General features: G+C 36.6%; 1 non-coding gene across 1 annotated transcript; it reads right to left on the bottom strand.

Annotated features, from left to right (window-relative positions):
- Nucleotides 1–39,784: 39,784 nt before the first annotated feature.
- Nucleotides 39,785–39,891, bottom strand: LOC128282150 (small nucleolar RNA R71). Its single transcript, XR_008272394.1, has one exon. It is a non-coding gene; the product is annotated as a small nucleolar RNA R71 (small nucleolar RNA).
- Nucleotides 39,892–72,089: the final 32,198 nt, after the last annotated feature.

Genomic DNA, 72,089 nt, shown 5'->3' on the forward strand with positions numbered 1-72,089 from the left:
AGTCGTCTGGAAAATTTTTAATTGGACTGTGAGAGTAAATGAATTTGTCGGTTAGCACCTCGTGTTCGACTCCGGTAACGGTCTCGGGTACGGGGCGTTACATCCTAGGACACTTAACCACTGAAACAAACATTCATTTGTATAACACAAACATACGAAAATAAATACCTAAGATATTTGGGGCGTTACAAGTCTACCCCCTAAAAGAAAATTTCGACCTCAAAATTTACCTGATCAGAACAGATGAGGGTATTGTTGTCGCATCGCCTCCTCCAATTCCCTCGTGGCCTCCTCAAAGCTGTGATTATGCCAAAGAACCTTAACCAATGGGATAAACTTCCTACTTAAAACCATTACCTCACGATCTAATATCTGAACTGGCTCTTCCTCAAAAGTCAGATCTGGCCTAACCTCAACCTCCTTAACCGAGATAACATACGTGGGATCAGAGCTGTAGTGCCTCAGCATAGAGACGTGGAACACATCGTGAATTCGGTCTAACTCTGGAGGTAATTTTAACTGATAGGAAACTGGTCCCATATGTTTCAGTATGCGGTAAGGCCCAATAAACCTAGGGCTCAACTTGCCCTTACGTCCAAACCTCAGTACCTTCTTTCATGGCAAGACCTTGAGAAAAATGAAGTCCCCCATAAAATACTCAATCTCCTTACGCTTCAGATCTGCCTACAATTTTTGTCTGTTCGATGCTGCCTTCAGTCAGTCCTGAATCAGTCTGACTTTATCCTCGGTATTAAAACTAATTCAGGGCCCAGAACACACCACTCACCTAACACAGTCCAACATCAATGAGTACAGCACCTACGACCATATAATGCCTCGTAAGGTGCCATCTGTATGCTAGACTGATAGCTATTGTTATAAGTAAACTCTGCTAGTTGCGAGTATTCCTCCCATCTGCCTCAAAAATCAATTAAGCAACTCCTTAACATGTCCTTCAGTATCTGTATCACTCTCTCCGACTGACCATCTGTCTGAGGATGGAACGCAGTACTGAAGTCCAATCTTGTACCCAGAGCTTCATGTAACTTCCTCCAGAACTGAGAAGTGAGGATCCCTATCAGATATTATGGAGACCGGTACCCCATGCAGTCTCACTATCTCAGACACATACAGTTTAGCAAACTTCTGCAAAGAGTAATTAGTACGAACTGGTATGGAATAGGTAGATTTGGTCAATCGATCCACAATGACCCATACTGAATCCTTCTTAGTAGGCGTCAAGGGCAGCCCACTAACGTAGTCCATAGTCACTTTCTCCCACTTCCAAAGTGGAATTTTAACTGGCTGAAGCAACACTGTAGGTAATTGATGTTCAGCCTTAACCTGCTGGCAAGTCAGACATTTACCCACGAAGTCGGTAACTTCATGCTTAAGACATGGCCACCAATATAACTCGTGAAGGTCTCGGTACATTTTATTTCCACCAAAATGCATAGCATAAGGGCTACTATACACCTCACGCAGTATAGACTGCCTCAAGTCAGTATCCTTTGATACACAGATTCTTCCACGGAAACAGAGCACCCCTTCGCTATTCAGTCCAAAATCCAAAGTATCCCTACTCTCAATCTGTCAGAAATGAAAATCAGATGACTCATCTTTCAATTGTTTACCTTTAATCTACTCAATCCACGTCAGTTTAACTTGGAGCTTAGCCAATAAGCTACCATCATCAAATAAACTGAGGTGAGCAAACATCGCCCTTAGATCAATCATAGCCCTATGACTTAGTGCGTCGGCCACCACATTGGCCTTACTAGGATGGTATTCGATCGTACAGTCATAGTCTTTAAGCAGCTCAATCCATCTACGTTGCCTAAGATTTAACTCCTTCTGAGTGAGGAGATATTTGAGGCTCTTGTGATCAGTGTAAATGATACACTTCTCACCAAACAGGTAATGCCTCAAAATATTCAGTTTGAATACCACTACAGCCAACTCCAAGTCATGCATCAGATAATTTACTTCATGAATCTTCAATTGCTCGACGCATACGCTACTACCTTACCCTCTTGCATCAATACGCATCGCAAACAATATGTGGTGCATCGCTGTAGACAGTGAACTCTTTCCCAGACTCTGGCTGTATCAAGATAGAGGCCTTAGTCAGTACCTTCTTAAGCTTCTAAAAGCCCTCTTGCTGTACATCAATCCAGTTAAATGGCTCACCCTTACGTAACAGCATAGTCAAAGGTGCACAATTAATTAAAACCCTTTTACAAAGCATCTATAATACCCTGCCAGTCCCAAAAAACTACGAATCTCAGATACTGGCTTAGGCGGCTTCCAATCCAAAATGACCTCAATCTTTCGAGGATCAACCCTAATCCCTTCAACAGACACCACATGGCCTAGAAATGTTACCTCTCGTAACTAAAACTCACACTTACTGAACTTGACGTACAGTTGTTTCTCCTTCAGACTCTGCAGAACTACTCGAAGATGTTCATCATGTTCGTCCTCAGTCCTCGAATACACCAGAATGCCGTCAATAAAAACCACTACGAATCGATCCAGATAGGGCTAGAACACTCGGTTCATCAGATCCATAAAAGCCGTTGGTGCATTCGTCAGTCCAAACGCATCACTAGGAACTCGTAATGACCATAACGAGTCCTAAACACTGTCTTGTATACATTAGCATTTTTGACCCTCAATTGATGGTACCTAGATCAGAGTTCAAACTTAGAGAAAACCAAAGCTCCTCAAAATTGGTCGAAAAGATCATCTATCCTCGGTAAGGGGTACTTATTCTATAACAACACATTTTTATGGTTAATCAGAACAGTGGTTTCGAGGCCACCAAATCCTACGAGTAGCTTTGTAAATTTATATTTAATATCTATGAGTTAATTGTGATTTTAAAAATATTTTTGATATTGAGATTTTTCTTTTATAAGCGATTTATTAAGTTCAAATGGTATGATCCTAAGGTCAAGTGGGTTTAGGAAATGAGGTATCGGGACCTTGTTTCCATAAACGGAGTCATAAATATTTTTATAAATATTTACGGAGAGACAATAAGATGGTATTAACGTTACATTGAAAAATTTTATCATTTCAATAGTTAATTAAGCAAAAAGGACTAAATCGCGTAAAGTGAAAAAGTTTTGTTCTATAAGCTAAAGGTATTAAATAACTACAGAAATTTAAAGTGGAAGTCCTTATTTGGTAATTAGCCCATTAAAGAGATAGTGGGATATGATGGCTTGGCATTTGCTGTAATAAATATAGTGTATAAAGGTTAATATTGTAAATTTGTTAAAAATAATAATAAAAGAAAAAAAATAAAAGAATCAAGGTGTCATCCTTTTCATTATCTTTTTACCAGTCGAATATGAAGGCTTGAGAAGCATGGAAGAAGCTTCCAACTTTCGGCTAATGCATGGTAGGCATTTCTAGTCCCGTTTTTAATTATTTTTATATTTTCGGGATCGTTGTTGCTTAATCTATCTAATGAGGGGGCAATTTTGCAAAACCATTGAATAGTTTGATATTTTCCATTGATTAGTATAATAGGCCTTTGAAGTTTAATGGAAGAATATGAATCCTTGTTAGTTAAACACTTTTTGTTAAGTGAATTTTTATGAAATAGACAATTAAGGGCTAAATTGATAAATGTGAAAACTTTGTGGTTAAAATGTGAAATAAATGAAATGTGTGGGCTACTAGAGACACTAGTGATATTCGGCTATAGCATAATTTTACTCAATTTCATGAATTTGCATTTTTATGATATAGAGACTAAATTGTAAAGAAGTTGAAATATTAGGGGTAAAACTGTAATTTTTCCATAAAGTGAATTATGGACTGTTTTGATACCATGAACATTGGGCTAAGCTTAATTATGGTTAAAAATGGTTAATTTGCATGTTTTGAGCTCAAGGACTAAAATGAATAAAAGTAAAACTTTAGGGGGCAATTTTGTAAAAATGAAAAAATGACCAAATTGTATGAAATGAAGTGTTTTACTGTCTAAACTAATATATTTAATGAAATTATTAATTCAGACCAAGATCAGATGGAAAATTGAGGAAAATGGGAAAATTACCTAAATGCCCCTGAACTTTGGTATCTCTACAATTTAGCCAAGTAAGTTTGTATGCAATAAGCATTGTTAAGTTTATGCTTCTAATGCTTTAATATCGTATAAATTGTATATACGTGAATATTTTAATGTTTGACGACATATCGACTAAATATGGCACTTAGTGTGTGAAATATTGAGCATGGCACTTAGTGTGCGAGATATTAAGAACGACACTTAGTGTGCGAAATATCGAATGATTCAAAGGGCAGTTATAAATTGTGATTGAATGATTAAATCAAGCAAAGTGAGCAGGTATACATGCTGTATTATATGAATTATTTATGAGATGACTTTATAATGGTGATATTTGGGCTTTGAGCCTAGCAAGCCTTGTGCTGGTGAATTAAATCGGGCTTATGCCTAGCAGGCTTATTGCCGATGTATAAAATCAAACTTTGAGTCTAGCAGGCCTTGTGCCGGTATGAGATACAGGCTTAGGCCTAGTAGGCTTTATGTCGGTGAATTATTATAAGTTTATGCCTAAAAGATTTCTTGCTGATATGGTAGTTGAATACGTTAAATGAGTTAAAACGATCAGGTACGTGATAATTGATTACCTATTTGAAAATAAGGTATGTATATGTGCAAAGAATGTATTGTGATATATGTGAGAATGAAATATGATTATGTGCCTATAAAACATGAATGAATGAATAAGATGTGATTTGTAAAGTTGCATATGTGAAATTTGTCAGATATTATATGAATGAAAAGCGAATTTGATTATAAATGATCATACGAGATTCATATGAGAAAGATATATGATTAAATGTGTTATTTCCCATAATGTGTTCATTTGGCTATATGAAAGTGTGAAAGGCTTGATGTATGAAAATTTAATTGAGTAAGTTTGTGAAAATTAAAGTTGGTTAAGTGAGTAAGTATGATATTGAATGATGATAATTTGATAAGAGAACATGTTATTAAATTTAGAAAGGTTGTGTGAGACAGCATACTATGTTTACGGCATTGTAATGAAAGTATTTGTTATGTTAAGTTTATTAAGATACGAGCTTACTAAGCTTAAAAGCTTACTCTGTGTTTTCTTTTCTTATGTTTATAGATTTTCTGAGATTTGCTCGGGTTTGGAGTCGATGGAGACGACATCACACTATCCGGTTATCATTTCAGTAAATAATATTTTGAGACTCGATTATGTGGCATGTATAGGCTAGTCTTGGAGTTAATTATTTTGAATGAGCATGTATTTAAAGCCATGCGAAAATGACTTGCTTATTATGCTTAAGTTTGGTTTTACATGTTCTTAACTAAAATGTTTAATGAGTTTGGTTTTGGTAGTCGTTTTAACAGTTAGCTCATTTTGGAAATATGAAATGTGGTATAATTAGAGTGATGGATGATGGTATATTAACTTAATAGGTTCGATTACTAAGTGGTAAGTAATGAATATGTTTTATGATTGTTTTGGTTGATTGTATTGGTATGGGTTCAAATGGTTAATGATGGTAATGATTAAGTATGTTTTGGGTTAGTTAATAGGATAAAAATATGAAGTTTAGGTATATTAATATAGATATGAATTAGATGCACGCTGGAGTGCTATTTGTATTCAAGTGTTAAGTATGGCTTTTATTTTTAGGATGAATTGCGCACTTGTATATATATGCATCATTAGTATGTTTGGCCATGTTATAATGTATTTAAGTTTCATAAGTGATTGCATAATAATTCATGTAATATGATTCAATTGGTTTTATTATGAACTTGTGCAGAAGTTATCAAATGATATGATTGATATACGTTTAATGAGATAGAAATTGCCATATATTCGAAGTATGAAGTGCAATGATATACAATGAAATATGATTTTAATTATGAATATGGCATTAATATGATGGATATAAGGAACTGAATATTGGAAGTATTAAATATGTGAACATGTCTTTGATATATACAAGTTTTGTTCGAATTTAGTAATTATGGAACATAATCAGTTGGGTTTTGATATATGTTCGTACTGAATTAGTTGGAAATTTTGAAATGTGCTTATCTGCGATATATGTTTAGTAAGGTATGATTATTTTTGAATTGGAATTATGACCTACGTATTTGAATTTATAATAAGTGAATTGTGGATATTTGAAATTGATAAGTTTTAGATGTTTATTAATTCTTGGTGTATGAAAGGTGAGGAATGAGTGTGCTGAACTGTGTTTTATACAGTAATGCCTCATAACCCTAATCTAGTAACGGATATGGGTTAGGGGTGTTACATTTGATTAGTATCAGCGCTATGGTTTAGTCAGTTCTAGGACTACCATAGCGTATGTAAGTCTAGCTATACATGCCACATTTAACCTGTGATAGTGTGATATCTCCCAACTGTGACGAAAATTATTTTGATGAGACATATATGCTTTCCAACTGAGCTAATTCTGATAGTACATAATGTTATACTCAAACGCTTGAGTGAAAATGTGTTGGTGATGAGTTAAAACTCATAAAGGTAAAAACCAAAATGCATAATATTCTGCTATTGATAAATGTTATAATTATATAAGTATATGAGTTGTGATGATAGGTATGTGATTGTTACGTGAATATTTTGATTGTGAATTAATGATTTGATTTAGCGAATGAATTATGTGTTGAGTACAAAATTGATCATAAGTAAAAGATAGTTAGGTGTTTTGAGAATATGGAATTAGTAATGAATTGGCCATTCATAATAGTATGTGTGATGTGCATGTATATATGAGAGATAAATTTGAGGCTTTATGACCCTCACCCCCCTCATCGGTAAAGTATTGTAATGAAATCCGTATTATATGGCTTAAATAAGCTTATAAGTGTGGAATGACAAATTTTCGTGATTGAAGGATTAGTACTTTGATCAAATAAAAGAATGAGTCCACAAGTGAAGACAGAAACATAAAAGATATTGGATCGTGTTGTAGGCCATTTGGAATATACAAAGTCACCATTAAAAGAAAAGTTGAATTAGATGAAACCAAATATTCAGGTATGATATTTAAAGAATATATTAACTGGAAGTTCTTTCAAATTGGCCTCTGTTAGTGTTGGGATAATGAGAAATTAGTGATGTCAAAGATAGACAGTAGAATCATATTTGAATTATAAAGATATTTGAGCACAGTGATTATAGTCGAGTGGTTTACGAGAACTCTTCTGGGTACTCTATGTGTTAAATTATTCTCAGAGGTATATGAAGCTGTATATTTTCAGATGAAATTCTTATCATATGAGAACGTTATCTATATATATTGATATATGAAAGCATTGTTGGGCTGTTCGGGTTACAATCGACATTATTATATCTTTCTCTAGAATTCTATTTCTTTTTATTAAAATAAAAGATCGACGATTAAATTTGTGTGACGCTGGTATTCTGTTTCTATTGGTTGTTGATCTGCTTAGTATACATGAAGATTATATTGTTTCTGTTACTATTGATTCTGGTGCATATGAGTGATGCTTTACTTCTGCATTTCCTCTAAGACATTACTGAGATATTTGTCATCTAATATGGATGCTTTCTTAAAAAGATCAGTATAGTGATATATTTGAGATTACAGTATCTCTACTTTCTTATGATTCTATATGGCTATCTATGAAAAATATCTATTGAATGACTATAATTATATTTCGATTTCTCTTATGTTCAAAATGCATTATTGATAATTGGAACATTATATATCTATACAGTTGAGATGTCGGCATTATTATGGCACTATGATTTTAATTTATCTGATGGTTGTGGCTTCAGTATGGTTCAAAGCTTCATTGATTAATAATTGAAAAGTTATTACTTGACAGTCGAGATCGATTCAGTTGTCTAGTTTGATTGGATTAATTGCTTGAAGGATTAATCGAGTTACTTGTATCTGAATCTATCCACAGGGTGGAAATAAACTTTGAATGTTCATGGATAAATAGATGAATATTCTGAATGCAGGATTCATATTCTAGGAGATATCATATAGAATTGTATCCATCAGAATGGTTTTATTGAGAAATGTTCTTGTGGATCGCGATTGGGAAGTCTGAATGATGTGATATTTATTAATAAAGTGGTAAATAGTTGAAGACATTGTTAATTGAAGCGTCAGTTCTGGTTTAGTCTGTATCAGGTAAAGAGTTATTCGACATAAGAGTTAAATATGGTTTGAACTACTGAAAGATTATGAGTCAGTGATTGATTATCAATCTGGGCAAACAATTATAGTCTTTGGGGTTCTGAGCAAGAATCTTTATGTGTTTTACGACCGGTAATTATGTGATTAATCTTATCAAATGATGAGTAGTTATTGGCTGAGCTAGAAAATAAATTGATGTTTAATAAGAAAATTTGTGAGGCTAAGAGGTGTGTCAGTGAATTACAAGTTAAAAAGGGTACAACGTAAATTGATTTCTGATGTAGAATTTCAAATTGGAACTAATAATCGTTCATTGTGTCGAGATAGAGTTCGTGTATTGAGAAATCCAGAGATTTTACAACAATTGTGACATCTAGCACAGTGGTAATTATCTATCTGTACGGGGAGTACTAAAAGAGTGCCAGTTTTCATTGTTCGAATGGAGACATGAGGATTATATCGTGTTACTGAAATAAACTACTGTGAGCTTTGGGTATGAAATTACTTTGTAACACTGTGTTCTAGAGCTTGAAAGCAACCGGCAAAGACATTTATTGTTGGTTAAGTTTGCGTATAATAATAATAATAGTTATGAGATGAATGTTAAGATAGCATTGTATGAGTGTGGTATGGTTACAATTATTGAACTTCATTGTATTGAATTGAATTTTGATAAAAAGAATTCCGAGGTCAATGTGATTAGAAAGACTGAGGGGAAATGAAAGTAATTTATGATCGTCTAAAAGCATTTTCAGATTTGCAGAAAATATATGTGGGCTTGATGCGTAAAAGCATTGAATTTTCAATTAGAAAATTGAGTGTTTGTAAAAGTATTATAGTGGGAATAAAATTTCTCGATTTAACTATAAAGAGAAGTTGAGTTCGCAATTCATCAGATTGAATGAGATTATTATCAAAACTTGAGAAGACTCGTAATGTGTTTCTTATATATATGATGTGATGATACAAATAAGATCCTTTATCTATAGTATCTCTTACAGAAGTAGAAACTCAGCTTGTTATGATGTATAGCAAAGAGCAGATCATAATGTTAGCTCATGAGATTGAAAATTTGAGAAATCTAAAGCTAGGTGAGAAATTGATGAGGCTAGTGAAAGTAAATCACTAATTTATTCTCTAGTAAGATTTTCGGAGACGAAAATCCCTAAGGGGGGAGAGTTGTAATAGCCCATTTTTAGGGTTAATCAGAACAGTGGTTTTGGGGCCACCAAATCCTATGATTAGGTTTGTAATTATTATATTTAATATTTACTAGTTAATTGTGATTTTAAAAATGTTTTAGATATTGTGATTTTTGTTTTATAAGCGATTTATTAAGTTCAAGTGGTATGACCCTGAGGTCAAGTGGGTTTAGAAAATGAGGTATTGGGACCTTGTTTCTATAAACCGAGTCGTAAATATTTTTATAAATATTTACGGAGTGGCAATAAGATGGTATTAAAGTTTTGTTGAAAAATTTTATCGTTTCAATAGTTATTAAGCAAAAAGGACTAAATCGCGTAAAGTGCAAAAGTTGTGTTCTATAAGCTAAAGGTATTAAATAGCTATAGAACTTTAAAGTGGAAGTCCTTATTTGATAATTAGCCCATTAAAGAGATAGTGGGATATGATGACTTGGCATTTGGTGCAATAAATAAAGTGTATAAAGGTTAATATTGTAAATTGGTTAAAAATAATAATAAAATGAATAAAATAAAAGAATCAAGGTGTCATCTTTTTCATTCTCTTTTTACCAACCAGATATGAAGGCTTGAGAAGCCATGGGAGAAGCTTCCAACTTTCGGCTAATGCATGGTAGGCATTTCTAGTCCCGTTTTTAATTATTATTATATTTTCGAGATCATTGTTGCTTAATCTATCTGATGAGGGGGCTATTTTGCAAAACCATTGAATATTTTGATATTTTCCATTGATGAGTATAATAGGGCTTTGAAGTTTAATGGAAGAATATGAGTCCTTGTTGATAGTTAAACACTTTTTGTTAAGTGAATTTTTGGGAAATAGACAATTAAGGGCTAAATTGATAAATGTAAAAATTTTGTGGTTAAAATGTGAAATAAATGAAGTGTGTGGGCTGCTAGAGACACTAGTGATATTCGGCTATAGCATAATTTTACTCAATTTCATGAATTTGCATTTTTATGATATAGGGACTAAATTGTAAAGAAGTTTTAATATTAGGGGTAAAAATGTAATAAGCATTGTTAAGTTTCTGCTTCTAATACTTTAATATCGTATAAATTGTATATATGTGAATATTTTTATGTCTAAGGACATATCGACTAAATGTGGCACTTAGTGTGCGGCGCAATCAAATATGGCACTCAGTGTACGAAATATTTAGAATGGCACCTAGTGTGCGAGATATTGAGAACAACACTTAGTGTGCGAAATATCGAATGATTCAAAGTGCAATTATAAATTGTGATTGAATGATTAAATCGAGCAAAGTGAACAAGTATACATGCTATATTATATGAATTATTTATGAGACGACTTTATAATGGTGATATTTGGGCTTTGAGCCTAGCAAGCCTTGTGCTGGTGAATTAAATCGGGCTTATGCCTAACAGGCTTATTCCCAGTGTATAAAATCAGACTTTGAGTCTAGCAGGCCTTGTGACGGTGTGAGATACAGGCTTAGGCCTAGCAGGCTTTATGCCGGTGAATTATTATAAGTTTATGCCTAAAAGATTTATTGCTGATATAGTAGTTGAATACGTTAAACGAGCTAAAACGATCAGGTACATGATAATTGATTTCCTATTTGAAAATAAGGTATGTATATGTGCAAAGAATGTATTTTGATGTATGTGGAAATTGTGACAGCCCAAAATTGACCCTAGTCGGGATGTGGTTTCGGGACCACAAAACCGAGGCATAAAAATAATTTAAAAATTTATTGTGATGCCTATGATATGTGTTAATTTGTGTATGACATTTTGATGTTTCAATTTAGAATTATAAATGTGAATTTCACTAGAAAGGACCTAGTAGTAAACTTTGAAAGTATGATGGGGAAATGTGTGATGACTAGTTGATCATGCATGCAAAAATAAGGGATTTGCATGTCAAATTTCCCCAAAGATGGTATAGTGGCCGGCCATGACAAGGAATATGGGCAAGGAAAACATGTTATGACATGTTTTGTTAATGCATGATGTGATAAATGAAAAAAATTAAGCATGTAGGAAGAGAAACAAAAAATCAAAATTTGCTCATCCTTTCCCCCTTTTGCCGTGAGTGAAAGAGAAGCAAAGAAAAAAAAATTGTTCATCTATTTTCTCTTCTTTGGCCGAAAATACTAAGGAAAAGGAAGGATTTTTGCTTCATTTTCTTTGTTTAGAAGAGATCTAGAAGGAAATTTGGCTAAACTTGCATCAAGAGTAAGGTATGTATGAGGTTGTGTTATGAGTTTCATGCATGTTTTAGTTGCTAACTTGATGTTCATGTTAGCCATGGTTCAAATCCTTGTTATGCCGTGGGAATGGTATTTGGCCAAAGTTGTTATTGTGTTAAAGCCATTGCATGCTAAATGTGAAGCTTGCTAATGATGCATGCAATGATGGATTTTCTACTCTTGAAATTTCTTGTAGCCATCTTGAGTAAGACATTGAGTTTTCTTTTGTTTAACCATGATTGAAGTTGAAAGGGCATGATTGTGATGTATTCGCCATGATGCATTCATGAGCATGGTTCATGCTTCTTGCATGTTAGTAACAATTTGTGTTTTGGATGGCTATGGACACCTTGAAATTGACCTTGCACCTATATGTGTATATATGATTGCACATGATATTTTGATTATGAAGAAAGTGATAAATATGTTGTTTAAAGAAGAAATTTGTTGAAGAATGTTGTGAAATTTGCATGTACAATCGGCCTAGTACACATATGATGTGAAAATCTTGCAATTTATTGTTGATTTTGTGCAAGTATGACTAAGTATAATCGGCCACATGGGGGGAATTATTGTGCATGCATTCGGTTAGAGGCAAGCTCAATGATGCATATTCTTGACTTAGGTAATCGACTACCTTGTTGTGAGCTAAGGCCGAATGTGTGCGTAATTAAAGAAAATTGACTAAAGTGCTTAGTTATGTGATGTTGAGTCAATGATATGTGTATTCGCCAAGGCTATGGCGAGACTTTAATGAACTGAATTTGTTTGAATTAGCTCAAGAGCATAGAGGGCCACAATTGGATAAGGGAAGGAAAAAGTGATCGATTAGCCGTCGGGTTGCGTTCGACAACATCCGAGGTAAGTCCTCAAGAAATGACCCTACTCGAATTATGTGAAATGAAATATGGATGTGTAATGATTATTGATTTATGTGTGTATGAGTATTTGAATGATACCGGGCTAAGTCCAAGGCGATTATGCAAGTGATATGTTTGTGTTTGAGCCTTAGTGTGAAAATGAAACATGGATGTGTAATGATTATTGATGTATGTGTGTGCATGAGCAATTGAATGATATCCGGCTAAGTCCCAAGACATTTATGCTAGTAATTATACCGGGTTAAGACCAAGGCCATTGTGCTAGTGACCACATCCGGCTAAGACCAAGGCATTCGTGCAAGTTGTTAAATCCGGGCTAATACCCGAAGGCATTTGTGCAAGTCGTTCTATCCGGGCTAAGACCCGAAGCCATTCGTGCTTGTGGTTATATCTGGTTGTATTCCGAAGAAGCTTGGGCTGAAGGTGAGCGTTGGTTGCTGTAATAAATTTAATTAGTACGCTCGAAAAGCCCAAAGGAAAAGGTATGTTTATATGTGCATTGGAAAAGTCGATATGTTTGAGTAACATTCGTTCAATCGACTAACGAATTTTCAGCTATTGAATTGGTTGATATCTTGTGAAAGTATACAATGATGAAGTGTGAAGCAAGTATGATTATGTGAATGTGTATTAATGAAATGATTCATTTGGCTATGTGAATGTAATGCCTTAGTTAAAGCTGATTTTATTGCTTGAGACTTACTAAGCATAAAAAAATGCTTACCCCGTTGCTTTGGCTCTCTGTTTTATAGATTTTGCTCGTTAGCGATCGGATTCGGGATCATTAAAGTCGAAGTCATCTACACTATCAAAGCCTCCATTTTGGTATAATTTTGGTTGAACTTTGAAATGGCATGTATAGGACTACCCTAATGTAGAAGGTCATGTACCTTTCGGTTTTGTGTAAGCTTGGATAGCCATGCGAAAATGGCTTATATATCGTTTTAGTATGATTCTATAATAGTTTATATGATAATCATTATGGGGTATGAAATTGTCTGAAAGGATTAGCCATTGGAATGGTTAATCATAATCACACTTTGTGCTATGTGTGCAAAAAGGGCCATTTGAATCGTGGAAATCATGAAATAGGTAATGGTTACTTTGAAAACAGATGCTGGCAGCAGCAGTGGTGTGGTTTTGAAAATCACCAAAATTTTTAGGAATGGTATTAAATAATGAATAAATTATGTAAATGAACCTTAATGAGTCTACTTTCATGTGGAATAAACGAAACGGTCATAGGAGTTACATGTTAAGAGATATTAAAGCTATTGTGAGATAGGGCCAGAACGGTTTCTGGGTCCCCTGTCGCAACTTTAAAAATTTATTATAAATTATCCAGAAAGAATTAGGAGTCATGCCTTATATGTACAGATTCCATTCTGAGTCTAGTTTCATTAGAAACAAACGGCACCAGTATTAAAGCCCTGTACAGAGAGATATTCAAGTTGTAACGCGCGAAGGTCAGAGCAGTCAATCCCTGTAACATGGGTGACTTTAACTAATAAAATGTACCAATTGGCCCGACCAAAAATTCTAGAAATAAATCCATGGATGGATATATGAGTCTAAATTCAGGAAAAATTTACGGAATTAGTTTCCGAGTTTTGAAACTCGAGATATGATTTTTAAGGTGACAATGACACAGATTTCCAGCCTGTCTGGAAATGTGAAATTGGTGGGTGAAATATGTGGATTTGGCTTGTTAACCCCTCGTGTCCGACACCGGCGATGGTCTCGGGTTTGGGGTGTTACAGAAATGAAATATGATTATGTGCCAATGAAACATAAATGAATGAATAAGATGTGATTTGTAAAGTTGCATATGTGAAATTTGTCAGATGCTATATGAATGAAAAGTGAATTTGATTATAAATGATCATACGAGATTCATATGAGAAAGATATATAATTAAATATGTTATTTCCCATAATGTGTTCATTTGGCTATATGAAAGTGTGAAAGGCTTGATGTATGAAAATTTAATTGAAAAAGTTTGTGACAGTTAAAGTTGGTTAAGTGAGCAAGTATAATATTGAATGATGATAATTTGATAAGAGAACATGTTATGAAATTTAGAAAGGTTGTGTGAGATAGCATATTATGTTTATGGCATTTTAATGAAAGTATTTTTTATGTTAAGTTTATTAAGATACGAGCTTACTAAGCTTAAAAGCTTACTCTGTGTTTTCTTTTTCTTATGTTTATAGATTTTCAGAGATTTGCTCGAGTTGGGAGTCGATGGAGACGACATCACACTATCCGGTTATCATTTCAGTTAATTCTTTTGAATGAGTATGTATTTAAAGCCATGCGAAAATGTATTTCAAGCCATGCGAAAATGACTTGCTTATTATGCTTAAGTTTGGTTTTACATGTTCATAATTAAAATGTTTAATGAGTTTGGTTTTCGTAGTCGTTTTAATAGTTAGTTTATTTTGGAAATATGAAATGTGGTATAATTAGAGTGATGGATGATGGTATATTAACTTAATAGGTTCGGTTACTAAGTGGTAAGTAATGAATATGTTTTATGATTTTTTTGGTTGATTGTATTGGTATGGGTTCAAATGGTTAATGATGGTAATGATTAAGTATGTTTTGGGTTAGTTAATGGGATAAAAATATGAAGTTTAGGTATATTAATATAGATATGAATTAGATGCTCGCTGGAGTGTTATTTGTGTTCAAGTGTTAAGTATGGCTTTTATTTTTAGGATGAATTGTGCACTTGTATATATATGCATCATTAGTATGTTTGGCCATGTTTTACTGTATTTAAGTTTCGTATGTGATTGCATAATAATTCATGCAATATGATTCAATTGGTTTTATTATGAACTTGTGCAGAAGTTATCAAATGATATGTTTGATATACAATTAATGAGATAGAAATTGCCATATATTCGAAGTATGAAGTGTAATGATATACAATGGAATATGATTTTAATTATGAATATGGCATTAATATGATGTATATAAGGAACTGAATATTGGAAGTATTAAATATGTGAACATGTCTTTGATATATACAAGTTTTGTTCGAATTTAGTAATTATGGAACATAATCAGTTGGGCTTTGATATATGTTCATGCTGAATTAGTTGGAATTTTTGAAATGTGCTTATTTGAGATATATGTTCAGTAAGGTATGATTATTTCTGAATTGGAATTATGACCCATGTATTTGAATTTATAATAAGTGAATTGTGGATATTTGAAATTGATAAGTTTTAAATGTTTATTAATTCTTGGTGTATGAAAGGTGAGGAATGAGTGTGCTGAACTGTGTTTTATACAGTAATGCCTCATATCCCTAATCTAGTAACGGATACGGGTTAGGGGGTTACATATTCTTAACGGTCAATTTATTCAATTGACGGTAATCAATGCACATACACATAGATCCATCCTTCTTTTTTCCAAACAAAACTGGTGCTCCCCACGGAGACACACTAGGGTGGATGAACCCACGATCCAATAATTCTTGAATTTGAGCTTTAAGCTCTACAAGCTCCGTCAGTGCCATTCTATAAGGGGTGATTGACACCGGAGCTGTACCAGGCAGGAGCTCAATCCCAAACTCAACTTCACGGTTTGGAGGTAACCCAGATAGCTCATCAGTAGACATCCAAAAAGTCTTTAATCGTTCTGATATCTTTAACAGAAGAAACCCCAGAATTTGAAACACTAATGTAGGCCAAGTATGCCTTACAACCCTTACGAACCAACTTCTCGGCCCTTAATGCAAAAATCACATTTGACAAGTAATTTTGACGTTCCCTAACTACAACTACCACGTTATCCTCAACAGTTCTTAGTACCATCTGTTTAGTAGCACAGTCCAAACTCGCTAGATGTTTAACCAACCAGCCCATTCCCAGTATTAAATAAAATTCTCCAAAAGGAAGTTCCATCAAATCCACCAAAACGATAACCCTTTAAACCTCCAAAGGAACATATCTGAATAGTTTATTTACTCTCACCGACTCCCCCAAAAGACTCAGTACAGTAACCTCATTCGTAGTACTCTCAACCAAGATACCCAAATTTTCAGACACAGTACAAGCTATATAGGAATGAGTAGATCCTATATCTATCATTGCAGTATAAGATACATTATAAATAAAGAACGTACCTGTGATAACATCCAGAGCATCTCCATCCTCTCAGTGATATACAGCATAAACTAGAGCTAGCTACCTCGCCTCAGTATGACCAGCACCTTTACCCAGTGCTCTCTAACCATGGCCCAAACCATTACCATCTCTGGCCTAGCCACGGCCTCTCGGTGGCTCCTGAACACCCCTCAGCGGTTGTGTAGTACCCAAATTTATAGGTTTCACCTGATCGGGCCTCTGTGGACACTCTTTGATACGGTGCTCCAATGATCCGCATCTCAAACATGCCCCAGTCCTTTTCCAGCACTCGCCCTGATGGCGTCTTCCACAATCAGCACAAGACTACAGTCCAACTGCAGCCATAGGGGCCCCAACTCTAACTGGGCCATCAACTCTGGCATTTTTCTTAGGCCTCATAAAGGAACTTGAGGGCTCCGAATCCTTCTTATTCCTACCTCTCTCTTTCTCACCGTTCTGTTGTTCAGTACGCTTCACTTCCTTGATCTTTGCTTTATCAACTAATGCAACCAAATCTCACTCCCTGTGTGGAGCTATCAAAATCCGTAAACTATCCCTGAGACCATCCTCGAAACGAACACATTACTCGTACTCAGTCGCCACCATCCCTCACACATAGTGGCTTAGTCGCAAAAATGCAACCTCATATTCGACCACTGTTTTATCCCCCTATGTCAGATTCAAAAACTCTCTCCTCATGGCATCCACGTAGCTAGCACCCACATACTTTCCCTGAAAAGTAGTCTTAAAAAATTCCCAGGTCGATCGGTCGGGCTGAGTGCCCTCTTTAACAGTAAGCCACCACTGGTAAGCCTCATCTCTCAGCAGCGACACTACTCCCTTTAGTTTCTACTCGGGGTGCAGTCGAGATCGTCCATGATCCTCTCTGTGGCCTCAGTCCAATAGACCGGAGTCGTTTTGTAACCTACCCTTAGCCCACAGCACCAGTATTGGGCCCAGCGACCCCCTCCAGATTTCGTAACATGGCTTGGGACAACACATCATCCCCATCCACACAATTATGAGACCCAGTCTCAGGTGAAACCGGCGCCTCCCTAGTTTCTGCATTAGGCATATGGCTAGATGACGAGGACCCAGCTCGAGCATTTCCACGGTCTCCACCGTGACCTCTTGTACCCCTTCCGTAAGTACCTCTGTTGCTGATTATTGAATTGTGTTTTATCTGTATTAATAGTTTTATGCATCAGTTTACAATTCTAGTGTTTATTAACAGATATTTTATGGAAAACAGTATCAGCATTTTAGAGTTTGTTTTCGTAGATCGCAGTTTTACTACAGTTTTTAGTTTACCCTAACTAGAGTATTTCAGTATATTTTACTACCTACGGCAGTCTCAGCATTTCAGTTTAAACAAGCAACAGTTTTAGAAGACTTACAGAATCGGCACCGGAGACTCGGTGTACCACACCTTCGGTTAAACATTTCAAAATACTTCAATTCATTTGAAACAGTTCTTTTAGAAATTCCAAGTTTTAAAAGACACTAAAATCCACAGTCGAGTTTTGCAACTTGGCTCTGATGCGACTAAATGTAACACCCCAAACTCGACCTAGACGTTATGGCTAAATCTGGCGATGTCACATTAAAGTGTTTTTCGTAAAGTGTGATATCGTTGAAAACCTTTTTTCTAATCAATCTCTTTGTGTGATCTTAATGATGATTCTGGGATGTGTCATTCATTTCAAACTTGCGTCACTATAAAAAAGTATTTACTTTTAAAAAACGTCATTAACTTCAAAATGTCATTTTATAGTGGAAGCTTTTTAAAATAGTTGCGTACTTGCATTTACTTTGTAAAAACATTGTTACTTTTGAAACTCGAGTTTTCTTATTACTAACAGTTATAAACCAAAACAAATAAAAATCCCAAATTAAAGTAAAAAAACCATAAAGGCCTTATTACAACAGAATACCCAAAATAAAATTACTTGTAATCAAAATTAATTATGAAAATTTATGCGGTTGTGTGGCCACCTCTATGTCCCTCGTAGCACCGATCTGACTATGTATAGGGGTTACCTGTATAGATAAAATAGATGGGTGAGTTTACGAAAACTCAGTGTGTAATCCTATACAAAAATAATTAAACAGAAAGCAAATACAATCTGTGTAACGCCCCAATTTTTGCGATTTTTGAGATTTCTGTGATTTTTGATGAATTTTAGAATTTCTGTGTTTTGATTGTATAATGTAGGTCTGAGTATGTTAGTGGGCCTTTAGAAGGCCCAAGAGTAAATTTAACCCGAGGCAATTTTAGAATTTTCAATTTTAAAGAGAGAAGGTTCTGGCGTTTTGGGCTTTTAAAATAAAGGTTGTAGAATAAGCCACAAGAAGATCTGTGGTAAAGTGGCATGTGACACCACATAGGTGCTTGGAGAGTGGCGTGTGATGTTTAGGGGGAGCCAAGGTTCAAGTCACAAGGTAAGTTAATTAGGGTATTTATTTTTGTGAACAAGAAAGGTAGGTATTGGAACATAGGTGGAACTCTGTTAGGAAGAGTTTGAGTTGTTCAGGAGATTGGGTAAGGGAGAGATAAGGGAGGAAATTTAGGAGCTGATCAAGGCGCTTAGTGTTGGTCGAACGTTGGACTCTTGAGGCGCAAGAGTTGGCCAGCCAAGGGTCTCTAGTATAGGTAAATTCGGCTAGGTCTCTGAAGTAGCAATTTTAGCATTAGGGCAGTTTTGTGTTGTTTCTTGGTAGCTTTTCCTTTGGGTTTCAATTTAGCCTTCTTTTGGCTTGCCGAAATAAGGTATTGTGCTTAGGGTTTTTTTTCTCTTTTCCCTTCCATTTTGCTAGTATCCGAAACTGGGAACACCTCATAACTCTCTGTGCTATTTTCCCTTGCCATAACCGAAAACTACTTTCCCTTCTCACCTTTCTTTCTTTCATCTTTTCCTTTCCCCCATAGCTGAACCTATACCCTGCTCTCTTTTGTCTCTTTTATCATTTTCTTTTCTCCATTGTTCCTTAATTGGTCAAATCTACCATCCCTTTCCTTCTCTTCTTCTCTTCATTTATTCCCCCCATATCTAGGAGGCCGAATCTTACTATAACCGAACCTCTTTCCCTTTTGCTTTAAAAAGCCGAAACCTTCATACCTGTGGTATAGGAAGCTGAATCTTTGGCTACTTGAACCTATTTCTTCTTATAACTACGATAGATCGAGATTAATATCATAGATACAGACATTGTTTTGGGCAGAACAACGATTGGTAAGTATTCGAACAACTTTCGTTAGTTACTTATGCTTTAAGGAAAAGCCAAAACCCCTTAAGGGTGGCTAATGTTGGACTAAGGGCATATTGGCCTCTTTCTTTTGGTTTTGTGTGCACTAGTATGGACAAGGGGACGTACAGCAAAGGGCTTTGAAGGCTAACACGGTTGGACATCTAGATCTAGTCCATATTTCGGCAGAAAAGTAAGAACTTTAGGGACTAAGGCAATGTTGGCTGAATATGGTAAGGAGATTGGTACGTATTTTGTTTTGATATGTAGTCTGACGTATTAGTAACTCGATTGTAGGCAACTCATGTGTGGATCTCGCCAATGTATTGTTATAGATCAAGTGTGTAAACGACACCCACTTATAGACTAGATCGACAAAAGCTGAAAAGCTGAAATGCCAAAGAGTAGGCATTTTGTGAACTTGCGAGCGTGCGAGCGCTCGTGAGATAGTTTGTTTGTTAATCCTGGTAATCTCAAGCGGTAAGATCGCGGAGTCCGCAATTTCGTGCACTTCGGTATATTTGGGCTTAACTGGTCGAAATCGAGTTAATGGGCCAACAGGCCTAATTCGGTAAAAACGCTCAGTAAGTGTTTCTGTTAATATGTTAATGGCTGTAATATGCATGAAAACCCTAAAATAGTAAATTTACTAAAATTCCCCTATGTATGAAAATTACCATTATACCCCTAGGTGCAAAGTGATCGTTATACCCCTAGGGTTGATTTTGACTGAAATGCATGATATTCTGATTTTGTATGTTGTATGCTATGAAATGTATATCTATTGCATGGGATATGGGTTATATTGATGGAGGAAGCGTTCTGTTGGCCATGCCAAAAATATCTGTTTCTGGTGGCTATGCCACAAATATCTGTTCTGGTGGCTCTACCACAATATCTGTATTTGGTGACTCTGTCACAATATCTATTCTGGCAGCCATGCTGCAAATTCTAAGGTGTGTAGTGGATGGGTGGGTCGAGTTGTCTCCCCACATGGCGTAAGGTTGGTATGGGGGTATACGGATGGATATGGGTTGGGTTTTCTGCATACATGATATATCTGTTCTGTATCTGTTATGGGCTTATAGGCTTCATTCTGAATTCTGTATAGGGCTAAGGCCTAACTTAATCTGTTTCTGTGGTTTGATCTGATTTGGACTGTGGTTGGGTTGTTTTACACACTGATTTTTCCAAACTCACCCCTTAATTTTATCCATGCAGGAAATCCCCAACCATAGTGGACTTGGAGCTGTGAGGGATTCGAAGTGGCCACATGTTCCACAGATTCAATTTTCTTCATGTGTTTTGATCAGCATTTACTTACTTTATTTGGTTTGGGTTTTAAGTTGTAATAAGGCCGCTCGTAAATTTTATGGTTTTATTACTTGTTTTATTTATAATTGATTTAAACTGTTAAATTTAGGCAATGTGGGTTTTTCTTTAAAACTTAATAAACAATTTCAAACACAACGAGCGTAACAAATGGATAACCTAAAGACTTAATTAATCGGTGTTTTTTTTCTTAGTCAACAGTTAACCATTGTTTTACAAAATCACCCTTATTACCATAAACAAAGAACATAATCAACCGAAAGTCAATGTGACACGTCAGACTTGGCCGTAACCTCTGGGCCGGGTTTGGGGTGTTACAATCTGGGCCTAAGCCCATTCCAGTAATGGTTTAATTTCAGTTAAGGCCTTAGCCCATCACAATATCAGTATTAGTTTGGGCCTAAGCCCACCCAAGTGACAGTAACAGTACAAATACGCAATCAGGAAAAATCCTACCCAACCAGCCTCTACACTTCATCACCATCCAACCCTACACTTTATGTGGGGATATAATCAACCCACCCATCCCTACACTTCAAGTAGTACGGGTTGCGAAACTAAACAGTTGCAGTAGAGCTGCCAGTACAATACACTTCCTCTAGTCATATTAAAACCCATCCCCATGCAACACATCATGCAACATGTTATGTCATATCATAATATAATGCATATGCTCAATATAGTTAAAAATGACAAGCTAAAATAGAGTCCTACTTGATTATCGATCCATACATCACATAGGGGCATAATAGTCTTTCAGTCAATTACGGGTCTAGGTAAACTTACTGACCCAATAGTAGGTCCACAGTCATTTCGGACGACCCGTACAACCCTAACAGTCAAACAGTGAAAATGGGCCCACGGCCCATATTACTGGCCAATGTGGACCCACACGCCCATGTGGCCTACACAGCCTAGAAATGGCCTTGGCTGTATGGATTACACAGCCTGGCCCAAGTATTTCCACACGTCCGTGTGGTTCATCCATGTAGGGCTCACATGCTAGTGCGGCCCACACGGCCTAATTTGGTCTAATATAGCCCAATACAGCCTCAACCTATGAAATCGCTCATGGCCGGCCATATCGACTATACGCTATGTTTACTCACGTAGCCTACCTACACGACCACAAGCATGCCCGTGTGGCATCGATGCTTACTTATTCCAGCTTTTGCCGTTTTCTAAAGTCAAATTTGTGTTTGTACACACCTTGTTTGCAAAAGTACGCAAAAAGTCCACAACCACTCCGAACCTATATTCAATCACAACATACGGTTAATTGCTTACCATTTGAATTAAAAAGAACCCTAGCTAAACACTTATCCAAAAGATTAATTATCACTTGCCATGATCTATCGATTGAGGCTTGCACATTTAACCTGTTGCAAGAGACTGATTACTAGGCCTTTGAGATTACCTACATTCCAACCGAATCTTATTAACTATTATTGTTCACACAAATAGTTTAAACCAAACGCATATCAAACTTACCGAAAGTTAAAAACCAAGAATAGGAGACAGAAGCAATCAGTATATAGCCAACATGAATGCCAAAAGCACATGATACAACAAAGGCAAGAGATAGAACAATCACACCCCTTGCAGTAATCAACAGCAAAAGGAATATGTTAGATGAAAAACTATTACTGTAAAAAGAGAGAGAGAAATAGAACAACCGTGTGCACCTGAGCCCGATTGGTTAAAGAACAATTGCCAAAAATTGAAAGAATAGAAAGAGGGAGAGATGGAGTATTCAACCAAAACAACAAGATGAAAAGAGAGGGAATTGTTAAACTAAAAGAATTAAGAGAGGGGGAGAGAGGTCATTTGGCCAAAGAGAAAAATTGATTGAGAGAGCGAGAGAATAAGAAGATCTGTAGGCAAGGGGATTGTAGGGAAGAAAAAAATCAAAAAACAAAACAAAACCGAAATATACCTGAGGTCCCTCGAAAAATTTGACTCCAGGAAGAGAAAAAACAAAGACAAAAACTAAAAAATGAGGAGCAAATACCAACCACAGCCGAAATTCTCAGAGGCAAGAGTTCAAATCAGCACCAACTCCCCTACTGACTTCAAATTCCCATATTTTCCTCCCCAAATCCCTTAAAACCGTCCACTCCTCCCTCAACCACCTAATTCAAATTCCACTACAACACTTTAGCATTCCAGGTTGACCAAAACTCCCACACGACTCAGGTAGTAAAATAAAACACTCCATTACGCATAGCAGGACTCGAAATTCAGACCTCAGGTAACAATCACACGCCACTTATCCCCTGTACCAATAGGCCTATTATGTCATGTTATACCCATATTTATTTAAAATCCTACTGACTAGAGACACGGGTTTTCCATTTACAAAAAAACTTTTGCACAAGCCAAGGCTTTAACCCAAGACTTCTCAGACTCTTCCCAGGACACTTAACTAGTGAAGAAAACATGCATTTGTATAACACAAACATACAAAAATTAATACTTAGGATTTTTGGGTCGTTACGATTTTTAGAGCTCAAACAGGGAAGTATGACAATATTTGAATATGAATGAGAATTCGTTAGATTAAGAAAATATGCCAGAGAATGGGTTCTGACTGATGCTGATACCTGTAAACATTTTGAAGAGGGTTTAAATGAAGATATCAAGCTTTTGATTGGAATTCTAGAATTAAAGGAATTTTTGGTATTGGCTGATCGAGAACACAAAGTCGAGGAATTAAGTAAGAAAAAGAAGCAAGTAGATAAATAAACCCAGATTTCTGGTAAGAGATTTATGGGCAAGTCACAATCATCTGTTTCATAGAAATCAAAGAAATATCATGATCGTTTTATCTCATTTGTGGGGTATTTTGGAAAATATTGAGGCTCTCAACGCTTTAATCCGAGATCTCTGACCCCATCAGCAACAAGTGCTGAAAGTGTCAGTAATCCCAAACCTAGATATAAACATTGCAATAAATTGTATTTTGGTGAATGTCGCATGAGAAGCAGAGCTTGCTTTAGGTGTGATTCATTGATCACTATCTCAGAGATTACCTGGAAATGCCTGAAAAAGATATTGTTCATATGCCAAAGCCAAGTAATCTCGCCTTTAGAGGTAGACCACCTCGTCACCCTGACAATGTCAGTGGTAGCAGAGGTGCAATGAAATATTCGACAGTCAAATCTGAAGCATGAGACCTGCAAGGACATATGCTATTTGTGCAAGAGAGGATGCCTCTGCACCTAATGTTATTATTGGTACATTTTCTCTTCCTAACATTGATATTACTGCTTTGATTGATCCTTGTTCAACACATTTAGACATATGCACGAATTTAGTGCCTGTTAAAAAATGTACCTGTTGAATTCACTAAACTTGTGGTTAAAGTTTCAAACCCCCTGGGCCAGCATGTTATGGTTGGTAAAGTTTGTAAAAATTGTCCATTGATGGTAAAAATTATTTCTCGGCTGGTTTGATGTTACTGCCCTTTGATGAATTTGATGTAATTTTGGGAATGGATTGGTTAACTCAACATGATGAGTGGTGAATTGTAAACAAAAATACATTGTGTTGAAATTTCAGAATGGTGAATTACTCCATGTTGAATTTGAAAAACCGGATGAGCTATCTAGCATGATTTTTGCTATATCAGCATAAAAATATATCAGAAAAGGTATGGTGCTTACCTTGCTTATGTGTTAGATACTAAAGTATTTGAGTCAAAGATTCAGTCAGTACCGGTTGTTTGTGAATTTCCTAATGTATTTCCTGAAGAATTACCTAGATTACCGCCTGTCAGAGAAGTGGAATTTTCTATAGATCTTATTCCAAGAGCAACTCCTATATCTATAGTACCTTATCGAATGACTCCGATAGAATTAAAAGAATTGAAAGCACAGTTGCAAGAAATGACAGATAGGGGTTTTGCTCGACCTAGTCATTCACCTTGAGGTGCACTGGTTTTATTTGTAAAGAAGAAAGATGGAACGTTGAGGTTGTGTATTGGTTACAGACAACTCAACAAGGTTACAATTAAGAGCAAGTATCTATTGCCTCGAATTGATGACCTGTTTGATCAGTTGAAAGTTAACACTGTATTTTCTAAAATAGATCTCCATTTTGGATACTATCAGCTACAGGTAAAAGATCCTGATGTACTAAAGACAGCTTTTAGAACCAGGTACGGACATTATGAATTTCTTGTGATGCCGTTTGGTTTAACAAATGCACCTGTAGTATTCATGGATTTAATAAATAGAATTTTTAGACAATATTTAGGGAGGTTTATAGTGGTATTTATTGATGATATTCTAGTTTATTTTCAAGATGAAAATGAACATTGTAACACCCCAAACCCGTGACCGTCACCGGATTTGACGACAAGGTGTTACCGGGCTTACTTCCCTTATTTCTCTCTTGGAAATAACTAATTTCCGTTCCAGGCAGGCTGGCTAACTGCATCACTGTTACCTTAAAAAATCATATCTCGAGTTCCAGAACTCGAAAATCAGTTCCGTAAATTTTCCCTGAAACTAGACACATATATCCATCTCTGGATTTATTTATAGAATTTTTTGTCTGGCCAATTGGTACAGTTTATTAGTTAAAGTCACCCATGTTACAGGGGTCGACTACACTGACCTTTGCGTGTTACAACTTGAATATCTCTCTGTACAGGGCTTTAATACTGGTGGCGTTTGTTTCTAAAGAAACTAGACTCAAAATGGAATCTGAACATATAAGGCATGACTTCTAATTCTTTCTGGATAATTTATAGTAAATTTTCAAAGTCGCAACAGGGGACCCAGAAACCGTTCTGGCCCTGTCTCACGAGAACTCTAATATCTCTCAGTATACTGCTCATATAGTCGTTTCGTTTCATCCATATAAAAATAGATTCATCAAGGTTAAATTTCATAATTTATTCACTATTTAATTCTACTTCTACTATTTTTAGTGATTTTTCAATCTCATCTCACTGCTGCTGTCTGCAACAGTTACTGCAGTAGACTAGGCCAATTTCATGAATCTTTCCTTGGCCTTACTAATCATCCATCATACATGGCACAATTTATGGCCACCTTATCAAAATTAAAGTTTCTAAGACTCGTGGCTATAGGTTCTAGCATCCCACTCGATGACCACATAGGCCATTTTCACATGGCTTAAAGTTTACAACCCACAATTCAACAAAACATAATAGCCTATACATGCCAATTGTTCTCCTAGTTCAACTACGAAGACAATACCAAAAGGTTTCCAGCCGGTGTGATGACTTCAACGACGGTTCCGAGCACGCAATCAATACGAGTCCAAGAGACCTAAAAGGGGTGACAAGAAAACACCGAGTGAGTTTATAACTCGAGAAGTCATAAGCACTTTACAATTATCCATTAGCTAAATTCATCACAAAGTGAAACAATGAAACAAGGCTAATTGTTCCATCCATATCGAACTATACCATAGTTCCTTAGACCTTTCGGTTCAATCTCGTACCAAGTCATACATTCACATTTCATATTCTATTCAATAAGATATTTGAGTCGTTTTTATACACCGACTCATTTTCACCACAATCATACAATTGTAATCATCACATAGATTTAAAGCTTACCAAGCTCAACCCCGAGCATGACCATAGTGCCTATTGCCATGAGCTCAAGGTACTTACCCGATCCGCTGTCCGGGATTAACTCGATAATGTCGCACACTCAGTGCCAATTGTAACGCAAGAGCATATAGTGAATCCGCACACTTAGTGCTATATATTTTCAGCTCGCACACTTAGTGCTATATATTTTCAGCTCGCACACTTAGTGCTATATATTTTCAGTTCGCACACTTAGTGCTGTACAATTTTTAAACCCGCACACTTAGTGCCAATCTTGTCACCGTGTCCATTTATACCCGCACACTTAGTGCCGAGACCAATACCTTATGCATGTTGCTGCCTTTATACATTCAACAATGGCATCATTCCATACACATACATTTTCATTTACACATCAACTCATTTAAACACAATTGCGTATATATTATGGTCATTTACATCAACACCAAATATATGCTTAATGACTTACCTAGTTTTGGGTAGAACGGTTCCAAATCGGCTACTCGTTTGCTTTCTCCTTTCCTTTGTCCGATTTAGTTCCCCTTTGCTCTTGAGCTAAATCAAACAATTTACCTCTCCATTAAACACAAACATACGGCATTCATATACATCATTATGATTATTGCGAATACTTAACACAACTAAGCTGAAAATTTACTCAATCTCATCTTAATTTATTGCTACTTATTCATCCAAATTTCCAATACAAGGTATTTAACACCTATGCCCATTTATACCCCATATGGCCGAATGTTTCATTCATTTCCCAACCAGCCATTCAACAAATTTTCAACCTCATTACCACCCTTTTATGTCTAATTGTCTAAATGAGATCATCAACATGCCTAACTATAGCCGAATGTGCAACATTAATCTAGCATTCCCATTGCATTTAACACTTAACATTTACCACATCTAGGCCGACTTTGCTAGCACACAAGCCTTTGGCGAATGTCCTTGACCTCTAGTCACCAAAATTTCTTTGTTCTTTAAAATTCATCCAAGACCACATTCGGCACCTCCAACTAATAATTTAGATGTTCTCAAGTTCATTCACAAGTAAAATTATACAACACCTTAAGCATTAAACATTTTTCAACATGAAACAATAACATGACCGAATACTCATGCACATACATTCATAAAGGGAACTCAAATGACACCAAAATCTCCTTTCCAAAGTGCATATATGCCCATACATACGGAAACTACCATTCTTGTCTCCCAACCATGAATCCATGAGTTTTGTTATGGGTTAGCTAGACTATACACTTATCAACTTAATCTCAATATCAATTAGTAAACAAAATCACAATGCATACCTTTCCATTGAAATAGCTATGGCGAATGCCTTGGTTTCTTTTTAAATCTTTCCTTTCTCAATTTCGCAATGAAGAAGAAGAAAGATGAGCATTCCTTCCTTTCTCTCCCTCACTCACGGCAATGGCAAGGTAAAAGGGTGAACAAAAACCTTTTCTTCTTCTTTCTCTCTAGCTACGGCACAATGGGGGCATCCATGCTCATTTTTTTTGTTCATTTCTTTAATGCTAGTTTTTTTATTCTATTGTTTCCTACATACCCCACTAACATAACATGTTGGAAACATGTTTCCTTGCCCATAATTTTGTCATGGCGGCCACTATCCTTGTCAAATGGATTATTTGACATGCAACTCCATTTATTTTACTTCATTCCTTTATTAACCTCTTAAAATTAGCCACTCATAATTGAATCCTTTCACATGAGCCCTTTTCTTTCAATTCACATTCAAATTAACTAAATCAAATAATTAAAAATTCACACATGCATTTTCACATATTTAGACAAGAACTATCATACTCAAATGATTTAGTGATTCGGTTTAGCGGTCCCGAAACCGCTTTCCGACTAGGGTCACTTTAGGGATGTCACAACTCTCTCCCACTTAAGAAATTTTCGTCCCCGAAAATCTTACTGGTAAATAGGTTTGGGTATCGCTCTTTCATAGAGTTCTCGGGTTCCCAAGTGGCTTCTTCAATTCCGTGTTTATGCCACAACACCTTCACTAATGGAATTTTCTTATTTCGCAACTCTTTTACTTCACGTATCAGAATGCGAACCGGCTCTTCTTCATAACTCAAATTAGGCTGAATCTCAATCTCAGATGGAGTGATTACGTGCGACGGGTCGGATCTATATCGTCGAAGCATCGAGACTTGGAAAACGTTGTAAATCTTTTCGAGCTCAGGGGGTAAAATTAATCGGTACGCTACTGGCCCAACTCGTTCGGATACTTCATACGGACCGATGAATCTCGGACTCAATTTTCCCTTACGTCAAAATCTAAGACCTTCTTCCAGGGTGAGACTTTGAGAAATACCTTGTCTCCAACCTGATATTCCATGTCTTTTCTTTTCAAATCCGCATACGACTTTTGGCGATCCGGCGACTTTCAAACCTTCACGAATTACTCGAACTTTCTCGGAATCCTTAATCAAATCAACCTCAAGACTTTACTTTCACTAAGTTCACCGAATAATGGGTACGGCATTTACGACCGTATAAAGCCTCGTAAGGCACCATCTTAATACTTGATTGAAACTATTGTTGTAAGCGAATTCAATCAAAGGTAATTACCGTTCCCATGAACCACTAAACTCAAGGATGCAACATCTCAACATACCCTCGAGTATTTGAATTATCCGTTCGGATTGACCATCAGTTTGGGGATGAAAAGCAGTGCAAAAATACAGCTTGGTACCCAAAGCCTCTTGTAATTTCTTCCAAAACCGCGATGTAAATCTTGGGTCTCTATCCGACACGATAGAAATAGGTACCCCATGCGATCGAACAATTTGGGAGATGTATAATTCTGCCAATTTATCGAGCGAAAAATCCGGGCGGACAGGGATAAAATGAGCAGACTTGGTCAATTTATCAACAATGACCCAAACCGAGTCTTTCTTATTACGAGTCAATGGTAACCTGACACAAAGTCCATTGTTACTCGATCCCATTTCCATTCGGGTATCATGATTGGCTGAAGTAATCCCGATGGCACTTGATGTTCCGCTTTCACTTGTTGACATATCAAACACTTTGAAACAAATTCTGAAATGTCCCGTTTCATACCGGGCCACCAAAATTGACGTTTCAGGTCATTGTACATTTTAGTACTACCCCGGGTGGACTGACATTCGACTACTGTGAGCCTCGTTCAAAATCATCGAAACAAGTTCCGAATTCCTTGGAATACATAATCGACCTTTGAATGTCAAGCAATCATTGTCATCAATCTGAAATTCCGATTCCTCATTCAAAACACATTCGGCTCGCTTAGCGACCAATTCAAGCGTCGACCTTCCGAGATTCGAGTACTTGATGAATCAATAACGGTTTGGTCTCTAATTCGACTACTAGCACCTCATCGGGTGAAACGGATAGATGAGCATCCATTGCTCTCAAAGCAAGCGGTGCCTTGCGACTTAAGGCATCGGCCACCACGTTGGCCTTTCCGGGTGATAATCAATGATGAGTTCATAGTCTTTCAACAACTCAAGCCAAGGTCTTTGTCGCGAGTTTAAATCTCTACGAGTCATCAAATATTTTAGACTCTTGTGGTCCGAATAAATGTGACACCTTTCCCCAAACAAGTAATGCCGCCATATCTTCAAGGCAAACACTATGGTGCTAGTTCAAGGTCATGGGTCGGATAGTTTCTCTCATGCGGCTTTAGTTGTCTCGACGCGTAAGCCACAACTCGACCTTCTTGCATCAACACACAACCTAACCCAAGCAAGGATGCGTCATCAGATATGACAAACTCTTTACTGGGACTCGGCATTTGTACTAATCCGGGGCCTCGGTTAAACGGGTCTTTAGTCGATCGAAACTTTCTTGACAGTGTTTCGACCACTCGAACTTAACATCTTTTTGAAGTAGTTTTGTCATCGGTGCAGCTACCACCGAAAAACCTTTCACAAATCGTCGATAGTATCCGGCAAGCCCCAAAAAGCTCTTAACTTTGGTAACATTCCTTGGTGGTTTCCAATTGACTATGGCTGAAATTTTGTTCGGGTCCATCCTGACACCCGATGCGGACACCACGTGCCCCAAAAAGCTAACCTCTTTCAACCAAAATTCACATTTACTGAACTTTGCATATAACTACTTATCTCGTAAGATTTGCAACACTAGCCTCAGGTGTTCAGCATGTTCAGTTTCATCTCTCGAATAGACCAAAATGTCATCGATAAATACAACTACGAACTGATCCAAGTATGGCCTGAAAATTCTATTCATTAAATCCATAAACACCGCAGGGACATTAGTGAGCCCAAGCGGCATCACCAAGAATTCGTAGTGACCGTACCTCGTTCTAAAAGCGGTTTTAGGTATGTCCGATTCTCGGACCCTCAACTGATAGTACCCCGATCTCAAATCTATCTTTGAAAACACTGAGGCTCCCTTTAATTAGGTAGACTCAACTTGGACTATCTCATTATTTGCACTCCTCAAATCAATGGTTTTCTTTTCGCAGTTCACCACTGCCTCATGTACGGTCAGCCAATCCATACCAAGAATAACATCGAATTCATCAAATGGTAGAAGCATCGGATCGGCCGGAAAACAGATTCTCGAATTATTAGGGGCATCTCTTGCACACTTTATCAACGATACGTATTGACCCAAAGGGTTTGACACTGAATTACGAACTCGATGAGACTCAATAGGTAGAGTCTTCTTTGGATGCTAAGGTTTCACATACATATGAATGAGTAGAGCCAGGGTCAATCAATGCAATCACACTAGTATCAAAGAGAGTGAAAGTACCAGTGATAACGTCAGGGGAGGATGCCTCCTCTCGTGCACGGATGGCATATGCTCTAGCAGGAGCACGAGTCTCGGATCGAACAGTAGTATCGAGGCTCCTCTCGATTACCACCCCTACCTCCGAAATTCTCGGGGCCTACCTCTAGCCGTCGTTCCACTAGGTCTTGCACCTTGCGTCTTATTCCTCTCATCTAGCTCCGTGCAATCTCTAATGAAGTGGTCCTTGAACCGCATCCATAACAGCCCTATTAATGACTTACCCCAACATTCACCTAGGTGTCGTCTTCCACATTGGGGCATTGGTCTCTCTTGACGATTATTGCCCACACTAGCTACCAAGTAGCTCGGAGTCCGTCAATGGTCGGGCTCGATGGAAATTCCATAATCGCCTCGTCTTATTAGTGTCCTCCCGAACTTCTTTACCACCGAGAACGAAGCTTTACTCACGATCTTTTACGATAATCTCTTGCTTCAAATTCAGCCTTCTTCTTTTGCTTTCCAAGTTCTTCCGCCTTGCAGGCTCGTTCGACTAGTGTTATGAACTCCTTTATCTCCAAAATACCCACTAGTAGCTTTAAGTCTTCATTCAATCCTTCTTCAAATCTTTTGCACATAGCAACCTCATCAGCCACACACTCCCGAGCATACCGACTAAGTCTTACGAACTCATGTTCGTATTCAGATACGGTCATTCGGCCTTGCTTGAGTTCCAAGAACTCCTTACGCTTCTGATCGATGAACCGTTGACTAATGTATTTCTTTCGAAATTCGGATTGAAAGAAATCCCAAGTAACTCGTTCATTTGGGACTATGGAAATTAAAGTCCTCCACCAATAGTAAGCTGAGTCTTGCAACAAGGATATAGCACACTTAAGACATTCATCGGGTGTGCATGACAGTTCATCTAACACTCGAATGGTGTTATCGAGCCAGAACTCGGCCTTTTCGGCATCATCAGTAACTATGGCCTTGAACTCCTCGCCCCACGCTTCCTAATCAAGTCCACAGGTGGTTTACTCGCCTCACAGATTAGTAACTGGAGGCATTGCGGGCTCTTGGGGTGGGGTATTTGAATTCGGGAATGGTTGGACAGCCGGATTGGTTCGGGCATATTATGCGACCCACTCATTCATCATGGTGAAGAAGGCTTGTTTCGCCCCTTCATTTTGATTATTCGCGGATGACTGAGGCTCAACAGGCGGTGTCCCTTGCGCGGGAGCAGCCGCTACACTTTCAACGTCATCCGCCAAGGGTATCTCTACCCCGGGTTCCATTTGCTACCCAAGACAAAAATTTCAACCGTCAGAAGTCATCACATTATTAACCACTAACAAATTGGCATGTATAGCTAGACTCACACGCGCTATGGTAGTCCTAGAACCGACTAAACCATAGCTCTGATACCAATAAAATGTGACACCCCAAACCTGTGCCCGTCACCGGATTTGACCACAAGGTGTTACCGAGCTTACTTCCCTTATTTCTCTCTTGGAAATAATTAATTTCCGTTCCAGGCAGGCTGGCTAACTGCGTCACTGTTACCTTAAAAAAATCATATCTCGAGTTCCAGAACTCGAAAATCAGTTCCGTAAATTTTCTCTGAAACTAGACACATATATCCATCCCTGGATTTATTTATAGAATTTGTGGTCGGGCCAATTGCTACAGTTTATTAGTTAAAGTCACCCATGTTACAGGGGTCGACTACACTGACCTTTGCGCGTTACAACTTGAATATCTCTATGTACAGGGATTTAATACTGGTTCCGTTTGTTTCTAAAGAAACTAGACTCAAAATGGAATCTTCACATATAAGGCATGACTTCTAATTCTTTCTGGATAATTTATAGTAAATTTTCAAAGTCGCGACAGGGGACCCAGAAACCGTTCTGGCCCTGTCTCACGAGAACTCTAATATCTCTCAGTATACTGCTCATATGGTCGTTTCGTTTTGTCCATATAAAAATAGATTCATCAAGGTTAAATTTCATAATTTATTCACTATTTAATTCTACTTCTACTATTTTTAGTGATTTTTCAATCTCATCTCACTGCTGCTGTCCGCAACAGTTACTGCAGTAGACTATGCCAATTTCATGAATCTTTCCTTGGCCTTACTAATCATCCATCATACATGGCACAATTTATGGCCACCTTATCAAAATTAAAGTTTCTAAGACTCGTGGCTATAGGTTCTAGCATCCCACTCGACGACCACATAGGCCATTTTCACATGGCTTAAAGTTTACAACCCACAATTCAACAAAACATAATAGCCTATACATGCCAAATGTTCTCCTAGTTCAACTACGAAGACAATACCAAAAGGTTTCCAGCCGGTGTGATGACTTCAACGACGGTTCCGAGCACGCAACAATACGAGTCCAAGAGACCTAAAATGGGTGACAAGAAAACACCGAGTGAGTTTATAACTCAGTAAGTCATAAGCATTCATCAACAATCCATTAATAAAATTTTCGCAACATCAAACAATAAACGAGGCTAGGTACTTCATCCATATCGAAACTATACCATAATTCCTCGGACCTTTCGGTTCAATCTCTTACCAAGTCATACATCCACATTTTATATTCTATACAATAAGATATTTGAGGCATTTTTACACACCAACTCATTCACACCACAATCATACAATTGCAATCATCACATAGATTTAAAGCTTACCAAGCTCAACCACGAGCATGAACGTATTGCCTATTCGTCATGAGCTCAAGGTACTTACCCGATCCGCTGTCCGGGATTAACTCGATAATGTCGCACACTCAGTGCCAATTGTAACGCAAGAGCATATAGTGAATCCGCACACTTAGTGCTATATATTTTCAGCTCGCACACTTAGTGCTATATAATTTTCAGCTCACACACTTAGTGCTATATATTTTCAGCTCGCACACTTAGTGCTATATATTTTCAGCTCGCACACTTAGTGCTATATATTTTCAGTTCGCACACTTAGTGCTGTACAATTTTTAAACCCGCACACTTAGTGCCAATCTTGTCACCGTGTCCATTTATACCCGCACACTTAGTGCCGAGACCAATACCTTATGCATGTTGCTGCCTTTATACATTCAACAATGGCATCATTCCATACACATACATTTTCATTTACACATCAACTCATTTAAACACAATTGCGTATATATTATGGTCATTTACATCAACACCAAATATATGCTTAATGACTTACCTAGTTTTGGGTAGAACGGTTCCAAATCGGCTACTCGTTTGCTTTCTCCTTTCCTTTGTCCGATTTAGTTCCCCTTTGCTCTTGAGCTAAATCAAACAATTTACCTCTCCATCAAACACAAACATACGGCATTCATATACATCATTATGATTATTGCGAATACTTAACACAACTAAGCTGAAAATTTACTCAATCTCATCTTAATTTATTGCTACTTATTCATCCAAATTTCCAATACAAGGTATTTAACACCTATGCCCATTTATACCCCATATGGCCGAATGTTTCATTCATTTCCCAACCAGCCATTCAACAAATTTTCAACCTCATTACCACCCTTTTATGTCTAATTGTCTAAATGAGATCATCAACATGCCTAACTATAGCCGAATGTGCAACATTAATCTAGCATTCCCATTGCATTTAACACTTAACATTTACCACATCTAGGCCGACTTTGCTAGCACACAAGCCTTTGGCCGAATGTCCTTGACCTCTAGTCACCCAAAATTTCTTTGTTCTTTAAAATTCATCCAAGACCACATTCGGCACCTCCAACTAATAATTTAGATGTTCTCAAGTTCATTCACAAGTAAAATTATACAACACCTTAAGCATTAAACATTTTTCAACATGAAACAATAACATGACCGAATACTCATGCACATACATTCATAAAGGAACTCAAATGACACCAAAATCTCCTTTCCAAAGTGCATATATGCCCATACATACGGAAACTACCATTCTTGTCTCCCAACCATGAATCCATGAGTTTTGTTATGGGTTAGCTAGACTATACACTTATCAACTTAATCTCAATATCAATTAGTAAACAAAAATCACAATGCATACCTTTCCATTGAAATAGTTATGGCCGAATGCCTTGGTTTCTTTTTAAATCTTTCCTTTCTCAATTTCGGCAATGAAGAAGAAGAAAGATGAGCATTCCTTCCCTTTCTCTCCCTCACTCACAGCAATGGCAAGGTAAAAGGGTGAACAAAAACCTTTTTCTTCTTCTTTCTCTCTAGCTACGGCACAATGGGGGCCATCCATGCTCATTTTTTTTTTTGTTCATTTCTTTAATGCTAGTTTTTTTTTATTCTATTGTTTCCTACATATCCCACTAACATAACATGTTGGAAACATGTTTCCTTGCCCATAATTTTGTCATGGCCGGCCACTATCCTTGTCAAATGGATTATTTGACATGCAACTCCATTTATTTTACTTCATTCCTTTATTAACCTCTTAAAATTAACCACTCATAATTGAATCCTTTCACATGAGCCCTTTTTCTTTCAATTCACATTCAAATTAACTAAATCAAAGAATTAAAAATTCACACATGCATTTTCACATATTTAGACAGTAACTATCATACTCAAATGATTTAGTGACTCGGTTTAGCGGTCCCGAAACCGCTTTCCGACTAGGGTCACTTTAGGGATGTCACAAACATACTGATCATATGAGAATTGTATTGCAAACTCTGCGTGAGAAACAATTGTATGCCAAATCCAATAAATGTGAATTTTGGCTATGGGAAGTTAGTTTTCTCATACATATAATATCTGTAAAGGGTATTAGATGGATCCGAATAAAATTTCAGCTATTGTTAATTGGAAACCACTAAAGAATGTGTCTGAAGTTAAAAGTTTTCTAGGACTAGTTGGATATTATCGAAGGTTTGTTAAAGGGTTCTCAATGATAGCTTCTTCGATGACTCGATTGTTGCAGAAAGATATGAAATTTCAGTGGTCTGGTAGATGCCAGCAGAGTTTTGACAGATTGAAAGCCTTGTTGACTAAAGCACCTATGTTAGTTCAACCTGAATTAGGTAAATAATTTGTAATTTATAGTGATGCATTGTTGAATGGTATAGGCTATGTTTTGATACAAGAAGGAAAAGTAATTTCCTATGCCTCTAGACAATTAAAGTCCCATGAAAAGAACTATCTGATACATGATTTTGAATTGGTAGCCATTCTGTTTGCATTGAAGATCCGGTGGCATTACCTATTTGGTGAAAAATGTCACATATTTACAGATCATAAGAGTTTGAAGTATCTGATGACGTAGAAAGATTTGAATCTGAGGCAGCTCCGGTGGCTTGAGTTATTAAAAGATTATGATTTGATTATTAACTGTCATCCAGGAAAAGCTAATGTAGTTATTTCTGCTCTAAGAAGAAAGTCTTCGTTTGCTTTGCGAGCAATGAATACCCGGTTTTAATTATCAAATGATGGTTCAATTATAGTTGAGATAAAAGCTAAATTGACATTTCTACAACAAATCTGTGAAGCTAAGAAAGATGATAGTGAATTACAAACTAAACAAGAACAGTGTGAGTTAAATCCTGATTTAGAATTTTAGATTGGGAGTGATAATTGTTTATTATTCAGAGGCAGAATATGTGTACCAAAGAATTCAGAACTTGTACAAAAGATTTTGAACAAAACTCAAAATAGTACTATGTTTGTTCATCCGGGAAGTAATAAAATGTACAATGATTTGAAAAAGATGTACTGATGGTCAGGAATGAAATGGGATCTTTCTGAATATGTAGCTAAATGTTTGATATTTCAGCAAGTAAAACCTGAACATCAGTTGCCTTTGAGATTATTACAGTCAGTTACGATACCAAAATGAAAATAGGAAAGAGTTACCATGGATTTTGTATCGGGACTACCTATATCTCCAAAGACAAAAGGTGCCATTTAGGTAATCATCGACCGGTTAACAAAATCTGCGCACTTTATTCTGGTACGTATGGATTTCTCTTTGGATAAATTGGCCGAATTGTATGTTCAGAGATTTTTAAATTACATGGAGTGCCTGTCTCTATTATTTCAGACAGAGATCCTCGATTTACATCCTGACTTTGGAATAAATTGCAAGAAGCTCTAGGTACTCAATTTCATTTTAGTATCTCTAATAAGCCATAAAAGTAACATGTTTTAAATCCCATTCTTGTTGCGTTTTTGGATGATTTATTATATGAATTAGTGAATTTGATGCTCCTAATCTTTTAAATTCATGTTTCTATACTTAGGTGAGCATAGGGGAGCAGAAAGAGTGAAAAACGAGCCAAAATTGGGCAAAAAAGAGCTATTTCCAAGATCCGCACGGCCTAGGCATTTCTACATGGGCTGGCCACATGCCCATGTGAGCCACAGGGGCTGGCTACATGCCCATATGCCAGTCTATGTCGATTTCACACCCTGCTTCCCTGTTACGCTAAAAAACCCAATTTTTAGGGTTTCTGAGCATTTTAAAGTCTATAAATACACACTAGAAGAGGACCTAAAGGACACACGGAGTAGAAAGTAGAAGTTACTTGAAGAATGCCAAAAGATTCAACTCGGAAGCAGGATCTCCTCCAAGACTGAAGATCTCCCTTCAATTTCTCTCGAAGTTATTGGGTTTCTTTATGTTTTGTTGTTTTCCTACTTTTGAGATGTTTTTCCCTAAAATTATGAACTAAATTCCCTAGATACCTAGGAAAGATGAGACCTATGATGGATCTTATTATTTAAATTTCCAAATTACATGATAAATACTTGTTCTTGTTCTTAATTATGTGTTTTTAATTCTTGCCTTAATATTTTCAGGATATTAATTCAAGTTTGATGTGCTTATTCAGTGGAGCAAAAGTCCCTATTTAAGAGTAGATCTAGCATAATTAAGCGGAGTTGATTGCAATCCTAGGAATAGGACGACATAAATCTGCTGGATTAGAGTCAAATCTAATAAAGGAATCCATAAATCGAGTTAAGGCGACAATAGGGGTTTTAATTAGAATGAGATTTCAATTAATCAACCTAGAGTCAGTTGTTCTTAGTCTCGAAAGAGATATTAACATAATTTAGGGATTTTTACAGATCAAGACAAGTGAATAAATCATTTAATTCAGAGTTAAAATAATAAGTGAAGTCTAGGTGGATTCTTCCTTGGGTATTGTCTTTATCATTGGTTTATTGGATTATTTCCTTCACTCTCTGTCGTGTTCATTAGTTAATTAGTTTATTAATTTTAGATTAAAACAAATCCCTTTTGTTTTAGGTTAAATAATAGAAAGATAGTTAATACTAGTACTTTTAGTCCTTGTGGATACGATATTTTGTACTCACCATAGCTATACTACTATTCAATAGGTGCACTTGCCTTTGTCATGATCGTAGTCTAGTTTAGTGAATTATAAAATGATCATCAAGTTTTTGGCACTGTTACCAGGGACTAAAATATTAGGAACTCTAGATTTTTATTACTTTTACCATTTTTTTTACTTTTAATTTACTAACTTTTCTTTTTTTTGCTTCTAGTAGGTTCCTTTCGTTTATGACTAGAAGAAACCTGTTAGGACCTCTAGTATTTGACAGTGAGATCGAAAGTACAGCTCGTAGAAACTGTAGAGAAGCGATGCAAAGTCAACAAAGTACAATAGAAGAGCAAGAGGATATTATTATTAATATTGAGGAGATGGCAGAAAATCATAATAATCAGTTACCTCCTGTGGTTGTTGTAAATCCTGTAAATCCGAATCCTGCTCCTCGTACTATGAGCGATTATGCCAAGCCAAATTTAACTGGGTTTGAATCGAGTATTGTTAGACCTGTTGTTGCTGCAAATAATTTTGAACTGAAACCTAATACTATTCAAATTATTCAACAGTTTGTTCAGTTTGACGGTTTGCAGGACGAAGACCCAAATACTCATTTGGCTAATTTCCTAGAATTTTGTGACACTTTCAAGATAAATGGAATTTTTGATTATGCCATTCGCCTATGGTTATTCCCCTTCTCGTTGAGAAATAAGGCTAAGCAGTGGTTGAACTCCCTACCACAAGGTTCTATCACTACTTGGGATCAAATGACCGAGAAGTTTTTGCTGAAGTACTTTCCACTGGCTAAGATAGCCAAATTGAGGACTGATATCTCTTCCTTTGTATAAATGAATTTAGAGACTTTATATGATGCATGGAAGAGGTATAAGGATTTATTGAGAAGGTGCCCTTACCATGGGTTACCTCTATGGCTACAGGTTCAAACTTTTTACAATGGTTTGAACCCCACAACTAGGCAACTAATCGATGCATATGTCGGTGGGACTTTGAATAACAAAACACCTAAAAAGGCTTACAAATTTATAAGAGATGTCACTGAATAATTATCAGTGGCAAGTCATGAGGACAAAGCCGATGAAAGAAGCTGGTGTTTTTAACATTGATGCGGTCACCATGTTGTAAATCAGGTAGAACTTTTGAATAAAAAGATTGATGGTTTCTGTGGTTCTACACCGGTACATCCAGTGATGCAATACGATGCAAATAGAAGAGGGAACTATCTAGAAAATTGATCCTACAACCTAAGCACAAAAGACAAACAAGTCAACTATATGGGTAATAATTCTAACCTCTGAATAATCCGTATAGTAATACTTATAATGCAGGTTGGAGGAACTATCCCAACTTCTCTTGGGGTGGTCTAGGCTTTGAACCACCTTACCAGCAGGAGAAGAAGCCGAACCTTGAGGAGATGTTGACGAAGTTTATTTCAGTGTTAGAAACTCATTTCCAAAACACTAAAACAACACTCAAAAATCAACAAGCGTCGATTCAAGGGCTTGAGAATCAAATCGATCAATTGGAAAAGATGATTTCAAAATGACTACAAGGTAGCTTGCCAAGCAACACTGAAACTAACCCAAGAGAGCAACTTCATGCGATCAGTGTTCAAGATGAAGAAGGGTTAATTGAATCTAAATCTGAACCGAGACAAGAAACTGTGGTAAACTATGGTAAGGTTGAGGTAAGCCAAAATAAGCAAGACTCGGTCGGTAAGGAATATAAACCTCATGTGCCATATCCAAATGCGACAAGGAAAGACCACACAAACGAACAATTCGGTAAATTCCTTAAACTGTTGAAAAAATTACATATTAACTTATTGTTTATTGAAGCTCTTTCGCAGATGCCAAATTTCGTTAAATTTTTAAAGGAGCTTTTAGCAAATAAGCGGAAGTTAGATGATTCGTCACACATGGAGCTAAATGTAGTGTGCTCAGCCATTTTATAGAATAAACTACCTAAACATTTGAAAGATCCAGGGAGTTTTACTATTCCTTGTTGAATTGGTAGTTTAAGTGTTAATAATGCTTTGGCTGATTTAAGGGTTAGTATTAATGTCATGCCCTACAAAATGTTTAAGCAACTAGGTCTTGGGAAACCCAAACAAACTAGGATGAGCATTCAGTTGGCAGGTAGAACAATTACATTTCCTAGAGGTATTGTTGAAGACGTACTCATCAAAATTGATAAATTTATTTTCCCAGTTGATTTTGTTGTTCTAGACATGGATGAGGATACCGACGTACTGTTGATTTTAGGACGACCCTTTTTAGCAATTGCTAGAACTGTCATAGATGTTGGTACAGGTGTGTTAATACTTCCTGTAGGTGATGACACGATTAAACTCCAAGCTCGTGATTCTATTAGGATATCTAGTGATCGAGATATATTACGAGTTTTGTTAATGTTAATAACCTTGTGGCTCAACATTCTTTGCAAGAAGCAGCTCAGAAAAATGTGACAGAGCCGCAGTCCATTTTACATAACAAAAACAGAACAAATCATGAAGAAAGAATATTACAAATCGATGAACTAGATGAATGGCAGACACAAGTCAAGGAGAAACCTAGAATACAAGATGAACCAAAGCGACTCCATGACGAGCTTAAGGATGGGACAAACCAATATAAGATTGGTGATCAAGTATTGTTGGATAAAAAGGACCCTCAAATCACCACTCAGAGCTTAATGCAAACGAAAAAATTCCTTTTATGGTACTGAATATTTTCCCATATGGTACAGTTGAGGTAAATCATTCTAAATTTGGCACTTTTAAGGTAAATATTACTTGGCTAAAACCTTATGTTGATAATAGAATTGACAACGAGAAAAAGGAGTTTTGACTCTGTGAGTGAATACGACGTAAGTCAAGCTTAGACTTTAAATAAGTTCTTCGTATATTTACCGACCATAAGAGTTTGAAGTATTTGATTACTCAAAAAGAATTGAAATTGAGAGAGCGGAGATGGTTAGAATTAATTAAAGATTATGAGCTGATCATTGACTATCACCCAGGAAAGGCGAATGTAGTCGTCGATGCGTTAAGCAGAAAATCCTTGTTTGACTGAGAGCTATGGATGCTCGATTGGTGTTGCTTGATGATGGTTCAGTTTTGGCAGAGCTAGAAGCTAGGCCGACATTTCTGCAGGAAATTTATGATGCTCAAACTAATGACAGCGACTTACAAGCTAAAAGAATTCAATGTGAGTTGGGCATTAAATCAGATTTTTGGATCGGTCCTGATAGATGTTTGATGTTCAGAAATAGGGTTTGTGTACCCAAAGATGATGAGCTTATTCAAAAAATCTTGCAAGAAACACATGATAGCCGTTTTTCTATTCATCTGGGAAGTACCAAGATGTACAATGATTTTAAAAAAATGTACTGGTGGAACGGCATGAAAAGAGACATGTTCGAATTTGTATCGAAATGCTTGATATGTTAGCAAGTCAAAGCTATACATCAAGTACCTTCAGGTTTGCTACAGCCTGTGATGGTCCCCAAATGGAATGGGAGAGAGTTATTATGGATTTTGTGACAGGATTGCCATTAACCCCGAAAAGGAAAGATGCTATATGGGTTGTGATGGATAAGTTGACGAAGTCAGCTCATTTCTTTCCGGTAAGAATAGACTACTCCCTTGATAGATTGGTCGACTTGTATATACCTGAAATTGTAAGATTACACGGGGTACCGCTGTTGATTATTTTAGACAGAGATCCGAGGTTCACTTCGAGGTTCTGGAAGAAGTTACAAGAAGCTTTGGTTACAAAATTGAGTTTTAGTACGGCTTTTCACCCTCAGAGCGATGGTTAGTCTGAGCGGATGATTCAGATTCATGAGGATATGTTGCGATGTTGCATCCTCGAATTTTAAGGTAGCTGGGAAAAATACTTGCCATTGGTAGAATTTGCCTACAACAATAGTTTTCAAACAAGTTTGAAGATGGCACCTTATGAGGCCTTGTATGGCAGAAAGTGTCGAACTCTGTTGTACTCGACAGAACTCAAGGAAAGTCAGATTCACGGAGTTGATCTGATCAAGGAAACTGAAGAAGAAGTTAAAGTGATACGAGATTGTTTAAAAGCGACATCGGATAGGCAACAGTCATATGCTAATCTTAAAAGAAAAGAAATCGAGTTCCAAGTTGGAGATAGAGTATTCTTGAAAGTATCTCCTTTGAAAAAGGTATTGAGGTTTGGTCGGAAAGGCAAATTGAGTCCGTGATTTATTGGACCATATGAGATCATCGAAAGAGTTGGACCATTAGCCTATCGTTTGGCATTGCCACTCGAATTGAAAAATATTCACAATGTGTTCTATGTATCTATGTTAAGACGATATCGATCAGACCCCTCCCATGTGATTTCACCGACTTAGATTGAAATTCGACCGGATATGACTTGTGGTGCGAAACCGGTCAAGATTTTGGCTCGTGAGATTAAACAGTTGAGAAATAAAGACGTGGCTTTGGTAAAGGTTTTATGGCATCGAAATGGTGCGGAAGAGGCTACATGGGAGCCGGAAGAAATCATGAGAAGCCAATATCCGAACCTATTTACTGGTAAGACTTTCGAGGACGAAAGTCCCTAAGGGGGAGAAATGTAACATCCCGAAATAGGGCCTAGTCGGAAAAGTGGTTTTGGGACCACAAATCTGACATTGAAATATTTATTTTATGATTATTATGAGGTTTAGAATATGAGAATATGTATGTGTTAAAGTTTCATGAAGAAATACTTTGAGTAAGGGGTCCTATTGGGAAATAAGGACCAAATAGAATAAATTTCAAAACTTAGATTCTAGAAGAAATTTGTATGAGATTGCTTTAGATTATAAATTAGAAGGTCTTGGAGAGAAATTTGCCCAAATTCTAATTTTTTGGACAAAAATGGGCTTGTATGGATGAAATTTTAAAGAAAGGGCTTAAGGGCATTTTGGTCATTTGGCATTTTAATGAAATAAAATGGGATAAAGAATGAAAATATCAGCCATTCTTCTCCCTTGTCCAGCCAAAATTCTCAAGCCACCATAGCTAGGGTTTTCAACATTTTGAAGCTCAATAGTAAGTGCTCCAGAGCCCCGTTTTTAATGTTCTTCGTATTTTTGAAATCCCGATAACTTACTCTCTCTATTTCTACCCATATTTCATGCTAGGGTTCGTGTTTAGAAATTTACCCATGCATGAGTTACTTCTATTTTGATGTTTTATGGAGGAATATGAAAGTAGGATGTGTGTTAAACATCTTTTCCTAGGTGATTTTCATGAAAAACCCCTAAAAGGACCTTGTTGCAAAAGGTGTAAAGTATGAGGTAGAAATGTGAAATAATGGAAAAATGTGAGCTACAATAATAGGGAAAAGTGTTTGGCTGGGCTTGGGTAAGGTAGAAATAGCATGCATTTCATTATACGAGCCTAGGGACTAAAACGTAAAAATGTGAAAGGTTAAGGGCAAAACGATCATTTGGACCAGGGGTGAAATTAAGACTCAAAAAGTATAATGTGAGTGTTAATGATTTATTTTTATTGTTATAAACCCCGAGGAACAAATTTCAGAGGTCGATCAAGGAAAATAAAAGGTTTCGGAATAACCAAAACACGATATCGAGACGAATACCAGGTAAGTTCAAATAACTCAAAGTAAACTCATTGTATGCTTAATTGCATGATTTATGAATGTATGATAATTGTATTTGATGATGGCATGACAATCTATGAAATGCATTCTTAATAATAACATGTTGCTAATTGTCCCGTTGAGGTTGAAAAGTAAGTTCGATGGATGAACCTTGTTTTCATATGACTTGAGTTCTTGCATGTGTTGCAGAAAGGATTTAGCCAGGACGTGTAATCTGTTGACCTCAAATATAGAAAGGATCCAGCCCAGACGGTTGTTCCTTAAGTGATCGAGCCTCCCGAAGACTATGTGTGCATTTTGGATTTAGCCCAGACGGGTAATCCGATTAGGGTCTGAATTTAGCCTGGATTGGTATTTCAGATCTGAGCTCATTAAGAGTGTTTGTCACTATAATGGATTTAGCCTGGACTGGTAATCCCGACATCACCTTATCAGTTTAAATATGGGGGATTTAGCCTGGACTGGTAATCCCGCCATAAGATGTGAGGTTCGTGGGAGTGCGTACATGAGATGATTGCTCTTATGACTTGATAGTAAATGGATAATCCATTGAGATTTCCAAGAAACTCAACGGGATTAACATGAGATATAAAAATGAAAATATTGGATGATGAACTCATCTAAGACAAATTAAATAATGTATTGTTATGGGACTAACCTGTTGATTGAGTGCATGTGATAGGGAAATTATTTTATGTTTGTTGGTCTCATTGCTTAATATGGATGTATGCTAATAAATCGGTAAGTTTACTTTCCAGTTATTCAGGCTTACTAAGCATGTAAATGCTTACCCCTCTCTTTTCCCTATCTTATAGAGCTCAGGGACTCGTAAAGATTGGAAGACGGTTGGACAGTCAACACACTATCAACTAGTCTAGCTTTGGTATATAGGCACTTTTATTTTGTTCAATGGCATGTATAGGGCTTTAGTTCATTTTGTGATATGTGTTATTTGAATTGCCCATATGAAGGCTTGTAAAAGTTTACATATATCCTTGTATTTGGCCATGGGAATTGGTTTATTTTGAAGTAGGCTATGACCTACAAATTTATGCATGCTTATGTTTGCATGGGATGGTTTGGCTATAATTGGCAATGAGTTACAGGAATGATCCAATCTTAAATGTGTAAATGAGGGATGGGAACACTTAATACAAAAAGGGAATTAACCTAGCATGTATAAAACCAATGATATGAGGTTTACATGCAATGATGTTTATCAAAATTATATGTAAGTGTGTAATCTGGCTTTATTATGTATTAAGGTAACCCATAAATGTGATTGGTTTATAGAGGGTGACATACGGATCGCCCCCATAGGTGTGTGGTATGGCCGTGCGTCCCCTGCACCTAAGATTTTAAGTCAATGTCATGCACAAGCTAGACACACGGGCGTGTGTCTTGGTTGTGTGCCCCTAAATGTATGCTGATGTCATAAACAGAGAGTTACACGGGCTGAGGGCACGGGCGTGCCCAAGCCACACGGGCATGTGTGACCACACGGCCCCACCCACACAGGCGTGTGACTCACTAAAGCAAGAGAATTTATTAAGTTGTCCAAAATTTATTGAATGTTCTTGGTTTTGTCCCGAACCGCCTTGATGCATGTTTTAGGCCTCGAAGGCCAGTATAAGGGATGGTATGCATGTGTTTGAAAAGTTTTAATTTTGGGCAAAATTTAGTGACCTGGTTTGGTCTGTTGGTAAAAGTTTAAGTCCAGTAACACCTCGAACCCTGCCCTGGTGTTGGATACGGGTGAGGGGTGTTACAGCTAATGCCATGCCTTGGCATGGTCTTACTTGGTATCCTTAAACCCTAATGTCATGACATTTGTATCCTACACATTCCTAAGGTTCAACCGGGACTTTTACGTATCATTTCTCCGTCAATTCTTGCTTGAATAATCAAGGAATAAATTTAAAAAATAAATATATAGATGCTGAAAAATAACATCATTAATTATAAATAATAAAACATTGCATTTATCTACCACAAACTTACCTCGATACAAAATACAATCAAATATTTTGATTTAGTCCTCAACCTTTTTCTTTCCTCGGTCTAACCCAAAATTTCATTCTTCTTGATCTATAATTGTAACGCCCCCACGCTCGAAACCGTCGCTGGAGTCGAGCTTGAGGAGTTACCGAACATAATTTATCAAATTAAGAACTTCAAATCATTTGTTTCTACATTCACAGTTTTCTAGCTACCAGCATCACAGTTACAATAAAAATCATATCTCGAGTTACGAAACTTGAAATCAAGATCCGTAAATTTTCCCTAAATCTAGACTCATATATCTATTTAATACTTTTTTTTCTAGAATTTTTTTTTGGTCCAATTAGTACAGTTTATTAGTTAAAGTATCCCCTGTTTCAGGGTTCGACTGCTCTGACCTCTATGTATTACGAACCAGATATCTCTCTATACAGAATTTCAATAACTATGAGGTTTGTTTCTATTAAAACTAGACTCAATAAGGAATCTGTAAATATAAATAAAAACTTCTAAATAATTTTTAAAATTTTATCATGAATTTTTAAAGTCAGAACAGGGGATCCAGAAATCTCTCTGGCCCTGTTTCACAAATTTTAAATATCTCATAAAATATAATTTATATGTATGTTTTGTTCAATCCACATGAAAATAGATTCATTAAGCTTCAATTTAATAACTTACTCATCATTTAGTTCCATTTATACTATTTTTAGTGATTTTTCAAATTCATGTCATTGCTCAAACAATATTACATTTTAAGGCAAGTTTCATCTTTTCAGAGTTGTTATGAACTAGATAACCTATTAAACTTCCATGATAGCAAACATGATCTAAATTTAACCATCACCATGACTTATCAATATCAAACATTTTCTCAACCAATCATGGCTATATCATAAAATTATTTACACAAAATAAGTATATTGCTATACATGCCATACTTAAGTTTTACAAGCCATTTACCCAGATGAAAGTCCTTTGGATAGTGTGATCGAACCTTCGACCCGTCCCGATTCCCGAGCTAGCTTGTTCAAAACTACAGTAAGTAAAGAGGAGGGAGTAAGCATAAATGCTTAGTAAGTTCATATGTAAATAACAAGTAACATAATAATACAAATATACCAAACAACTTTAGCATGGTATCACGAAAACATATATCATATTTCTAAACATCATTCATCATCTTACCACCTTATCATTGTTGTATCTATTATCAACCCGAGGGTTAAGAACATACCTGTCCAAAGTGTCCATTTCACAACACTTACCAAAACGTCGCTTGCATCTTAAGTGTTCTTTCATTTCATTAGAAATTTCACCCGTTGAACACATCGGAATACAACTCGGATACACGGATAATTTGCACATAAGTGCCTCATATGTAATCAGGAAATCATGTAACCCGCCCCTAAGTGAACTCGGACTCAACTCAACGAGCTTGGACGTTCGCATCCATAAGTGAACTCGGACTCAACTCAATGAGTTCGGACATTCGCATCCATAAGTGAACTCGGACTCAACTCAACGAGTTTGGATGCTCAACCATCCTAGTGACATGTCACTTGTATCCTAATCTATTCCTAAGGTTCAAATGGGTTTTTTCCCTCGATCTCACATTTGTCGTCTTCCATGGAATATCGGAACCGATACTCAGTAGCAATTCATATTTATCAAGTAGTAAACATAATTTGCATATTACTCAACATTAACCACAAAGCATAATATTTCACGATTAAAATCAGCATCTCATATAATTAACATCAATAACTTAAAAATAACAATTATGCTACATTATTTACACATGAACTTACCTTGGTACCAAAATATAAAGATTTTGCAATTTAGTCCACAATCTTTTCTTTACCTCAATCGCGACTTGAATCTCGTTTCTCTTGATCTATAATACCAAATTAATCTTATTTAATACATGCATTCATCAAAACAGCATTTAATATGAACTTTGAAAAATTACACTTTTGCCCCTAAACTTTTGCATAATTACACTTTTGCCCCTAGGCTCGGGAATTAAACTTTATTCCTTATTCTTATGTTTTATAACACGCTGATCACTTTTCCCTTCTATGGCAACATCAAATTCTCACTTTATCATATACTTGTGACTATTAGATATTTTTGCCGATTAAGCCCTTTTACTTGTTTTCACTCAAAACCGAGTAGCACAAGTTGTCTAACATAGTTTAAAACCCCATATTCTATCATAAAACATCAAAATACACAAATTTCACCTATGGGTATTTTTCCAAATATAAACCCTAGGTTGAATTATTGCCAGCATAAGCTTAATCGAGCTTCCGGGATTCCAAAAACGTAAAGAACATTAAAAACGAGGCTTGGAATCACTTACTATGGAGCTTGAAAGTTGAAGAAACCCTAGCTATGGAGAGAGGGAGAATTCAGCAGCAACTAAGGAGGATGATGACCAATTTTGTGTTATTTTTCCCATTTTATTTCATTTAATATCCAAATGACCAAAATGCCCCTCCTTACTAAACTTTCAAAATTCCTTCCATGTCCTAATTTTGTCCATGAACTTAAAATTGGTCAAATTGCTATTTAAGATCTCCTAATTAATATTTCAATGCAATTTCATACGAAATTTTCACACAATCATGCAATCATATCATAATCATCAAAATAATTATAAAATAATTATTTCTATCTCGGATTTGTGGTCACGAAACCACTATTCCGATTAAACCCTAAAACAGTCCTTAACTCTAACTTTGGCAAAATCGTAATTTTGCCTCTAAACTTTTGCATATTTACACTTTTACCGCAAGGCTCGGAAATGAAACTTTATCCCTAATTCTTATGTTTTATGACATGCTAATCATTTATTTACCTACGGCAACATCAAACTCGCACTCTAACATGTACTTATGACCATTAGGTATTTTTACCGATTATGTCGTTTTACTCGTTTTCGCTTAAAATCGCTTAGGTCAAGTCATTTAACATAATTTCAAGCTTCATATTCTACCATAAAACATCAAAATAAACACATTTCACCTATGGGTATATGATCCCTAGGTTAAATTATTGCTAGAATAAGCTAAATCAAGTTACCGGAATTTCAAAAACGTAAAGAACATTAAAATTTGGGATTGGAATCACTTACTATCAAGCTTGGAATCTTGAAAAAACCCTAGCTACCCTTGAAATTTTAGCCTAATGAAAAAGATGGGCACATTTTTACCATATTTTTCCCTTTTTTAATCTTTTAATTACCAAATGACTGAAATACCCTTCAATAAAACTTTAGTTATTTTTATCTATGACTTTAGTTATTTTTATCTATGTATGTCCATTTTTGTCCATGAAAACGTAATGGTCTAATTACCATTTAGGGACCTCTACTTCAATTATACTCTTCAATTTAATCCTTTAGCATCTAAAACTCATATTTATCAACTTTTGCAATTAAGCCTTAGTAGGCAAATTAAACATGCTATCTATAATATTTTTCATCGATACTCTAACACATGCATCTAATCACTTGATAAATTATAAAAATTAATTGAAATAAACTTTTCTATCTCAGATTTGCGATTTCACAACCACTGTTCCATTTAAGCCCTATTTTGGGATGTTACAGCAAGGAAGCTTGAGCAGCGCTCTCAGCTTCTTCAGGATTGGCTCTAGCTAGGTTGGAGGATATTACTATATGGAAATACATTTAAAAGTGGTCAAGAGATATCACACTATCATTATTTATATAATGGCATGTAGAGCTAGACTCGTACTAGATACGTTTGTTTGCGAATCGGCTAAGTTGTAACTCTGATACCATTGAATGTAACACCTTTAACCTGTATCCGTCATCGGGACAGGGTTACAGAGTATTAATGGGGTTTATAGAACATTCACAGATAATTTATACTAGTTACTAAACATTTTTTGGTATCAATCATAACGTCCTTTAAATTGACCCTCGAGGACCAATACAAACACAAGAAACGAATTGAGACTCAATCGGAATCTCATAAAAGTTTCCTCAAAATTTTAAAATTTTGCTTATTAATAGTACCCACACGCTCGTGTGGTTGGGCTGTGTGACTATACACGCCTGTGTCTCTAGCCCGTGTAATGCTCTGACTTATAAGGCATGAAGAAAATGAAGTCACATGGCCAAGTCACACGCCCATGTGCTAGGCCGTGTGGCAAATTTTATTTTCAAATTTAGGTGTAGTTTTCACACGGACGTGTAATACGCCCGTGTCTCTGCTCGTGTGCCTAGTTCTGAACATTCTGTTTCTCATTTTTAAGGTGCAGCGGACACATAGTCGGACGACATACCCATGGGAGGATCCGTGTGTCACACACGGTCAAGACACACGCCCATGTGTCTACCCGTGTGGACAAAATAAAGTCTTTTCCTAGCCTCATTTGTCACTTAAAATGTACCATTTCTTGCACCAAAAACTCACAAGCATATATCCATCAATCCAACATCATATTCACATAAAATTAGTCATCAATCATGAGATATTTTCTCATGCATCAATGGATATAAACTTATATGATAACATAATTCCATCAAACCAACACACAATAAGCATTTGTGTAATTACCAAAACATAACTTTTAAGATAACCAAGTTAGATCATCACTAGCCACTCCAATGGCTAGTTTACAAAACAACAATTACAAGCCATCATTGGCCAAATAAGCTTATACATGCCATTATAAAAAAATGAGATTTCTATTTATACCAAAATGAGATAGTGGATAGTGTGATGATTGCTCCAACCGACTTCCAACCTTTGCGAGCTTTTGAGCACTATAAGACAGGAAGAATCAAACGGAGTAAGCATTTTATGCTTAGTAAGTTCGTATAACAGAAAATAAACTTACCAATCATATTTATCAATACAAGCATACATAGTCATACTTCTCATAAATTTTAGGTGAGTTTACCTAAACACAAACACTTAATCAAACAAGTTAATCACATAGCCTCATATATGAATCAAGTAAACTTAGATGAGCTCATCACATTACCAGAATCCATTAATTTCACCTTTCCACACTTCAAGAGTCTTTTCCATTGAACTATTGAAATTTCGATCGATGTTCAGATAATATACTCTTATGCAAAAGTACCCATTAGGGTACATAATAAAAAGGCACACTCTAGAGCCGCACATTTTATAGCAGGATTACCAATCCGGGATAAATCCTATCTGTAGCATATGCTCTAAAGAACTTAATTCAGACTACCCGTCCAGGCTAAATCCAATCTATAACATAGGCTTAAGAGAGCTTACATTAGAATTACCCATCTGGGCTAAATTCTATCTGCAACATATGCAGTATTATTCTTATTTAAGAAATCACCTTAATCTATCGAAATTCAACATTCAACCGACACATGATAATTTGTCCATATTTTACAACTTATGACTATTTCATTATGTATATCATCTCATACGTATTAACACAATCATACAATTCAATTCAAGCATATTAACAAACATATTAAGTTACACAAACTTATCTTGATAATGGTTCGTAATTGAATTTCAACTAATCCGAAACCTTTTGCTTTCCACGATCTAGTTTCATAGTTGGTCTTTCTGGATCTATATGGGTAAATTTAACTATTAATCTATCACATTTCATATACATTTGCATCCTATTAGATCCTAGGCAAAATTGTCATTTTTCCCCTATCTTTTTCAAAAATTCTGATTTCGTCCTTAGGCTCAGAAAATGAAATTTTGAAATTTAACCCTCTTTCCAAGCCTAACTGAAATTTATATAATACATTTACAACACATAAATTTCACAAATTTTAGAATTTTCTATGGGTTTTACCACTTTTTCATTTTAGTACCTAAATCAAGTTTTCATCAAAAATTGCTGTGTAAAAGTTGTTTATCTATGAATAACTTTACATTTTCTACCATAAATTTCTAATTTTTAGCATATTCATCCATGACCTAAATTTTTTACCTTCATAACTTTTCAAATAAATCCCCTAAATAGGAATATTAGACTATCCTGATTCCAAAAATATTGAAATTGCTAAAAATGGGACTTGATTTCATACTTTTTTAAGCTTGAAAAATTTTCTTCCTCTCTCCAAGGGTTTCCATAGAAAAACTGGGGAAGATGATATGCAAATAGATGATTTTTTTTTCTTTTTAATTAATTATCTTCTATTGATTTTATTGATTTCCAATTTAGTTCCTAACTTTTTCTAATTTTTCCATGGGAGAGTCATTAAAATATCTACTAACTACTCTTCAATGGTTAAATTACCATATAAGGACCTCAAGTTTTGAATTCCATAGCTATTTGATACCTATAGCTACTAGAACCCAACTTTTGCATTGTAACACCCCAAACCCGAGATCGTCACCGGATTTGAACACGTGGTGTTACCGGGCTCACTTCCCTTATTTCTCTCTTTGTAATATTGATTGCTGTTCCAGGCAGGCTAGCTAACTGCGTCACTGTCGCCTTAAAAATCATATCTCGAGTTTCAAAACTCGGAAACTGATTCCGTAAATTTTACCTGAATTTAGACTCATATGTCTATCCATGGATTTATTTATAGAATTTTTGGTCGGGCCAATTGGTACAGTTTATTAGTTAAAGTCGCCCATGTTACAGGGGTCGACTACACTGATCTTCGCGCATTACGACCTGAATATCTTCTCGTACAGAGCTTCAATGCTCATGACGTTTATTTCTAATGAAACTAGACTCAAAGGGGAATCTGCACACATAAGGCACGACTTCTAATTTCTTCTGGAGAATTTATGGTAAATTTTCAAAGTTGAGACAGGGGACCCAGAAACTGTTCCGGCCCTGTCTCACGAGAACTTTAATATCTCTCAGTATACTGCTCATATGGTCGTTTCGTTTCGTCCATACAAAAATAGATTCATCAAGGTTAAATTTCATAATTTATTCACTATTTAATTCTACTTCTACTATTTTTAGTGATTTTTCAATCTCATCTCACTGCTGCTGTCCGCAACAGTTACTGCAGTAGACTATGCCAATTTCGTGAATCTTTCCTTGGCCTTACTAATCATCCATCATACATGACACAAATTATGGCCACCTTATCAAAATTAAAATTTCTAAGACTCGTGGCTATAGGTTCTAGCATCCCACTCGACGACCACATAGGCCATTTTCACATGGCTGAAAGTTTACAACCCACAATTCAACAAAACATAATAGCCTATACATGCCAAATGTTCTCCTAGTTCAACTACGAAGACAATACCAAAAGGTTTCCAGCCGGTGTGATGACTTCAACGACGGTTCCGAGCACGCAACAATACGAGTCCAAGAGACCTAAAATGGGTGACAAGAAAACACCGAGTGAGTTTATAACTCAGTAAGTCATAAGCATTCATCAACCATCCATTAATAAAATTTTCGCAACATCAAACAATAAACGAGGCTAGGTACTTCATCCATATCGAAACTATACCATAATTCCTCGGACCTTTCGGTTCAATCTCTTACCAAGTCATACATCCACATTTTATATTCTATACAATAAGATATTTGAGGCATTTTTACACACCAACTCATTCACACCACAATCATACAATTGCAATCATCACATAGATTTAAAGCTTACCAAGCTCAACCACGAGCATGAACGTATTGCCTATTCGTCATGAGCTCAAGGTACTTACCCGATCCGCTGTCCGGGATTAACTCGATAATGTAACACACTCAGTGCCAATTGTAACGCAAGAGCATATAGTGAATCCGCACACTTAGTGCTATATATTTTCAGCTCGCACACTTAGTGCTATATATTTTCAGTTCGCACACTTAGTGCTATACATTTTCAGTTCGCACACTTAGTGCTGTACAATTTTTAAACCCGCACACTTAGTGCCAATCTTGTCACCGTGTCCATTTATACCCGCACACTTAGTGCCGAGACCAATACCTTATGCATGTTGCTGCCTTTATACATTTAACCATGGCATCATTCCATACACATACATTTTCATTTACACATCAACTCATTTAAACACAATTGCGTATATATTATGGTCATTTACATCAACACCAAATATATGCTTAATGACTTACCTTGTGTTGGGTAAAATAATTTCAAGTCGGCTACTCGATGACCTTCGCCTTTCCCTTGCTTGATTCTCCTTCTTTAACTCCTTGAGGTTGATCAATAAATCAACTAGTTTAACCATCTTGCTAAACATTCATAATTTAACTACACATGCATATGTATGCTTGTATATTCGGCAACCGTCCTCACTAATTACCCATTTAGTCGATTATACACATAATTGAAGGTAACATCACGAACGGCATACTTATGTATATATATATATATATATGGGCATCACGATTAGATTTAACACCATCTTTATACTCAATTAGATGGCCGAATGTATGTATATATATACAATGTCAACTATAACATCTTTTAAACACCTAATTTCATCTCATGAACATTTAATCAAATTTTCCTAATCTAGCATATATTTTCACATCTATTTGTAACATAATGTAAATTCACATACAACTACAATTAACCAAGCTCTTCATCCAATCATGCTCTCATGTTCGGTCATCCATATCTATACTAGCCATAACAAAATAATTTCTAAGTTTTAACACAAGCACAACACTTTAGTACCATGGCGAACACTTCATGCCTCATCACCACAAAGATCAAAACACCAACCGCATCATTCCTATCACCGAGACTATGGTTCGCACCTTAGCTTCCCACATTCTTCTCATAACCCCTCATAGTTCATTCGGCCACCCATCATTCAACCAATAAAATTTCCTAGCAAACCCACTATGGCCAAGCACACACACACACACACTTACATCTCAACTCACAATACCCAAAAAAAATCACATACTATCTAAACTATCTTAAACAATCAAAGAGTTCCCCCTTTTCCATAGCCTAATGTTCCATTCCCCCAACATTATTCAACATTTTTGCATGGCTAAACAAGAACCTTGATCGTTCACTCACAACAAGTAAACATCTTACAAGTTAACACAATGTACTAACCTCCTTAAGGCTTCAAGTGACCGAAATTCTCCTCCTTCCTTCCTTCTAGCCGGCCAAGTTCAACAAAGAGAGAACTCTCTTTTCCTCCCTTTCTCTCCCTCACTCACGGCAATGGCAAAGGTAAGGATGAACATTCCCCTTTTCTTTTCTTATTTTATTCCCTTTTCTTTTAATTCCTTTCTTTATTTTAGCTTGTCTCCCATTACCCAATTTCTCATTATAAAATCTAAGGCAAACAAATACATTGCCCATCCTCAATCTATCTTGGCCGGCCACCATAAGGAAATTTGGCAATTTGACATGCAAATCCAAGCATTTTCTAATATGTATCAATAGACCACTTTAACATTAGCCTAGCACATTTCTCAATTTCCTCACATAAGTCCTTTCTAATAAACTTCACCTACAAATGACGAAATTAAGGCACTAAATTTTCACATATGTATATTCATGCACAATAAACATAGAAAATAATAATTAATTAATTTTGTGTCTCGGTTTTGTGGTCCCGAAACCACATCCCGACTAGGGTCAATTTTGGGATGTCACAACTCTCCCCCACTTAGGAAATTTTCATCCCGAAAATCTTACGGTAAATAGGCTCGGTATCGCTCTTTCATAGAGTCCTCAAGTTCCCAAGTGGCTTCTTCCATTCCGTGTTTATGCCACAACACCTTCACTAGCGGGATTTTCCTATCGCGCAACTCTTTTACTTCACGCCTCATAATGCGAACGGTTCCTCTTCATAGCTCAAATTAGGCTGAATCTCAATCTCGAGATGGAGCGATTACGCATGCGATGGATCGACCTATATCGTCAAGCATCGAGACATGAAAACGTTAGAATCTTTTTCGAGCTCGGGGGCAAAATTAATCGATATGCGATCGCCCAACTCGTTCGGATACTTCATATGGCCCGACGAACCTCGGACTCAATTTCCCTTACGACCAAATCTAAGCACCTTCTTCCAAGGTGAAACTTTGAGAAAGACCTTGTCTCCAACCCGATATTCAATATCTTTTCTTTTCAAATCCGATACGACTTTTGGCGATCCGGGCGACTTTCAAACTTTCACGAATTACTCGAACTTTTGCTCGGCATCCTTAACCAAATCAACCTCAAGAATTTACCTTCACTAAGTTCACCAGAATAATGGGGTACGGCATTTACGACCGTATAAAGCCTCGTAAGGCGCCATCTTAATACTTGATTGAAAGCTATTGTTGTAGCGAATTCAATCAAAGGCAAATACCGCTCCCATGAACCACTAAACTCAAGGATGCAACATCTCAACATATCCTCGAGTATTTGAATTATCCGCTTGGATTGACCATCGGTTTGGGGTGAAAGGCGGTGCTGAAATGCAACTTGGTACCCAAAGCTTCTTGCAACTTCTTCCAAAATCGCGAGGTAAATCTAGGATCTCTATCGACACGATGGAAATAGGCACCGTACAATCTCACAATCTGAGAAACGATAATTCGCTAGTTTGTCCATTGAAAAATCCGTGCGACGGGATAAAGTGAGCCGACTTAGTCAATCTATCTACAACGACCCAAATCGCATCCTTCTTACTCACGACAATGGCGGTCCGGATACAAAGTCCATTGTGACTCGATCCCATTTCCACTCGGGTATCGTGATCGGTGAAGTAATCCTCAAGGCACTTGATGTTCCACTTTCACTTGTTGACATATTAAACATCTCAAACAAAGTTGGAGATGTCTCGTTTCATACCATGCCACCAAAACCGACGTTTCAAATCGTTGTACATCTTCGACTCCCGGGTGGATTGCCATTCGCTACAATGGGCTTCATTCGAATAATCAAATAAGTTCAATTCTTTGGAACACACAGACGACTTCGAACCTCAAACAATTGTTATCATCGATTTGAAACTCCGATTCCTTGTTCGAACACACTCGGCCGTTTTGCAACCAACTCATCGTCAACTTTTCGAGCTTCACGAATTTGATGAGTCAATAATGGTTTGGCCTTTAATTTGGCTATTAACACATTGTCGGGTAGAATAGACAAGTGTACATTCATAGCTCGTAAAGCAAAGCGGTGATTTTCGCTTAAGGCGCCTGCAACCACATTAGCCTTTCCCGGTGATAATCAATGACAAGCTCATAATCTTTTAACAACTCGAGCCAACGCCTTTGTCGAGATTTAAGTCTCTTTGAGTCATCAAATATTTGAGACTTTTGTGATCCGAATACACATGGCACTTCTCACCAAATAAGTAATGTCGCCATATCTTTAAGGCGAATACGATGGCACCAATTCGAGATCATGGGTGGATAATTTTTCTCAAGTGGTCTGTAATTGTCTCGACGATAGGCCACAACTTGACCTTCTTGCATCAATACGCAACTTAACCCAAGTAGGAGGCGTCGCTATAGATGACAAACTCTTTGCCGATTCGGTTGCACTAGAATTGGGGCTTCATCAAATAAGTTTTCATTGATCAAGCTTTTTCGACATTTCTCCGTCCATTCGAACCTAACATCCTTTTGGAGTAGCCGTCATTGGTGTGGCTATCGTCGAGAAACCTTTTACAAATCGCGGTAATAACCGACAAGTCCCAAAAGCTCGAACCTTAGTAATATTCCTGAGGCTTCCATTAAGTATGGCTGAAATTTTGTTCGGTGTACTCGAATACCCGATGCAGATACCACATGACCCAAGAAGCTAACCTCCTCAACCGTAACTCACACTTGTGAACTTAGCATATAACCGCTTATCTCGTAAAATTTGCAACACTAACCTCGGTGTTCAAGATGTTCGGTCTCATTTTTCAATAGACCAAAATGTCATCAATGAACACAACTACAAACCGATCCAAATATGGTCCGAAAATCCGATTCATTAAATCCATAAAACCGCAGGGCATTAGTGAGCCCAAACGTCATCACCAAGAATTCAGAGTGACCGTACCTCGCTCTAAAAGTTTTGGGTATGTCCGATTCTCGGACCTCAACCGATAGTACCCGACCTCAAATCTATCTTTGAAAACACCGAGGCTCCTTTAATTGATCAAACAAATCGTCAATTCGTGGTAACGGATATTTATTCTTTATCATCACTTTATTCAACCGACGATAGTCGATGCACAATCTCATAGTTCCATCCTTCTTCTTCACAAACAATACCGGTGCGCCTACGAGAAAAACTCGGTCGAGTGAAACCTCTATCCGTCAATTCTTGCAATTGAACCTTCAATTCCTTTAATTCCGTTAATGCCATACGACACGGGCTATTGAAATCGGCGTAGTACCGGTACAACTTCGATGTCAATTCCACTTCTCGAACCGTGGCAATCCAGTAACTCCTCGTGAAAACATCCGAATACTCACAAACCACTAGTACCGATTTGAGTTTCCTTTCCATCTCTTTACTTTCAAACACATACGCAAAGTATGTTTCACATACATATGAATGAGTAGAGCCGGGTCAATCAATGCAATCACACCGGTATCAAAGAGAGTAAACGTACCGTTGATAACGTCAGGAGGATGCCTCCTCTCGCGTGCTGGATGGCATATGCTCTAGCAGAGCACGGTCTCGGATCGAATACCAGATCGAGGCTCCTCTCGATTACCACCCTACCTCCTGAAATCCTCGGGGTCTACCTCTAGCCGTCGTCCCACTAGATCTTGCACCTTGCATCTTATTCTTCTCATCTAGCTCGTGCAATCTCTAATGAAGTGGTCCTTCAACCACATCCGTAATGAGCCCTATTAATGACTTACCCCAACATTCACCTAGGTGTCGCCTTCCACATTGGGGGCATTCAGTTTCTCTTGACGATTATTGCCCACACTAGTTATCAAGTAGCTCGAGTCCGCCAATGGTCGGGCTCGTGGAAATTCCCGCACGCCTCGACTTATTTGTGTCCTCCCGAACTTCTTTACCGCCGAGAACGGAGCTTTGCCCATCGATCTTTTACGATAATCTCTAGCTTCAAATTCAGCCTTCTTCTTCTCCTTTCGAGTTCTTCCGCCTTGCGTGCTCGCTCAACTAGTGTTACAAATTCTTTTATCTCCAAAATACCCACCAAGAGCTTTAACTCTTCATTCAATCCTTCTTCAAATCTTTTGCACATAGCAACCTCATCAGCTACACACTCCCGAGCATACCGACTAAGTCTTACGAACTCATGTTCGTATTCAGATACTGTCATACGGCCTTGCTTGAGCTCCAAGAATTCCTTACGCTTCTAATCGATGAACCGTTGACTAATATATTTCTTCCGAAATTCCGTTTGAAAGAAATCCCAAGTAACTTGTTCCTTTGGGACTATGGAAATCAAAGTCCTCCACCAATAGTAGGCTGAGTCCTGCAACAAGGATATAGCACACTTAAGACATTCATCAAGTGTGCATGATAGTTCATCAAACACGAATGGTGTTATCGAGCTTAATCTCGCCCTTTCGGCATCATCAAGAACTATGGCCTTGAACTTTCGGCCCCGCTTCCTAATCAAGTCCACGTGTGGTTTACTCAAACCTCACAGATCAAGAATCGGAGGCATTATGGCTTTTGGGTGGAGTATTTAAATTTGGGAATGGTTGGACAGCCGGGTTGGTTCGGGCATATTGCGCGACCCACTCATTCATCATGGTGAAGAAGGCTTGTTTCGCCTTCATTTTGATTATTCATGGATGATCGAGGCTCAACAGCGGTGTCCCTTGCGCGGAGCAGCCGCTACACTTTCAACGTCATCCGCCAAGGGTCTCTCTACCCGGGTTCCATTTGCTAATCAAAACAAAAATTTCAACCTTCAAGTCATCACATTATTAAGCACTAACGATTTGGCATGTATAGCTAGACTCACACGCGCTATGGTAGTCCTAGAACCGACTAAACCATAGCTCTGATACCAATAAAATGTAACACCCCAAACCCGAGATCGTCACCGAATTTGAACACGTGGTGTTACCGGGCTCACTTCCCTTATTTCTCTCTTTGTAATATTGATTGCTGTTCCAGGCAGGCTAGCTAACTGCGTCACTGTCGCCTTAAAAATCATATCTCGAGTTTCAAAACTCGGAAACTGATTCCGTAAATTTTACCTGAATTTAGACTTATATGTCTATCCATGGATTTATTTATAGAATTTTTGGCTGGGCCAATTGGTACAGTTTATTAGTTAAAGTCGCCCATGTTACAGGGGTCGACTACACTGATCTTCGCGCATTACGACCTGAATATCTTCTCGTACAGAGCTTCAATGCTCATGCCGTTTATTTCTAATGAAACTAGACTTAGAGGGGAATCTGCACATATAAGGAACGACTTATAATTCCTTATGGATAATTTATGGTAAATTTTCAAAGTCGAGACAGGGGACCCAGAAACCGTTCTGGCCCTGTCTCACGAGAACTTTAATATCTCTCAGTATACTGCTCATATGGTCGTTTCGTTTCGTCCATATAAAAATATATTCATCAAGGTTCAATTTTATAATTTATTCACTATTTAATTCTACTTCTACTATTTTTAGTGATTTTTCAATCTCATCTCACTGCTGCTGTCCGCAACAGTTACTGCAGTAGACTATGCCAATTTCGTGAATCTTTCCTTGGCCTTACTAATCATCCATCATACATGACACAAATTATGGCCACCTTATCAAAATTAAAATTTCTAAGACTCGTGGCTATAGGTTCTAGCATCCCACTCGACGACCACATAGGCCATTTTCACATGGCTGAAAGTTTACAACCCACAATTCAACAAAACATAATAGCCTATACATGCCAAATGTTCTCCTAGTTCAACTACGAAGACAATACCAAAAGGTTTCCAGCCGGTGTGATGACTTCAACGACGGTTCCGAGCACGCAACAATACGAGTCCAAGAGACCTAAAATGGGTGACAAGAAAACACCGAGTGAGTTTATAACTCAAGAAGTCATAAGCATTCATCAACCATCCATTAATAAAATTTTCGCAACATCAAACAATAAACGAGGCTAGGTACTTCATCCATATCGAAACTATACCATAATTCCCTGACCTTTCGGTTCAATCTCTTACCAAGTCATACATCCACATTTTATATTCTATACAATAAGATATTTGAGGCATTTTTACACACCAACTCATTCACACCACAATCATACAATTGCAATCATCACATAGATTTAAAGCTTACCAAGCTCAACCCCGAGCATGAACGTATTGCCTATTCGTCATGAGCTCAAGGTACTTACCCGATCCGCCGTCTGCGGGATTAACTCGATAATGTCGCACACTCAAGTGCCAATTGTAACGCAAGATATAGTGAATCCGCACACTTAGTGCTATATATTTTCAGCTCGCACACTTAGTGCTATATATTTTCAGTTCGCACACTTAGTGCTGTACAATTTTTAAACCCGCACACTTAGTGCCAATCTTGTCACCGTGTCCATTTATACCCGCACACTTAGTGCCGAGACCAATACCTTATGCATGTTGCTGCCTTTATACATTCAACCATGGCATCATTCCATACACATACATTTTCATTTACACATCAACTCATTTAAACACAATTATGATATATTATGGTCATTTACATCAACACCAAATATATGCTTAATGACTTACCTTGTGTTGGGTAAAATAATTTCAAGTCGGCTACTCGATGACCTTCGCCTTTCCCTTGCTTGATTCTCCTTCTTTAACTCCTTGAGCTTGATCAATAAATCAACTAGTTTAACCATCTTGCTAAACATTCATAATTTAACTACACATGCATATGTATGCTTGTATATTCGCAACCGTCCTCACTAATTACCCATTTAGTCGATTATACACATAATTAAAGGTAACATCATTTAACGACATACTTATGTATATATATATATATATATATATATATATATATATGGGCATCACGATTAGATTTAACACCATCTTTATACTCAATTAGATGGCCGAATGTATGTATATATATACAATGTCAACTATAACATCTTTTAAACTCCTAATTTCATCTCATGAACATTTAATCAAATTTTCCTAATCTAGCATATATTTTCACATCTATTTGTAACATCATGTAAATTCACATACAACTACAATTAACCAAGCTCTTCATCCAATCATGCTCTCATGTTCGGTCATCCATATCTATACTAGCCATAACAAAATAATTTCTAAGTTTTAACAGAAGCACAACACTTTAGTACCATGGTCGAACACTTCATGCCTCATCACCACAAAGATCAAAACACCAACCGCATCATTCCTATCACCGAGACTATGGTTCGCACCTTAGCTTCCCACATTCTTCTCATAACCCTCATAGTTCATTCGCCACCCATCATTCAACCAATAAAATTTCCTAGCAAACCCCTATGGCCAACACACACACACACACACTTACATCTCAACTCACAATACCCAAAAAAATCACATACTATCTAAACTGTAATATCCTGATTTTGGGCCTAGTCGGAATAGTGGTTTCGTGACCACAAAATCCGAGATATAAATAATTATTTTATGATCATTCTAAGGTCTATGATATGATTGCATGATTGTGTGAAAATTTCGTGAAGAAATTTTATGCATAAAGTGCTTAATTTGAAATTTGGGACTAAATTGAATAAATTGTAAAACTTGTGTTCTAGAAGTATTTTGCATAAAATTGAATTAGATTATTAATTAGAGGTCCTTAAAGAGTAATTTTACCAATTTCTAAGTCTATGGACAAAAATTGGACATGGATGGAATTTTGGAAAGTTTAGTAGTAAGGGCATTTTGGTCATTTAGGGTAAAATGAATTAAAATACAAAATTAAAAGCCAATTTTGCTCATCTTCAACCCCATGGCCGAATATAGCAAGGAGAAACCATGGCTAGGGTTTTCAAGCTTCCAAGCTCGATTGTAAGTCCGTTCTAGCCTCGCTTTTAATGATTTTACGCTTTTGGAGTCTCTAGAGCTCGATTTAGCTTATGCTAGCAATAATTTAACCTAGGGTTTATATTTGGAAAAATACCCATAGGTGAAATTTGTGTAATTTGGTGTTTTATGATAGAATGTGAGGTTTTAAATTATGTTAGACAACTTGTGCTACTCGGTTTTAAGTGAAAACGAGCAAAAGGGCTTAATCAGTAAAAATACCTAATAGTCATAAGTACATGTTAGAGTGAGAATTTGATGTTGCCATAGAAGGAAAAATGATCAGCATGTCATAAAACATAAGAAAATAGGCTGAATTTTAATTTACGAGCTTTGGGGCAAAAGTGTAAATATGCAAAAGTTTAGGGGCAAAATTGTAATTTTTCCAAAATATGATTTTGGGTCAATTTGAATAATGTGAGTCCTAATTAGACTATATTTTAAATGATAGAGCAAGGAAAACTGAAATTCGGGCTAAAATGGGGAAAATACCAAGTTGTGGACGAAATGGTAAAAATAGCCATTTTCGCATACGAGGTAAGTTCATATGTAAATGTTGGTAACATAGTTATTATTTTAAATGTTTTAATGTTTTTTTTAAATGATATGATAATTATTATGAAATATTATACTTGTGATAATTGTTTGATAATATGTCAAATTATGTGATATACTTGGAAAATGTGAAATACTACCGAGTATCAGATCGGCATTCCGTAGAAGATGGTTGAGACACATGATTGGGAAAAGGTCCCGTTGAACCTTAGGAATGGATTAGGATACAAGTGACATGTCACTGGGATATTTGGGCATCCGAACTCGTTGAGTTGAGTCCGAGTTCACTTATGGATGCGGCGTCCAACTCGTTGAGTTGAGTCCGAGTTCGTGAGATGTAACTAGGCATCCGAACTCGTTGAGTTGAGTCCGAGTTCACTTATGGATGCGAACGCCCGAGCTCGTTGAGTTGAGTCCGAGTTCACTTATGGGCGGGTTACATGGTAGCTTGGCTACATATGTGGCACTTATGTGCAAACTTTCCATGTATCCAATTATATTCGATGTGTTCAACGGGTAAAGTTCTACTCAAATGGAGGAATACTCAAGATGAAAGGGACGATTGGTAAGTGTTGTGAAATGGATAATTTGAACAGGTATGTACTTAACCCTCGGGTTGAAAACTCGATATAACGACAATATGGTAAGATGATAAATGAAAAAGTGATATGAATGTCTTGGTGATGATTATGCAAATGATGTTTTATGTTTGCTTATATGGTTATGTTACTTGCTATTTGCATGTGAGCTTACTAAGCATTTATGCTTACTCCTCCTTTTCATTCCTTGTAGTGTTGACAAGCCAGCTCGAAATCGGAAACGGTCGGAGGCACGCCACACTATCCGTGATACCATCTTGGCATAATGGCTTGTATATTTTGAGTATGGCATGTATAGCATTATAATCATTTTGTATATATGGTCTTATGATATGGTTATTGAGTGGTATGGAAATAGAATGCTTGGTAATGATTAGCCATTGGAATGGCTAATCATGATCATATTTGGTATTATGTATGTCAAATTGCTAGCTAATCCATGGAAACCATGAAATAGGTAAAATTTACCATAAAATAGATTCAGACAGCAGCAGTGATGTGAGTTTGAAAATCACTAAAAATAGTAGAAATGGAATTAAATAATGAATAAGTTATGGAATCGAAGCTTGATGAGTCTATTTTCATATGGAATAAGCAAAACAGGTATATGAGCTATATTTTATGAGATGTTTAAATTTTTGTGAAACAGGGCCAGAGCAATTTCTGGATCCCCTGTTATGAATTTGGAAATTCACCATAAATTTTACAAAGATAATTAGAAGTCATGCTTTATATGTACAGATTCCTTATTGAGTTTAGTTTTATTAGAGATAAACGGCATAGTCATTGAAGCTCTGTACAGGGAGATATCTGATTCGAAATACACAGAGGTCAGAGTAGTTGAACCCTGAAACAGGGAGACTTTAACTAATAAACTGTACTAATTGGCCCAACCAAAATTCTAGAAAAAATTAGTAGATATATATATGAGTCTAGTTTCAGGAAAAATTTACGGAATTGAATTTCGAGTTTCGTAACTCGAGATATGATTTTTAAAGCGACTGTGATGCAGTTAGCCAGCTTGTCTAGAAATTTTAAAATGAATTGTATGAGCTGTTTAATTAATGAATTAAGTCCGTTAACACCTCGTGTTCGACTCGGAAAAGGTCTCAGTGCAGGGTGTTACATTTAGTGGTATCGAGCAGGTTTAGTCGGTTCTCGGACTAACCTAGCATGTGTAAAAGTTTAGCTATACATGCCACTGATCTGTGATAGTGTGATGTCTTCCGACGCGTATAAGTACCGTCTTATTTAGACAGGGTACTCTCCAACCGAGCTGCGCCAACCATGTTCAATGTTAAGTAAAGGTATTTGAGTAAAATTATGATTATGATAAGTCTCGGTTCAGAAAAGTATGAATAAAGGTTTATGATACATATGTGATAATATGTGAGATGAAAGTTCATGTTGTGATAAATATTCATATTTGCTTAATGCTCATATGATGTAGTGTATGTGGCTTACTTGATAAGATGAACGGAATAAATAGAAAGTAGTAGAGGTATGAATAAAGGTCATAATATTATGATCTGAATGAAAATGTCCTTGTCTTGATTGGATGTCGAATGTTGATGAATGTTAATGGTATATAATTTTATGAGGTAAAGGATTATAATGAAATGAACTTATCTATGTTAAATTGTTGGACTGAATTATATGATTGTAATGATATGTACATGATGATGCACGAAATGAAAGTTGTGATTGTGATGCAAATATCTATGTTTGTTTGGCCTTATATAATGTCATGAGCATGAATTAATTTAATTAATTGAATGGATAAGTAAAGCTGTCTAGAAAACATAGAATGTATGCATAAGTATATTGTCTAAATGGGACAATAGGAAAATTGGTGTAAGCCAACATGAATGAATGACATGATTTTGATGATGTTACTATGATGATGGAAGTTGTGTCATATGTGTATGTATAAGAAAGTTGAGTCGAGGTCCTACAACCCTCCCCTTACCAAAGTGGTACTTATAATGGAATTTCATGAGATTTGTATTGAATAAGTTTCTGTTGAAAACCCAAAGAGTTCAAAGTGATAGAATAATTATAAGTATGATCCGAGATTGAAAATGAGCTGATAAGTAAAGTCGAGCAGAAAGTATCGGATTGACGTAAAATTATTGGAGTTATGCATCGTCCTAGTTAGAAAAGGAATTCTCCTTGGTAAATCGAATTACTCAAGTGCAAGGTCGAGAAAAGTGTAAATCGAAATTTATTCAGAACCGACATTCTTTAGTGAATGATTTAATATGAAATTTGTGACGGCAGAACTAGTTGGGGAAATGATATTTCAAATGTGAATTATCCGAGTGTGACAGCTTATGACCGACAGATTTAGCGATCTCTTTTGAGATGTTCTATGTGTTCACCCGCTCTCGTAAATATTTCTATGGATATTGATCTTCGAAGAAATTCTTGTTATATGGGAATGTCTTCTAATTTGGTGTTGGATGAAAGCATTGGTAGTCCTGATGGTTTATAATTTATATTGCTCTATTTCATCGGGTATTCTATTTCATTTCGTCTAATAAGAATTGATGAGAGAATTCATATGATATTATGATTCTATTTCTTCTACTTGATGCTTCATCCGATATATATGTATGGGAAGATATATTGATCTTGTTATATTTGATTTCATTGGGATTAAATGATGTTTTCTTTTGGACTTTCTTTCTTTGAAGAATTATCGTAGTATTCAGTATTTTCTCTATGAATTTGATTTTCGATTCTTTGGCATAGTATCGTATCTTGGGTTTCTTTATCCCGGATCTCTTTATTCGGATTTCTTTATTCGGGTTTTCTATCTTGGATTTCTTTATTCGGTTTTCTTGTTATCTTTGTTCCATAATTTGTCAATTATGACTCATGTTCGAAGTACGTTCTTCAGCTCGTGATAATCATGTCAAATATGACTATACTTCTAATTTGATCTTGGTAATGTGGTGATTTTAGTATTGGGATTTTTTCTAATTTCTGTGTAAGGATTTGACATCAGTAAAGGCATAGGCGATAAAAGCGCGAGTTTTAGTCGGTATGGTAAATTATTTATTTGAAAGATTTCATGTGACAATTATGTCAGGATTATTTTTCCCAAGTCTGATAATAGAATTTCATTTTGTACGGATAAAAGAGTAAATAGTTTGAACGAGAAGTGTATATTTAATAGAAAGAGTTGAATATTAGTTTAAGTCACTACGAATGATAAGGTTTCCATCTTGTGAAAGCTGAAAAGTTTATTACATGTTGTGAGTTCGGATAGATGAGAATATTGGTAACCAAGCGTCGAACTAGACTAGTCTACATTGAGCAATGACTTCGACTTTCAAGAATGTATTGTTGTATGAATTGTGATGTGTTTCAAGACGGTGAGGTAATGTGATAGTTTAGAGCATCCGATGTTACATAAAATCGAGTTGTTAAAGGGGTTAAAGCCGAGCATTGGGATCTATCAAAATTATCCTTGTCAATGTTGATATTGGGATGGAAATGAGAAGGATTATTCTTGAGGCCATATCGTAATTATTTCTATGGCGGAAAGAGGAAAATGTGATGTATCCTATTGTTAAATGTTTGGCGAGATCTATAAATCACATCAGATTGAATGAATTCCTACTCATCGATTCATGGAATTTCGGTCTCTTTGATTGTTGGATTTCTTGGAATTCGGTCTCCATTAAATCAAGTTGAGATCCGGTTTTATGTCATGATATCATGGGAAATTGAGAAGGGTTGAAAATTTAAGAACAGTTGAGAGTTGAGGCGTAAGCTTTTAGATCATATGAGAAATTGAAGAGATGTATTGGAGGTACAGTCTAAGTGCAAGTTCTTCGACACCAAATATGAGATTAAAAGTGAAGACCACTTTTTCGGTAAGATTTTGGGACGAAAATCCCTAAAGGGGGAGAGTTGTAATATCCCGATTTTGGGCCTAGTCGAATAGTGGTTTCGTGACCACAAAATCCGAGATATAAATAATTATTTTATGATCATTCTAAGGTCTATGATATGATTGCATGATTGTGTGAAAATTTCGTGAAGAAATTTTATGCATAAAGTGCTTAATTTGAAATTTGGGACTAAATTGAATAAATTGCAAAACTTGTGTTCTAGAAGTATTTTGCATAAAATTGAATTAGATTATTAATTAGAGGTCCTTAAAGAGTAATTTTACCAATTTCTAAGTCTATGGACAAAAATTGGACATGGATGGAATTTTGGAAAGTTTAGTAGTAAGGGCATTTTGGTCATTTAGGGTAAAATGAATTAAAATACAAAATTAAAAGCCAATTTTGCTCATCTTCAACCCCATGGCCGAATATAGCAAGGAGAAACCATGGCTAGGGTTTTCAAGCTTCCAAGCTCGATTGTAAGTCCGTTCTAGCCTCGTTTTTAATGATTTTTACGTTTTGGAGTCTCGGTAGCTCGATTTAGCTTATGCTAGCAATAATTTAACCTAGGGTTTATATTTGGAAAAATACCCATAGGTGAAATTTGTGTAATTTGGTGTTTTATGATAGAATGTGAGGTTTTAAATTATGTTAGACAACTTGTGCTACTCGGTTTTAAGTGAAAACGAGCAAAAGGGCTTAATCGGTAAAAATACCTAATAGTCATAAGTACATGTTAGAGTGAGAATTTGATGTTGCCATAGAAGGGAAAAATGATCAGCATGTCATAAAACATAAGAAAATAGGCTGAATTTTAATTTACGAGCTTTGGGGCAAAAGTGTAAATATGCAAAAGTTTAGGGCAAAATTATAATTTTTCCAAAATATGATTTTGGGTCAATTTGAATAATGTGAGTCCTAATTAGACTATATTTTAAATGATAGAGCAAGGAAAACTGAAATTGGCTAAAATGGGAAAATACCAAGTTGTGGACGAAATGGTAAAATAGCCATTTTAGCACACGAGGTAAGTTCATATGTAAATGTTGGTAACATAGTTATTATTTTAAATGTTTTAATGTTTTTTTTAAATGATATGATAATTATTATGAAATATTATACTTGTGATAATTGTTTGATAATATGTCAAATTATGTGATATACTTGGAAAATGTGAAATACTACCGAGTATCGTATCGGCATTCCGTAGAAGATGGTTGAGACACATGATTGGGAAAAGGTCCGTTGAACCTTAGGAATGGATTAGGATACAAGTGACATGTCTTTGGGATATTTGGGCATCCGAACTCGTTGAGTTGAGTCCGAGTTCACTTATGGATGCGAAGCGTCCAACTCGTTGAGTTGAGTCCGAGTTCGTGAGATGTAACTAGGCATCCGAACTCGTTGAGTTGAGTCCGAGTTCACTTATGGATGCGAACGCCCGAGCTCGTTGAGTTGAGTCCGAGTTCACTTATGGGCGGGTTACATGGTAGCTTGGCTACATATGTGGCACTTATGTGCAAACTTTCCATGTATCCGAATTATATTCGATGTGTTCAACGGGTAAAGTTCTACTCAAATGGAGGAATACTCAAGATGAAAGGGACGTATTGGTAAGTGTTGTGAAATGGATAATTTGAACAGGTATGTACTTAACCCTCGGGTTGAAAACTCGATATAACGACAATATGGTAAGATGATAAATGAAAAGTGATATGAATGTCTTGGTGATGATTATGCAAATGATGTTTTATGTTTGCTTATATGGTTATGTTACTTGCTATTTGCATGTGAGCTTACTAAGCATTTATGCTTACTCCTCCTTTTCATTCCTTGTAGTGTTGACAAGCCAGCTCGGAAATCGGAAGCGGTCGGAGGCACGCCACACTATCCGTATACCATCTTGGCATAATGGCTTGTATATTTTGAGTATGGCATGTATAGCATTATAATCATTTTGTATATATGGTCTTATGATATGGTTATTGAGTGGTATGGAAATAGAAATGCTTGGTAATGATTAGCCATTGGAATGGCTAATCATGATCATATTTGGTATTATGTATGTCAAATTGCTAGCTAATCCACGGAAACCATGAAATAGGTAAAATTTACCATAAAATAGATTCAGACAGCAGCAGTGATGTGAGTTTGAAAAATCACTAAAAATAGTAGAAATGGAATTAAATAATGAATAAGTTATGGAATCGAAGCTTGATGAGTCTATTTTCATATGGAATAAGCAAAACAGGTATATGAGCTATATTTTATGAGATGTTTAAATTTTTGTGAAACAGGGCTAGAGCGATTTCTGGATCCCCTGTTATGAATTTGGAAATTCACCATAAATTTTACAAAGATAATTAGAAGTCATGGTTTATATGTACAGATTCCTTATTGAGTCTAGTTTTATTAGAGATAAACGGCATAGTCATTGAAGCTCTGTACAGGGAGATATCTGATTCGAAATACACAGAGGTCAGAGTAGTTGAACCCTGAAACAGGGGAGACTTTAACTAATAAACTGTACTAATTGGCCCAACCAAAAATTCTAGAAAAAAATTAGTAGATATATATATGAGTCTAGTTTCAGGAAAAATTTACAGAATTATATTTCGAGTTTCGTAACTCGAGATATGATTTTTAAAGCGACTGTGATGCAGTTAGCCAGCTTGTCTAGAAATTTTAAAATGAATTGTATGAGCTGTTTAATTAATGAATTAAGTCCGTTAACACCTCGTGTTCGACTCCGGCAAAGGTCTCGGGTACGGGGTGTTACATAAACTATCTTAAACAATCAAAGAGTTCCCCCCCCCCCTTTTTCCATAGCCTAATGTTCCATTCCCCCAACATTATTCAACATTTTTGCATGGCTAAACAAGAACCATGATCGTTCACTCACAACAAGTAAACATCTTACAAGTTAACACAATGTACTAACCTCCTTAAGGCTTCAAGTGACCGAAATTCTCCCCTCCTTCCTTCCTTCTAGCCGGCCAAGTTCAACAAAGAGAGAACTCTTTTCCTCCCTTTCTCTCCCTCACTCACGGCAATGGCAAAGGTAAGGATGAACATTCCCCCTTTTTCTTTTCTTATTTTATTCCCCTTTTCTTTTTAATTCCTTTCTTTATTTTAGCTTGTCTCCCATTACCCAATTTCTCATTATAAAATCTAAGGCAAACAAATACATTGCCCATCCTCAATCTATCTTGGCCGCCACCATAAGGAAATTTGGCAATTTGACATGCAAATCCAAGCATTTTCTAATATGTATCAATAGGCCACTTTAACATTAGCCTAGCACATTTCTCAATTTCCTCACATAAGTCCTTTCTAATAAATTTCACCTACAAATGACGAAATTAAGGCACTAAATTTTCACATATGTATATTCATGCACAATAAACATAGAAAATAATAATTAATTAATTTTGTGTCTCGGTTTT

Source organism: Gossypium arboreum, chromosome 1 (assembly GCF_025698485.1).
Source record: "Gossypium arboreum isolate Shixiya-1 chromosome 1, ASM2569848v2, whole genome shotgun sequence".
Lineage (NCBI taxonomy): Eukaryota > Viridiplantae > Streptophyta > Magnoliopsida > Malvales > Malvaceae > Gossypium > Gossypium arboreum.